At 37.5% G+C, this 70,605-nt stretch overlaps 9 protein-coding genes and 1 pseudogene across 13 annotated transcripts; 4 read left to right on the top strand and 6 right to left on the bottom strand.

The window, feature by feature from the left end:
- Positions 1-7,174: 7,174 nt before the first annotated feature.
- On the bottom strand, positions 7,175-16,036 carry LOC103325421 (uncharacterized). Its single transcript, XM_008227577.3, is given in 16 exon segments — positions 7,175-7,799; positions 7,912-8,193; positions 8,632-9,102; positions 9,187-9,468; positions 10,015-10,482; positions 10,567-10,848; positions 11,076-11,525; positions 11,670-11,927; positions 12,133-12,413; positions 12,415-12,577; positions 13,202-13,510; positions 13,653-13,764; positions 14,028-14,308; positions 14,699-14,893; positions 15,175-15,601; positions 15,806-16,036. Coding segments are annotated over 16 exon segments (4,719 nt in total). The 5' UTR covers positions 15,838-16,036; the 3' UTR covers positions 7,175-7,373.
- A 1,055-nt stretch (positions 16,037-17,091) lies between these two features.
- LOC103325420 (uncharacterized) lies at positions 17,092-24,892 on the bottom strand. Its single transcript, XM_008227575.2, has 16 exons — positions 24,770-24,892; positions 24,358-24,473; positions 23,537-23,954; positions 23,196-23,390; positions 22,635-22,915; positions 22,351-22,462; positions 21,878-22,156; positions 21,041-21,490; positions 20,631-20,888; positions 20,108-20,545; positions 19,696-19,977; positions 19,145-19,570; positions 18,704-18,973; positions 18,110-18,577; positions 17,709-17,981; positions 17,092-17,583 (listed from the first exon to the last, which is right to left on the bottom strand). Exons 2-16 carry the CDS (start codon positions 24,387-24,389, stop codon positions 17,173-17,175), a joined length of 4,593 nt encoding a protein of 1,530 aa, XP_008225797.2. The 5' UTR covers positions 24,390-24,473; positions 24,770-24,892; the 3' UTR covers positions 17,092-17,172.
- Positions 24,893-30,735: 5,843 nt separating this feature from the next.
- Positions 30,736-35,290, bottom strand: LOC103325460 (putative disease resistance protein At1g59780). Its single transcript, XM_008227626.3, has 2 exons — positions 31,769-35,290; positions 30,736-30,980 (listed from the first exon to the last, which is right to left on the bottom strand). The coding sequence occupies exon 1, from the start codon at positions 35,288-35,290 to the stop codon at positions 31,790-31,792; it is 3,501 nt and encodes a 1,166-aa protein (XP_008225848.2). The 3' UTR covers positions 30,736-30,980; positions 31,769-31,789.
- A 1,321-nt stretch (positions 35,291-36,611) lies between these two features.
- On the bottom strand, positions 36,612-38,696 carry LOC103325459 (uncharacterized). The gene is given in 2 exon segments (XM_008227625.2): positions 36,612-37,012; positions 37,014-38,696. Coding segments are annotated over 2 exon segments (2,061 nt in total). The 5' UTR covers positions 38,682-38,696; the 3' UTR covers positions 36,612-36,619.
- A 1,007-nt stretch (positions 38,697-39,703) lies between these two features.
- LOC103325419 (multiple C2 domain and transmembrane region protein 5-like) lies at positions 39,704-43,654 on the top strand (annotated as a pseudogene). The gene is made up of 2 exons (XR_016125179.1): positions 39,704-39,840; positions 40,453-43,654. The product of XR_016125179.1 is annotated as a multiple C2 domain and transmembrane region protein 5-like (transcript).
- Positions 43,655-44,056: 402 nt separating this feature from the next.
- LOC103325418 (uncharacterized) lies at positions 44,057-50,661 on the bottom strand. The gene is given in 17 exon segments (XM_008227573.2): positions 44,057-44,372; positions 45,151-45,256; positions 45,588-45,679; positions 45,829-45,937; positions 46,365-46,454; positions 46,526-46,596; positions 46,863-46,929; positions 47,021-47,197; positions 47,199-47,286; positions 47,645-47,772; positions 47,860-47,919; positions 48,587-48,643; positions 49,463-49,507; positions 49,934-50,015; positions 50,113-50,153; positions 50,240-50,284; positions 50,391-50,661. Coding segments are annotated over 17 exon segments (1,527 nt in total). The 5' UTR covers positions 50,535-50,661; the 3' UTR covers positions 44,057-44,247.
- Positions 50,662-52,392: 1,731 nt separating this feature from the next.
- On the top strand, positions 52,393-58,742 carry LOC103325417 (disease resistance protein At4g27190-like). Its single transcript, XM_008227572.2, has 7 exons — positions 52,393-52,462; positions 52,599-52,657; positions 53,619-53,712; positions 54,908-57,836; positions 57,966-58,018; positions 58,117-58,287; positions 58,437-58,742. Exons 3-6 carry the CDS (start codon positions 53,703-53,705, stop codon positions 58,239-58,241), a joined length of 3,117 nt encoding a protein of 1,038 aa, XP_008225794.2. The 5' UTR covers positions 52,393-52,462; positions 52,599-52,657; positions 53,619-53,702; the 3' UTR covers positions 58,242-58,287; positions 58,437-58,742.
- A 450-nt stretch (positions 58,743-59,192) lies between these two features.
- Positions 59,193-63,227, top strand: LOC103325416 (protein OSB4, chloroplastic-like). 4 transcript variants are annotated; one of them, XM_016793121.2, is made up of 9 exons: positions 59,193-59,551; positions 59,641-59,779; positions 60,232-60,328; positions 61,589-61,686; positions 61,816-61,954; positions 62,089-62,192; positions 62,271-62,418; positions 62,576-62,640; positions 62,739-63,227. In XM_016793121.2, exons 1-9 carry the CDS (start codon positions 59,208-59,210, stop codon positions 62,880-62,882), a joined length of 1,278 nt encoding a protein of 425 aa, XP_016648607.2. In that variant the 5' UTR covers positions 59,193-59,207; the 3' UTR covers positions 62,883-63,227. The 4 variants fall into 4 exon arrangements, with proteins under 4 accessions (XP_016648607.2, XP_088905108.1, XP_088905107.1 ...); XM_089048982.1 differs by having other exon boundaries at positions 61,586-61,686; XM_089048981.1 differs by having other exon boundaries at positions 61,583-61,686.
- Positions 63,228-64,824: 1,597 nt separating this feature from the next.
- Positions 64,825-68,182, top strand: LOC103325415 (vesicle-associated membrane protein 721-like). The gene is made up of 5 exons (XM_008227570.2): positions 64,825-65,303; positions 65,982-66,123; positions 66,213-66,333; positions 67,418-67,480; positions 67,806-68,182. The coding sequence occupies exons 1-5, from the start codon at positions 65,114-65,116 to the stop codon at positions 67,953-67,955; spliced, it is 666 nt and encodes a 221-aa protein (XP_008225792.1). The 5' UTR covers positions 64,825-65,113; the 3' UTR covers positions 67,956-68,182.
- Positions 68,183-68,553: 371 nt separating this feature from the next.
- LOC103325414 (uncharacterized) lies at positions 68,554-69,643 on the bottom strand. Its single transcript, XM_008227569.3, has one exon. The coding sequence runs from the start codon at positions 69,489-69,491 to the stop codon at positions 68,610-68,612; it is 882 nt and encodes a 293-aa protein (XP_008225791.2). The 5' UTR covers positions 69,492-69,643; the 3' UTR covers positions 68,554-68,609.
- Between the last annotated feature and the right edge of the window lie 962 nt (positions 69,644-70,605).

The following is a 70,605-nucleotide window of genomic DNA, read 5'->3' as shown; positions in this document are numbered from 1 at the left end:
GAGTCTTCCGAGATAGTTTTACCTTCCCATGAGGATTAAAATGACCATAGTGACAGGTGTTGATCATTAGTTGAGTTACATTGATTATGTAGGATTTAGGATATTAATTTATTGTTTTAAACTAGGGAGATTATGTGATATGATTGCTAGATCCCACTTGGCATAGGATTTTCTAGCGTGTGAACAGACCCCATATGTGGAGTTGGATTTTCCGGCATATGGGGAGATTATATGATTGTTATGTCACACGTGGCGTAGGATTTTTCGACGTGTTGACAGACCTCATACGCGGCATTGGATTTTCCGACGTATGGGAAGATTATATGATGTGATTGCTAGGTCCCACGTGGCGTAGGATTTTCCGGCGTGTGGACATACCCCATACATGGAGTTGGATTTTCCAGCATATGGGGAGATTATATGATTGTTAGGTCACACGTGGCATAGGATTTTCCGGCATATTAACAGACCCCATACCTGACGTTGGATTTTTTGGCGTATGGGGAGATTATGTGATATGATTGCTAGGTCCCACGTGGCGTAGGATTTTTCGGCTTGTGGACATACCTCATACGTGGAGTTGGATTTTTCGGCATATGGGGAGATTATGTGATTACAGGCATATGTGGAAAAGGATGGTATTTGGTAGGATGTGATTCAAGGGAAAAAGGAAATGAATAATTCTATAATGTATTAATTTGTATAGCTATCAGTGATTACATGTTATTAGAATTGGGATGTTTATGGGAAGAACTACGTGTGGCTTGATTCCTTCTTAAGGGTACGTAGGCTGCTTAGGGTAATGCCTCGGCGCAGCCATGAACTAAATGTTATTTATGTTGTTCTATTGAGATTGGTTCTGACCTTGTCGTTAGTCCTGAAATTCGGGTGAAAACGAGATGTGGTCGTGTTAAGAGGTTAAAACCTTGTATGTTGGATATTTGGGAAGTTAGATGATGAAAACTGCATCTGATATTAATAATTATGTTTGAGCTTATTATTTGCATTGGTTAAGTACTATTTTTGACTTAAGAGTTTTATTGGTAGTTTGTTCAGATTATTTGAAGGCCGGAGGCCCATCATGTGAATTGCATGAAATTATCTTGTGCATGCTGTCGGTTGGTGATATTAAATGTGTTTTATGCAGGTTGAAATTTTTGGGAAATGTTCAATTTACAGGGGAGACTTTGCCGAATTTTCGGTAGAAAGTCTCGTCCCCTTATTCCTTTTTGGGAAAATAGAATATAGTTTTAGAAGTGGGCCTAATATCGGGGCGATGTCGGGAATTCAACAGGATTCGTCTCGATTTCGAGGAATTCGGGGCAGGTCCTGTCAATTGGTATTAGAACCACTTTGCCGTGTGGTGCGAGTATGCCGACGAGGACGTCGAGCCCCTAAGAGGGTGGATTGTAACATCTCACATCGACCAACGGAGAGGGTGTGATGTGCTTATATGTACATGCCCGCCTCCATCTAGCACGAGACCTTTTGGAAGCTCACTGGCTTCGAAGTCATGGGAACTCCAAAGTTAAGCGAGTTTGGGCTAGAGCAATCTCGGAATGGGTGACCTATTGAGAAGTTGCTCATGAGTTCCCAAAAACAAAACCTTGAGGGCAGAGAAAGAGGTCCAAAACGGACAATATTGTGCTACGGCGAAGCCAATCCCGGAATGTGACAATAGCTCAAAATAAATCTAATTATTATCTAGCTACACTTATGGTCATCTGAAAGTGCAGAGACTCTTTGGGTTTTCTATATAGTTTTCACCTATGTCTTTTGAGAGTTTTTCACTTCTTCTTTGTGAGAGCTTTCCACCTCTCATTTGTGAAAGTTTTGTTTGTATTGTTATGGCTTTTTAGTTTTTTTTCAAACTTGATCTCTTTCTTGTTGTTCTGAGTTTGCACTGTTAGTTGGGATGTCAACGCTAGAGTTTCTTCAATCCTCTGTGATTGTTACTGGAGGAGCCCTAGATTTTCTTAATTTTGATGTTAGATTGCTCCGTTATTGTAGGACCTTTTATGTCTAGTTTGTATTGTCCATTTGTGGCTAGTGACTTTTTTAACTGAATTATGAATGCACTCCCATAATTGCTCAACCAAAACAAAAAGACAAAAAAAGGCCAAAAGGCATATACATATACTAACCTCACGAATTTAGCCACATCTGCGATAGCATTCTTAATATACCAAATGATAGTCCTGAAATATAAACAACTGTAGGTGAGTTTGTCCTTTGACTTCTTGTATTTACTGGCTTAAATATAGGCATAAATTAGTAAAGTTTTCACATGTAAGCTCTTAAATTGGCCCAAAATATTAAAAAAATTCTATAATACCAAAATCTTTGGGAAAAATCAATTTGGCTTTTTAAATGGACTACTTGTTTTGCATAGCCTGTTTGGGGTTATAAGTGATTATTTTGAAATTTTTGAAAGCCCAACTTGTTTGGTAAAAGATAATAAAATCACTTATTTTGAATAATTGCTGTGAGAGAAAGCAATTAGGGAAAGCATGTGATGAGCTGCTTTCATTTTTTGATTATTCAGGAATTAGTTTTGAAAAGGCGCTGGGTTAAATGAAACCTTCAAAATTTTCAAAAATAAACCCCTTTTTTTTTTTTTACCAACCGCGCTTCTAACAAAAAGTTTACAAAATGCCAAATTGCTTTCTTTCACAACTGATTTCTCTCGTAGCAAATCTGACAGTGATTATTTTTACAGCATAGCAACGCCAAACTGGCCCTAAATATACCATACAACCCATGAAAATTCTGAAATTAAAACAATACTCTCATGAACGTTCTTTTTTCTGAAAATCATAATACAAGGAAAATAATGGTATTTCACACATCATTCAAATTTAAAAAAATTATTACAGCTTACCCTTATTTGATTTTTTTTCTTCAATTTATAGGTTTTAGGATTTATATATAAATTCAATATAAGAAATGAGTTTTATTAAAAATTTCTTTAAATTAATTAACATATATAGGAAAACAATAATGAATAATGAGAACCAATAAACCTAAATCATAAAAAAAAAGACCAACAAGGTAAGTACTAGCTCAAAATAAATCTAACTAGTATCTAGCTACACTGGATGGTCATCTGAAAGCCCCAAAAAAGTACGTATATACATATACTAACCTCACGATATCTACCACAAATACAAGAGTCCTGAAATATAAACACTTGTAGCTTAGTCAAAACTCTTTTCAAATTTTGGTTTTACTGTCAAAATTTGAAAATTAAAGAGGAAAACTTGACCGGGCTTGTCCTGTTCGGCAGATTTCCCACACAGTAAAACCAATCCAGTGTTTAGTAAAGACCAATAACGAAAACAAACCCACATACACTAGCCTAAAAGTATAACTTGGTCATGAATGGAGGAATTCGTACATATACCTTGGTCATCTTGAGAGTTTTATTAAAATGACTGGAGAACACATCTGGTTGTAAGCTTAAAATACTACTTTTAATTACGTAATGCAAAAATTTTGATTCTTATTACTCATAAACTAAACAAGAAATGGGAAAAGAAAAATGGTATTTCGTTGTTTTCATTTTCAAGAATTTTCTACCACTAGAATAAAAGTTTGATATATTTATTCAAAAATTCATTTTAGCATGACATATTATTAAAAAAAAACTCATATATGGCATATTTGAAATAGTCCTTTTGTCACTCCACACTCACTCAGTAATAGTTGATTTACTTGGTGCAATTTGTCTTTTATGATATGAAATTTAGGATTTGGATTTGTTCTTTTCTTCATTATATGGCAGCCTTGGCCGCATGAGATGGGTGTCTCAATGTTTTTTCTTTTTTCTTTTTCCTACAATAGTTTTGGGGTAGTGGTTGGGGTGGGGTTTAACATAGAAGAGGAAGACGAGGGAGAAATACTTAGTTTTTTTTAATCATTTTAATTAATTAATTGTTTTTTAATTATGGAAAAAGGTCGTGGCATTACCCTTTTCTTATTTAATTCTTTTAAAAGGCGATAAGAAAGCTGTAAAAAAAATTGTATTAATTGAAAGAAACATGGTAGCCAATTAAGGGAAAAAAATTATATTTAATAAGGGTAAATTTGGAAAACAAAATCTACGCATTCATGATATTATTTTTGAAATGAAGGCAAAGTATTTATTGATTTAGAAGAGTATAACAAGTACAAAAACCGGGCGCTGTCTTCAAGGATTAGGTGAGTGTCTCTACTCCAATAGGTTCAAACGTCGGGCTAACAAAGTAGCCGTACCCGATCGACCGCAAGCGGAAGCAAGAGCCTTACCTCAGATAGAGTGCCCAACCCCCCCCGGGGTCTCTAAACGCATTCATGATATTATTTTAAGTGTAAAGAATGTGATACATGTCATGTGAAAAAAGGAGAAAGTTGCTCACATTTCCCTCGTAAATAAACTATAATATATATATATATATGCATTAGAAAAACAAATGACGACTTACCTGGAACTTGAAGGGATGGTTACATCTCCCTCTTCCAGGGATGGCTCCATGGAAACAGAGGATGTGTGTGAATCGAAGAAGACCCAACCAAAAAAATCTGGAGAGAAAAACTGATTTCTATTTGTCTGTATACGCACTGAATGAAGGCACAATTGCCTTTTAAACAGGACAATAACAAAACTTGATGAGCTGGACCGTTGACTCTAGTCAACTAATACTTGTCTACAGAGAACAGGTCGGTGATGCTATATTATCATGGATGTGGGGTTTGGGTGGATTAGCTGTAAAGTTTAGTTTGAGCTGTTAAAGATAAAAAGTAAATGAAGCAACTATTGTAATTGAGCTCTTAATTCCTTTTGGATATTGTAAGCAAGGTGTTAAATTTCGATAACTTCTGAAATATCGGTGAAGATTGAATAAAAATTATGAAAATTATTATACAAATATGTAAATTTTTAACGAAACTTTGAGACATGCTTATTTAACCAGATTCAACAAAATAAATTGATAAAACTTAATGAGATGGTGGACTTACATGATTGAGATTACATATCATTTTTGCACTGATAAACTGTGTTACTTACAAAATATGCTCACTAATTCATAAGATTTGATTGTATACACACCAATTTCATTTAAGTTTAGTTTTTTTTTTAAGGAATGAACAACCTTTGTAAGAGATGCTGAATGACAAGCGATAATCTAAATTACATAGAGGAGGATGATTTCTCACACACACTACTAATTTGCCATGAGATGTACAAGTAGTTAATTAAAAAACAATAGAAAAGTTATTTATACATAAATAAAAAGACCAGATTACTGTGGCTGATAATATTTGAAGGTGCCGTTCATTTAAGTTTAGTTTTTTTTCCTTTTTTTTAATGAATTAACAATCTTTGTAGGAGACGCTAAACTACAAATGATAATCTAAACTACAAAGAAGAGGGAGATTTCTCACACACACTACTAATTTTCCATGGGATGTACAAATAGTAAATTCAGAAACAATAGAAAAGTTATTTATACATAAGTAAAAAGACCAGATTACTGTGGCTGATAATATTTGAGGGTATAAGCATGTCATTTGGCATCTAGACCAAATCAGTCCTAAAAACAAAAACTTGTCATTTGGCTTTGGGTTTCATGTTCTGGAGCCTCCTCTCATATCATATGTACGAAAAGTTATTGTAATATACCCCGAAAATTGAATAAACAATTCCCCAAACCAGAAGAAAAGAACAAACGTACTTTTGTTTCGGAAAAGAAAAAGAAGAAAAGAAAAAGAAGGAAAGATGATGTTACACGAATAAAGCTTGAGCCTTGAGGTTGCAAGAGACTAGCATATCATATACTTTAGACTAATCACTGTGAACTTTGGGGAAACATGTTACACGAAACTAGCATATCATATACTCTTGTGATGAGAGATAGAATACAGGGGTAGGAAACATGTTACACGAAAGTAGCATATCATAGACATATTCGTGGCTTCTCAATCATTCCACTTCTGGCGTAACGTAAATATATGTAGATATTAGCTAGGCAGCTTGACCTGAAACAAATACAATAATTAAACAACTAAAGATTTATACAAACTCAAACTAGTGAGTTTGAGAGAAAATGGGGAGATAAATAATCAACTGGAGGGCAGCTAGCACCAAGAAAATAGTGTCCAAAAAAAAAATTGTACTTTGATAATGTCTAGCAAATGAGTGAACTAACAATCTATTTGTTTGACAGGAATGTTAAAAGGGGAATAGGAATTGTATTCCTTTTTATTTTGGAATGGAATGATCTTTTACTTTCGATCTTATTTTATCTTTGGAATACTTAGGAAACCGAAAAAGGAAATAGTTTATATTTCCATTATTTTATCCTTTACTTGTTCTCAGAGAAAGTTATAAATTTTAAAAGAAAGAAGAGGTTTTATGGAACAAATATCCCCATCCTATAACCACAAGGTGTTGTGCAATTGGAAAATTGCCTCCTCCAGCTGGCGGACTACCTGGTGCCTCAATGACAGGGGTTCGAATCCAATTAGAAACACTTTGTGGCCAGAGACAAGCCAAACCCCAAAGCGAGGATTAATCCCAAACTTCGGATTGGGGACACCTCATCGTATTTACCAACAACAACAACAACAACAAAACAAAAAAAATCCCCATATCCTATTCTTGATGATCCCTCAATAATGAAAGGTAATCCTTATAACTGCAATACACGACAATTGGAATGTAAAAGAAGAAAGGATCTATTGACACTACAATACACAATAATTTAAATATCTTTCTCGTTAAGGCCCCATTTGGTTCATATAATGAATTTGAGGGGAAATTATTTCCCATGTTATTTCCCAAGGGATGAGAAATGGAAGATTCATTTCCCACGTTTGGTAATGCTGGGAAAGTAACAAAGAGATATCATTTTATTTCCTTTTACATGTTTGTTCAGAGAAGGAATGGAAAACAAAGTTTGTATAAATTTCCAATTCTACCCATATCAAAAAGCACAATAAGTGCTTGCTTCAAAAGCTTTTGGTTATTCGGGTAAGCTATTGACAATGCCGAGGGCAAATACGAATACGGCTTCCATACCTATTTTTAAGTCACCGCAACACATAAACCCACCTTCTATACCTAGGTATACAAATAACCCAGGCTCCACCACCATATGGACAATAATCTACAAGAAGAAGCAAGAAGAAAACGAGAAAAAGAAAGGATATAAAAAATAAAATAAAAAAGCAGAGGAGAAAAAGAAGAAGAAAAAAACATCGTTTTGACCCTCATAAATAACAATGACAATGAAAAAAGGAAAAAAAAAACAAAAAAAATCCTCTTGAGCCTCATTTGTAGTTTTCTTCTTCAACCTGGTTCAGTATCTCATCAGCCTTGTCATGGAAACGCGTCAACCTCCTCCAACTGCAGAATAGTTGAAATTTGAAATCCACTTAGAACTGTATTCAGAGACCAGACTTCTCAACTTATCGGCTTTGAGGACGAAGGCTTCTACTTTTGTTTGACATTTGACTTCTCCGGTTGAGAGAGGAGCAGGACCTGAAAACAAGATGTTGGGTGATGCCCAACTCAGAAGTTCTTCTCCGCAAAAATCACCTTTGTTAAGATATTTGGTGATCACCCCAGAATCCGTTGTTCCAGTATTGCCTTGGTCAAGATATTTGGTGCATATAATTGTGCCTTCTATAATGATGAGCATTAAATCAAGTGACTCTCCTGCTTGAACAACATTGCTATTCTCGAAATAGATCATTGGCTCAAGCTTGTAGCAAATATTTGAAAACATATCTTCAGGCATACTTTGAAGCATGGGTACCTATAAATTGCTTACATTAATTCGCTAATATAACAAGATTCATATATAATATATGCTCAGAGGCCTTCTTATATAGTAAATCTAAGATTTATAAAAAGGTTGAGGAACATACTTTCTTTAGCATACTAATGCAGAGATGTTTCGTCAAAGAACTTGCGATACCGAAGGGTAAGTGACTATAGAGATACTCCACATCCACTACAGCATCAAGGTTTTCTTGGATTACGTTATTTAATTTAAGGTGCATCATGATTTTTGTCTTCAAATCCTCGTGGACACCATTTCTTGACACCCACTCAAGTATATCTTTCTCCTTGATCATGATATTCACTGTCTGCCTTAACCCCTCATCCTCAATCTCTTCCAATTTTGTAGTTCCCAATTTCTTGTATGTCTATTTCAGAAAAAAGAAGAAGAAGAAGAAGAAAGAAGAAGAAGAAGAAGAAGAAAGCTCACTTTGTCAAATCAAAGGATTCCCCCTCATATAACTTTACGTGTGTCTAATCCAAATTTAATATGTAGTTGAAGATGCAGTGAGTAGAGAACACAGTAAACATAAATGATCACCAAAATGAAGATAATATAAATGCGTCGTAATAGGAAACCTAATGGTCTTGACGCCCATTATGTTTTTTGGCAAATTTTGAAAATTGAAATGTAATCTATGATACCGAATAATTATTGATAATGATATTTCTCTCTAGTTTATTGGAAGATGTCCTAAGCTCGGTTCCCTCTCCCCAAAAGAAAACAAATATATTTTACTCCAACATAATTAATCGGGAAAAAAATATTCTTGAGACTCAATTATAACTTTTGTCCTATTATATACCTCGTTAAGTATTTGATCAATCTTGTCCGGCTGAAGTGCCGACTCCTCCAACTGTTCTGAATTGTCACAACTATTGTTGAAATTGAAAATCCACTTAGAGCTGTGTTCGGAGACTAGACTTCTCAACTTATCGACTTTTAGAACGAAGGCTTCTACTTCTGTTTGACATTTGACATCTCGGGTTGAGATTGGAGCAGCACCTGAAAACAAGATGTTGGGTGACGCCCAACTGAGAAGTTCTTCTCCACAAAAATCACCTTTCTTAAGGTACTTGGTGACAACAGAGGAATCCGTTGTTCCAGTATTGCTAGTCACATCGGTAAATATAATTATGCCTTCAGTAATGATGAGCATCAAATCAAGTTGTTCTCCTGCCTGAACAATGTTGCTACTCTCGGTGTAGATCACTGGCTCTAGTTTGTAGCAAATATTTGAGAACATATCTTCAGGCATATTTTCAAGCATGGGTACCTATAAATTGGTCAATAAGAAGATTCATGACATACGTATGCTCATGCCTTATTATGTAGTAAAAAAGGAGGTTGAGGAACATACATTCTTCAGCATACTAATGCAGAGATGTTTCGTCAAAGAAATTGCAATACCAAAGGGTAGGTGACTATGGAGATACTCCACATCCACTTTAGCATCAAGGTTTTCTTGGATTACGTTATTTAATTTAAGGTGCGTCATAATTTTTGACTTCAAATCCTCGTCGAGGACATTTCTTGACACCCACGCAAGTATATCTTTCTCCTTGATCATGATCTTCACCTTCTGCTTTAACTCCTCATCCTCAATCTCCTCCAATTCTGTAGTTCCGAACTTCATATATGTCTATAGCAGAAAGAAGAAAACACCCAGTTCATCAAATCCTACAAGTTTCACCATCATAATATTTTATATATATATATTATATATATATTGGACAGAACCATCATAATATTATAGTTTGTAGGCAAGTGTGTCTAATATTAATATGTAGTTCAGAATAAATACTTTTTAAGGGAAAAATAAGAGTAAATACTTAAATTAATTTAAAGATGTGATTCTCATTCAGTAATATGTCAAGATCCATACGGTGTCTCATCACGCCTATCAGATAAGACTCCATTCAAGTGATAAACAGTGAGAAGCCATACGGTGTCTCATCATTCAAGTTTCACCATCACTGTTTAGCATAATAAAAAAATCTGTTGACGATATATGCAAAATATATCATCATAAAAATGAAATCGATAATGCATGATAACGGGAGGATAATGGTCTTAACCCTCGTTCATATTTTGGCCAAATGTTGATGATGAAAATATATTCAGGAAAAATATTAGAGCAGTAAAAATGTACCCGGACAATAATTCAAAATTTAAGCCCTATATATACCTCATTAAGTATTTGATCCATCTTGTCGCGGCGACGTGCCAACTCCTCTATCTGCTCTGAATTATTACCGTTGTTGAAATTGGAAATCCACTCAGAGCTGTATTCAGAGACTAGACTTCTCAACTTATCGGCTTTGAGAATGAAGGCTTCGACTTTTGATTGACATTTGACATCTCGGGTGGAGATAGGAGCAGGACTTGAAAATAAGATGCTGGGTGATGCCCAAGCGAGAAGTTCTTCTCCACAAAAATCACCTCTGTTAAGGTATTTGGTGATCACCGCGGAATCTGTTGTTTCGGTATTGCTAGTCATGTCGGTGCATATAATTGTGCCTCCTATGATGATGAGCATCAAATCAAGTGATTCTCCAGCTTGAACAATGTTGCTATTCTCGGTATAGATCACTGGTTCCAGCTTGTAGCAAATATTTGAGAACATATCTTCATGCATACTTTGAAGCATGGCCACCTGTAAATTGCTTGCATTAATTCGCCAATATAACAAGATTCATATATAATACATTAAGATTTATAAATAGGTTGAGGAACATACTTGCTTCAGGGTACTAATGCAGAGATGCTTCGTTAAAGAAATTGAGAGATCGAAGGGCAGGTGAGTATTCAGATACCCCAAATCGACATCGGCGTCCGTGTTTTGTTCCGCTATGTTTTTAAGGTTTATGTGCCTCATGATTTTTGTCTTTAAATCCTCGTGGGTGCCATTTCTTGACAGCCACTCAAGTATATCTTTCTCCTTCATCATTATCTTCATCTTCTGCCTCGAACCCTCATCCTCAATCTCCTCCAATCTTGTACCTCCCAACTGCAAATATGTCTATTTCACAAAAGAAGAAGAGACTCAGTTCAGCAAATCCTATAAGGTATGACAATGATAATGATATTATAGTTTGTCAGTAGGCTACAATAAGTCTAGCTAGTTGAACATGTAGTATATACACAGAACAAGTAAAGATAAGTATAATGTAATTATGAAACAACATATGAAAATGAAAACATTAGTCCATGGCAAAGGGAAAAGATACTTTATAAGAAATGTTGAACCTCGTTTTGTATCTGCAGATAAGTCTGGTCGCTGGGAAGTGCCAGCTGAGAATTGGTACTAGTGTAGTAATTCTTCCAAAGCATTCCAAGTTCCGAAACTGCAATCTTTAACTGCACAGCATTGATAACAAAGGCTTCCACTTTTGTTTGACACTTGACATCTTGGGCCGAGATAGGAAGTGTCGAAAGGCTACTGCTCGGTGATACCCAACTTAGAAGTTCTTCTCCATAAAGGCCGTCTTTCTCAAGACATGAGAGCTCGGTGACCATTGTGGAACCCGCTGTTGCGGTGTTGGCTGTCCATGTAATAATGCCATCGATAATGAAGAGCATCAAATTAAGCGGTTTTCCTGCTCTGGTAATGTAGCTATTCTCAGCGTAGATAACTGGCTTGAGATATTTGCAGATAGATTTCAACGTGGAGTCTAGCTTGTTTTGAAGCATGGGTACCTATATATATAAAAATATATACTGGTTACATTATAATTTTTCAAAAAGTAAAACAAGAAGATCCATTATATATAGTAGATAGGTTCAATGAAAATTTTCTTATAGCGCTTCCATTTGTTTTGAAGTAGTCGTTTAGGAACTTACTTTCTTCAGCGCATTAACGCCGACATGGTCTTTTATTGCTCTCTTGATCATACCCTTGGGAAGAACAGAGAATAGGAAATTCACATCCACACCAGCACCTATGTTTTCCTTCACCACTTTACTTGTTTCTATCTTCTCCATGATTTCTGTCTGGAGATCGTCAGGGAGACCATTTCTCAACACCCACTCACGTATGTCTTTCATGATCTTAATCTTCTGTACAGATTTTAATTCCTCTTCCCACAACTGTATATATGTCTACACAAAAGACAAAGAAGAAGCTGATCAGTTTACATTTAGTACAGTTAAGTTTGAAATCCTGGGTCCGTCCCTGCATACAAAGTTCATTTATAATTTCTGCTGATGAGATATGAAAATATTAAAAATCCATGATTACTCGGATGTTAATCCTCTTGGGGCTCTTTTATAGATTTGAGTACTTAAAACCTTGTTTGCTACGTACCTGATGAGTCTTGTCGATGGGACGTGCCAGCTCCTCAAATTCCTGAGACTCAATGTCACAATTGTATAAAGTCCAGTTCCACAGATGTCTGCATCCTGAAACCACACTTCTCAAGTCCTTGGCCATGAGAGCAAAGGCTTCCACTTTTGTTTCACATTTGACATTTAGAGTTGAGTTTGGAGTTGGAAGATTAGCAAAAGAGATGCTCGGTGACACCCAACTTAGAATTTCTTCTCCGAAAATATCATCCTTCTTAAGTCTCTTGATGACAGTTTTCGGATCCTCATAGGTCAGCCATAGTGCCTTCTGTGTCTGTGATGAAGAGCATCAAATCGATTGCTTTTCCCCTTCGTAAAACGTAGCTATTGATAGGGTAGATGATTGGCTTAAGATGGTCGCAAATCATTTCCAACACTTTCTTATCCATATGATGAAGCCTTTGTACCTACATTAATTAGTGTACTTAAATATTATTAATTGACCAGCAAGACCTCAAGATTCAGTATTTATACTAGCTAGCTGGGCTTATTGACATTTCACTCACCATCTTCAGAGTAAATATTTGGACCATGACCGCATAAGCCGAGTTTGGTGGATCAAACTAGACTAGACTATTTCACTTAACTGAACAAGTGTTCTGACCGTTGTTTAGTATATATGTTGACTTATTAAACTGAACAAATAACATATGTCTTACAAGTCTCATCTAGACTAGAGGGGTGGAACTCATAAGAATTGACTTAGACTTAACTCCAATCTAGTTGAAGCCAAGCCACCATACTAGACTGCACCTCTCTAATTTTTAAAGATTAACTTGAAATAAGGTTAAAAATTCAGGAGTGTTATCTGTAGCTTATTGATCTCATTTTTATTACTCTACTAGCCACTAGAGAAAAATGTAATTAGAGAGAGGTTTTTTTTTTTTTTTGGGGGGGGCAAGGTAGGAAGGAGAAGGGGAAAAACTCGTACACGCGGATGTCACTGAGCACTTGAGAGCACACAAAGGTCTGGACCAATCCAACTAACACCCTATTAATAAAGAAGAGAGGTTGAGAGTTAAGAAACCTACTTTATTGAGCGCGTTCATGCCCACGTGCTGCTTTATAGACTTTTGGATATTCTCGGGAAGAACAGACAATAGAAACTCCGCATCCACCTCAGCAGTCATGTTTTCTTCCACTGCCTTGTTCTTTTTCTGGTACAGTTTTTCCACTACCTTATTTTGTTTTATGAAGTCCATGATTTCTGTCTTCAAATCCGGAGGGAGACCATTATTTGACACCCAGTCAACTATACCTTTCTCCTTCATCTTAATCTTCTGTGTTAACTTGTCATCCTTATTCTTTTCCGCTTTTGCGGCTGCGATCTGCATGTATATCTGTTTCCCAAACGAAGAAGAAGAAAAGCTGAGCATCAAAGCAATAAGCATCAAAGAGTCATGGTTAATTAGCTATTAAAATTATGTCCCTTTAGAAGTTCAAAAATTTTACACATATCATGAGAAGATACTCATGACCAACCTGCATAATGCCAATGAGATATAAAAAGAGCAGCAATCCAACGACGGAAATAAGAATTGCAAAGCAATTTTCCCACACGTAGCTACTTGTTTCCAGATTCGTGCCAAAGTTACTGCAAAAATTGATCAAGCAGTATTACATTTAATACTGAGATATAAGTTGATCATATTTTATAAATTATATATCTGACATTATAATTATCTGATAATCATATATTGACATATTTCAAGATTCGTGCCAAAATTAATCTCAATTTTAACATGTTAATGACAAATATATAACTAAAACTTATAACAAAGAAGAGAACTTGTGGATTATCAACACGTCAACACATTTTTATGAATATAAGGCCTCAACGTATCTACATGCACAAACCTTAAATTTCGGATTCCCCACCAGAAAGAGAAAAAGAATTTTCTTGAAAAATTTACTTGTCCTGTATTACCAGATTGAAGGGCATCAAGAAATATTCCAAAGTCAAATAGGGAAGGATTTGATGGACTTATAGGGCATAATTCATTTAGGAATGTTATATTTGTTGAAGTATTATCCTTGCAGGATAAAGTAGCTATGCATCCTTCTGTATTGCTACAAGCTTGGTGCCAACATGATGTCTCTCGTTGAATAGAGAAAAAGTACCAAAAAGCTCCAAGTACCTAAAATACCATTAAATTAATCAATAATTCGAGAAAAATCTATATTGATAACAAAAGTACCTCCTGATCAAAACGAAAATATAAGGCTTCAAAAGAATTTACAATTTTATTTTTAGCATCCAATTGAGCAAGTGAGTTATAAAAAGGGGCATTATTTTGTTAGATTGATGAAATCAGGAGTCACATTGTTGAGTGCACTAAAGAACTTTAAGGGTGCACTTATCAGGTTGTCACAGGTTCAATCACAAGCTTCCACATGGCACATTGTAGTGAATGGCCTATGTGAGTGTGACAAGTGTCATGTCCTCACAATCAAATTTAAGCAATATTATATGAAAAAGGAAATATGATGGAAGAAATAATATTTATGACAAAGGAGATGGAACTTACATAACTTGCGAGGATGTAGAGAAAAAATTTGAATGCACCTTTGACCAATCTTGCTCTCAGTTGAAGTCTCTTAAAAGATTGGTGGAGTCGGTAAACGTTTGGCACATATTGGAAGAGGAGAAAGACGCTCAAAATCTCTCTCCTCAGAAAATATCCAGTGTCTTTCGTTCGGAAAAAGACAACTACTATTGCCAACTGAACCAATTACGTACAATATGAGTTAGAACCAACAAATGAATTTTCATTTGCAATAAATTTTCAGAAAGAAAAAAAAAGAAAAAAAAAAGGTCATCAAATAATGTGCATTATATTATTTAATTAAATAAACATTAAATCCTAGAATGATATGAAAACTAACAATTATTTTCAATTAAACATATATTTAAGAGAATCCACCTTGTCAAAAAATAAAAAGCTTAAAATCTCAATTATACCCTTTAGCATTGAAAGGAAAACAAAATGCTTCTTACTCATACCTGTGGGATGGGAAGAACAGCAAGAAAGTCAACTATGATTGTTAACAACGACCCTCTTGTCCAACCCGATGATCTTTGTCCTTCTGGTGCCTCATCAGATACCACAATTAATTCACTATGATTTCGAATTTGCTGTATAATATGCGTTATGAAAATGATGTCCAAAAGTGACCGTAGAACGAGAACCACAATCCTCAACCCTTTGTCCACTCCAAGGCAGTTGTTGTTCTCATCGGTGACCGGAATATAAAGGAACAGAGGATCCACCAAGACTGCGACCACACATAAAATTACAAATATCTCATGCCGCCATATAAGGGCGCGCAGGGTTTGGTCGAGAATTCGCTTCGCTACTGTTCTTGGCCCTTTTCTTGGACGTCGACGCTGCCCCTCAACATCGTCGTGTAAATCGTCACTAGGGGTGTTCCTGAAATGTAAAGTTATCGTGAGCTTATATCGGAAAATGACCGACTTTTTCATTTACGCAAAACAATTTCACATGTTTTATGGTTTAAAATGTGAACAGAATGAATCATATATGTTATAATTTGTGTGTTCACTGTGATTCACAAGCATCACAAACGCATCAAAAAATAGCTAAAACGTAAGTGATACAAACAAAGAAACAAACCTGAGGGGAAGTCTTTCCTCTGTGTCAGCCATGTATGTACTTATCTGCAGAGAGAGATAAGTACATTTACTTTAGCGAAAGCTTTTGAACATTGTAGCACCTACCAGCACGCTGTATATGCAACATGCCAAGGGCCGTGAACGGAGGGAAGAATAGTGATTCAGATTTATATACATTTATTGTTCATCACTAAACAAAGACGACTTGGATCGATGGGGGTATAGCTTCGCTAGTAATAATTGTCGTTGACGAAGATGCCATCCATCCACAAGTTTTTTCCTAGATTTTATATAGCCACCTTCTTTGTGTTGTTGCGATCTTCCAGCTCGGCGTTCACACTTATCCATCGAGTCCAACCAACATTAATTTTTTGCTAGTTGCTAATTGACTATACTTAAGCCAAAACGTGGTTAATCAGCAATTGAATATATTAAATTTTTGCTAGTTGCTAATTGACTATACTAGTCTTTTTTTTTGTCAAATCTGAACTTTATTATTCTATCTAAATACACATCACGTTACCCACCCATTATTGAGTTAATTACACACGGTTAGGCGGGTAGGTGTGTTATATATCGTATGTTGCTAATTGACCATAATTAAGCCCAAAGGAGGTTAATCTTTTGCTTGTTAGTATCTTCTTGTACACTTGTAGCTCTGGGGTCACCTTTTTTATTCTTTGAAAAGGATTCTTTTTTTCTTTTCTTTTTTTCATTTTTTTTGGCCTGTGAAGATATTTAATTATATACCTATCTTAACACTAGTGGCACAGATAAATCTTACACGATTTAATTTTTATAAACAAACCAAAACAGAAACCCAAAAAATAATAGATGGCCCTATGTAATTTAATTTTTATTACTAAAATTACTTTGATGTCCTATTTGAGTGTTTTGGGTTTTTATTTATTTATGAAGTTTTGGGGTTGGACTTGTTTTAAGAAATCGATAGCAGTTTTGTAATTTATCTGAAGTTCGAAAGCCTCTTTTTTATGTTGTAAATGGGCTTTGGGTATGTTTCTAAAATTCATTTCGTGTAGAGTTTTTTTAATAATTTGGGCCTCTATATTGGGTATAATAGTGAATCTCCCTATTTTCTTCAACCTTGTAGCATGATGGCGGTGAAAAAATGATTGAATATTTTAACAATTATTTTATTATTCTACATTCTCTTAACCTTCTTTGCTTGGTAGGATTCGTTGGAGTTAAACAAAATAATGAAGTAAAAACAAAAAAAAGTTAAGCTTCATAAACAATTAATTCATGATAATGGGAAGAAAAAAAAAATTCCTCATAAGCGTCTCATTTCTTATTAATTTTCTTATTCAACTGTATTTCCAAATCTCATCAGTCTTGTCCTGCAAGAGTTCACGACTTAGAATTATTGAAATGTGAAATCCAGTCTGAGGTGTATTGGGAGACGAAACTTCTCAACTTATCGACCGTGAGAGCGAAGCCTTCTACTTTTGTTTCACATTTGACGTCATGGGTTGAGATAGGAGCATGACCAGAAAATAATGTATTGGGCGATGCCCAATTCAGAAGTTCTTCTCCGCAAAAATCACCTTTCTCAAGATACTTGGTGATCATCGGTGAACCCGTTGTTCCGTTGTCAGAATTCATGTCCGGGGGCAGAATTTTGCCTTCTACAATGATGAGCATCAAATCAAGTTTTTCTCCTGCTCGAACAATGTAGCTGTCCTCTGTGTAGGTCACTGGCTTCAAGTCGTAGCAAATATTACTGAACACATCTTCAGGCATTTTTTCAAGCATGGGTACCTACATAAGAAGAAGATTCACAATATGTGCCATCTAGGTGTGAGAGGGTATGAGGAAATGTCCTATGTCGGAAAACTTTTTCCTAGTATAAAATCAAGATTTATGGAGAGAGTTCAGGAACATACTTTCTTTAGCGTACTAATGCAGAGATGCCTCTTTATAGAAATTGCTGTACCGAAGGGTAGATTATTAGAGATATACTCCACATCCACCGCAGCATCATTGTTTTGATCCAGAATTTTATTTAATTTTAGGTGCATCATGACTTTGGTCTTCAAATCCTCATCAAGGGGGCAATTTCTTGACAGCCACTCTTGTACATGTTTCTCCTTAATCACCGTCTTCATCTTCTTTTTTAATTCCTCATCCTCAATGTCGTCCACTTTTGTAGCTCCCAACTACATGCATATACATATGTTTGCTAGAAAGTTCATCAAATCCTTCAAGGTATGGCACTCATAACACAAAGTATTCGAAGAAAATTAGTTGAAAAACAAAAATGGGGGTTAGTAATTTGGACTCAAACCTCGTTCAGTATCTTATCGATGTTGTCGGGGCGAAATGCCAGCTCCCCCAACTGCTGTAAATTGTTACAATTGTTGAAATTTGAAATCCACTCTGAGGGGTATTGGGAGATGAAACTTCTCAACTTATCCGCCGTGAGAGCAAAGCCTTCTACTTTTGTTTCACACCTAACATCATGGGTTGAGACAGGAGCATCACCAGAAAATAATATATTGGGTGATGCCCAACTCAGGAGGTCTTCTCCGCAGAAATCACCTTTCTCAAGATAATTGGTGATCATCGATGAGCCCGTTGTACCAGTATCCAAAGTCATGTCGGTCTGCAGAATTTTGCCTTCTACAATGATGAGCATTAAATCAAGTTGTTCTCCTGCTCGAACAATGTAGCTATCCTCTGTGTAGGTCACTGGCTTCAATTCGTAGCAAATATTTGCGAACACATTTTCAGGCATTTTTTCAAGCATGGGTACCTATAGATTGCATAAATTATAATTAATTGATCAATATAAGAAGAAGATTTATAATATATATTCCATCAAAGTACTTTGCCTTCTGTCCTAGTAAATTTAGATTTGTAGGGAGGTATAGGAACATACTTTCTTTAGCGTACTAATGCAGAGATGCCTCTTTATAGAAATTGCCACACCGAACGGTAGGTTATTAGTGAGATACTCCACATCCACATTAGTATCAATGTTTTGTTCCACCAGGTTATTTAGTTTTATGTGCATTATGATTTTTGTTTTCAAATCCTCCTCGAGACCATTTCTTGACACCCACTCACGTATTTCTTTCTCCTTGATCATTATCTTTATCTTCTGTCTCAACTCCTCATCCTCAATCTCCTCCAATTTTGTAGTTCCCAACTGCATATGTTTGTTTCACAGAAGAAGAAGAAACTTAGGTCATCAAACCCTTAATTCAATGTTTTATCATCATCAGAAACATATATGACATAAACATGTTGACCGGTGATAATTAAAGATTAAAAAATTCTAATACTTAAAAAATTATTATTGTGAGTAATAATGTTTTACCTGAACCTCATTCAGTATCTTATCAATGGTGTCTGTCTGCTCCTCCAACTGATGTGAATTGCTATAATTGTTGAAATTTGAAATCCACTCTGAGCTGTATTGCGAAACGAAACTTCTCAACTTATCGGCTGTGAGAGCAAAGCCTTCTACTTTTGTTTGACATTTGACATCATGGATTGACATAGGAGCACGACCAGAAAATAAGATGTTGGGTGATGCCCAACTCAGAAGTTCTTCTCCACAAAAATGTCCTTTCTCAAGATACTTCGTGCCGGCGCATATAACTGTGCCTTCTGTAATTATGAGCATCAAATCAAGTCGCTCTCCTGCTCGAACAATGTAGCTATCCTGGGTGTAGGTCACTGGCTTGACTTCGTAGCAAATATTTTTAAACACGTCTTCAGGCATTTTTTCAAGCATGGGTACCTACATATTGCATACATTAATTGGTCCCTAAGAAGAAGATTTATGATATGCACTGAAATGCTTCTTATTACTTGCCTTTTCTTTTCTAGTAAAATTAAGATTTATAGAGAGGTTGAGGAACGTACTTTCTTTAGCGTACTAATGCAGAGTTGCCTCTTTATAGAAATTGCGATACCAAAGGGTATATTATTAGAGAGATACTCCACATTCACATCCGCATTAATGTTTTCATCCACAATTTTATTCAACTTCATGTGCATTATGATTTTTGTCTTCAAATCGTCATCGAGATCATTTCTTGACAGCCATTCAAGTATATCTCTCTCCTTGATCATTATCTTCATTTTCTGTCTTAAGTCCTCATCCTCAACCTTGTCCAATTTTGTTGGTTTCAACTGCCTATATGTCTGTTTAACAGAAGGAGAAGAGGCTGATCATCAGTTCATTAGATCCTACATGGTATGAGTATCGTACATAATTAGTGCATGAAAATTTAAGAATAAATGGTCTTAGCCTCATTTATGGCTTTCGTATCACCTCGTTTAGTATCTGCAAATAGGTCTTCTCCTGAGGAGGTGCAATGTAGTAATTAGTCCACCGCTCTCGTAGTTCGGAGACCATACTTTGCATTTTCTCTGCCTTGAGAGCAAGAGCTTCTACTTTTGTCTGACAACAGACATCTTGGGTCGAGATTGGAAGGTCAGAAAGACGGCTGCCGGGTGATGCCCAGCTCAGAAGTTCTTCTCCGTAAAGATCACCTTTCACAAGACATAACTGGTTGATCATATAGGAACCCGCTGTTACAGCCTCGTTAGCCGTATTGGGCCATATAATTACTCCTTCTATAATGAAAAGCATGGAGTTAAGGGGTTTTCGTGCTCGAATAAGGTAATCGTTCTTGCTGTAGATCACTGGCTCCAGATATTTGCAGATGACTTTCAACGAGGATTCAGGCATATTTTTAAGCATGGGTACCTACATATATATTCTTTCATTAATTGATCAATAAGAACAAGATTCAATGCATATACTAGCAGCTATGTTCATAGTAAGAACTTACTTTCTTAAGTGCACCCATGCCAACGTAGACCTTTATCGCTTCTTTTACGTCATGGGGAAGAATAGAGAATACAAAGTCCACATCCACATCAACATCTATGTTTTTCTTCACCGCGTTAATTTCTGTTATGTTTTCCATTATTTTTTTCTTGATGTTCTCGGGGAGACCATTTCTTGACACCCACTCAAGTATGTCGTTGTCTTTCAAGACCTTCAACTTCTGTAGTCTTAAACTCTCCTCCCATAACTGCATATACGTCTATTCAAAAAAGAAGAAGCTTAGTTTATCATGGTATGGCCACACATACAGTATTGAAATCCCAAACTCGAGATATACATAAGCATTTTTTTTCAGCGTTAATTAAGTTAAGAATAATTCAGTAATATATCAAGATATATATAATGTTCTACCTGTTCAGTCTTGTCATGGGGACTTCTTGCCAACTCCAACTCCTCCAATTGTGGATAATTAATGTCACAATTGTATAAAATCCTATTCCAGGTACGTCTGTATTTCAAGACTATTGATCTCAACGCCTCGGCCTTGAGAGCAAAAGCTTCTACTTTTGTTTGGCACCTGACATTTTGTGTTGAGCTTGGAACTTTAAGGTCAAAAGAGTTTGCCGGTGATGCCCAATACAGAAGTTCTTTTCCAAAATAGTCCCCTTCCCCAGGAGTGCTCTCAGTGGGTTCTGAGGCATTTTCTTGAATCGATATGGTGCCTTCTATGATGAAGAGCATGAAATCAATTGCCTTTCCCCTTCGAAAAACGTTGATATTATCAGGGTATAAGATCTGTGGTTTCAGATGGTCGCAGATCGTTTTCAACACTTCTACTCTCATATTTTGAAGCACTGGTACCTATACATATTTATGTGTAACTTACACATTAATCGATTAAAAAGGACAAGATTTATTTTGTTACTAATAAGGTTCATTGAAAATTTTCTAATGGCTACACTGTAGAGAGTTTCCCACATTCTAGCTAATATATGGTACACGTCTATCAGTGTGGCAGGCCCAATAGTCTCACATGCTCCTACGTTACCCAATAAAAATTATCCACATATGAAGTGCAAAATATGTCAAACGTGAGGGAAGCATAACTAAGAGCTTAAAAGGTATTCATCCATTACCAATGGGTTTAAGATTGGATGTTCGTAGTCTAATACACTAGCACATATATGCATATATATATATAATATATATATATAACTTTCAGGCAGAGATTGAAGGTTAAAAACATACTTTGTTTAGCACATTCATGCCCACATGGTGCTTTATAGAACTTTCAGTGGTCCGTGGAAGATCAATGGAGAATAGATACTTCACATCCACCTCGGCATCAATGTTTTTCTCCACCACGTTATTTTCTTTAATGATATCCATGATTTCTTTCTTCAAATCCTGAGGGAGACCATGTTTTAACATCCAGTCATCTATACTATCCTCTTTCACCTTAATTCTCTTTCTTAAGTCGTCCTCGTTTTGCTCCTCCGCTTTTGCGGCTGCCCACTGCATATATGTCTGTTTCACAAAATAAGAAGAAAATGAAAGTGTTGATGATCATGTTCATCAAGTCGTATATGAGCATCAATATATCATAGTTTGTACGTGTGTCCAATATATGAACCTTGATCCAACAACGTTGGGTCCATCTGAAGATATCATTTCTTTTATGGAATATGACTACATCAATAGATTATTAATTCATCACCAACCTGCAAGTTTCCTATGAGATATAAAAAGAGTAGCAAGCCAATAACAGCAATAAGAATTGCAAAGCAGTTTTCCCACACGTAGCTACTCGTTTCGAGACTCGTCCCAAAATTACTGCAAAATTAATGTTACATGAGAGACAAGATAATGGCATATATAATCTATTTATATATGAACCTTGTTTTTATTCTAGAAAGAAAAACCTAGGTCCTGTGCATCATAGATAACTGAATAGCTAATGAGACAAAAAAAACTTCGTGATTGAATTATATTCATTTATACGAACCTTAGATTTCTGATTCCCCACCAGAAAGAATAAAAGAATTTTCTTGGAAAATTTACTGGTCCTGTGTTACCAGACTGAAGGGCATCAAGGTACATTCCAAAATCAAATAGCGAAGGATCTGCTGGATTTATAGGGCAAAATTCATTTATGAATGTGATATTTCTTGAAGTACTATCATTGCAATATCGAGAAGCTATGCAGTCTTCCGTATTTCTACATGCTTGGTGCCAACATGTTGTCTCTCGCTGAATAGAAAAAAAGTACCAAAAAGCTCCAAGTACCTAAAATATACTAACAAATTATTAATAATTGGAACAACGTTCGATGGAGATATAAAAATAAATAAAAAACAAATTGAGTAACTCCACTAAACCAAAACAAAAAAAAAAAAAAAATGGTAATGTGTGAGTTATGAATCCAACAAGTTTAAAATAACGGAGGTCTTCATGCAGTTATTGTAAGAATGAATCATTTGGTTAGTCAATCAACAATTCAGGCAGCATTATGATAATAAAGGGAATATAAAAAAGAAGTACTAACAGAAATGGAGATGAAACTTACATGACTCGCGAGGATGTATAGAAAAAAATTGAATGCACCTTTAATCCGTCTTTCCTTCTTTTGAAGTTTCTCACTGGATATGTGAAGTCGGTAAACATTTGGCACATATTGAAAGAGTAGAAAGGCGTTCAAAATGTTTATTTTTTGTAAATACCCAGAGCCCCTGGTTCTGAAAAACACAACAACTATTGCCAACTGGACAAATGACAATAGGTTAGATTCAACACAAGTTTGCAATAATACTAAAGATGCTAAAGCTTTTCCAAAACTTTTGTCACCAAATAATGTCCAAGGCTAAAAAATTTACTATATATATATATATACTCTTTTTACTCAAATACCTGTGGGATGGGAAGAATTGCGAGCAAGTCAATTATGAGAGGGACACATAACAAGGGCCTCCATTTCCATCCCAATGACTCCCTTCCTTCGGCTGGTTCCTCAGAGTCCTCAAGCTTGGTTCGAATTTGATGTACAATACGCACAACGAAAATGATATCCGTAAGTGAGCGTAAAACAAGAGCTGCATTCCTCAGCTTTTTGTCCATTCCAAGGCACTTGTTTTCTTCATTGATGATTGGAATATAAAGGAAGAGAGGATCCAAGGAGACCGCGACCACACATGAAATTACGAATATATTGTTCCACAGCTGAAGGGTGCGCCCCTTTGGGGCAAGAATTCCATTAACTGCTGCTGTGGACCATTTTGTTGGACGGCCTTGCCTCTCGATATCGTCAAAATCATAACTTGGTTTGTCCCTGAGAGACAGAAAGAAAGAAACACTGGAGCTAAGCTACTTATGAATTACTTTCCATCACCACATCCTAATTCCTAAGTATGTATTTGAATATTTTACAATCGGATTACTAAAGGCATCCAATTTGTTCCCTAAAACTTTCAAACTACATACGCAGATGAGTTTGTGCGCGTGGCTGGAACCAAAATATCCCTTGAACAATTTTCAAGAGGGCAAAAAGGAAGAAGAACGCAAATGGTATTTTTATCATGTAATTAACTATACATAACACCCAAATATTGGTACGGTGCTAACTCTATCAAAATTATCATGTAACTAACTATACATAACACCGTCAACGTAGATATCTCTGGCTAAAAAATCATTAAAAAAATATATATAAATGGTACAGAGATGAGATTAACCTTAGGGGAACGCTTTCCTCTAAGTCAGACATATATATTATATGAGGATGCCACCGCGAAAACTATAAATAGATCCAACGAATTCCTTCAATCCAATACCAAAGTCTTCGTTGGTCCTGAAAAGATGAAACATTTCAGAATATTAAAATTTTACTTCAGCAACCCTAAATCTTGAACTCTAATTCCGGAAAAGTTTCTTCCACTGAAACAATAGACGATGTCATGATCAAAATTATATACATTGAAAGAAGAAAACAAAACATAAAAATAAGATAAAAGAAAAGTATGAAGGACAAAAGTTTCGGTCATGGATTTTAGTAATGTACAGATTATATAAGTTGAATGCATCTAGAGAGAGAGAGAGAGAGAGAGAGAGAGAGATTAGGAAAGCTTAAACTTAGATAGAACTTACCACAAAGCTATACGAAGGGAAGACAAGCAGAATCTAACAAGAGTTCCGCAGCAACTCCACTTGAAAAATCAAAGCTGCAGAAATAGGAAATCAGTTTTATAGACATTATGATCTGCAACTTGCAAGCAGTAGCTAGCTTGTTTATGAGCTTTACAATCAATTGGAATTAAAGAAAGACGACTTGCAATAATGATTATACATTTACTAGTATTTGTTATTGACGCTTAATTTTGTCGGGATCGTTGACAAAAACCTTGGCCTCCCTTTTCCAGCCCAAAAACGCAGAATATATAATTAGTTAAGCATTTTCTCATCTCTTTGCAACTACTATATCTTCTTGTGCTGTGTTACATTCCAGCTCGGCATTCACACTTATCCATGGAATCGAACAAAAATTAAATACTAAAATAATTGATATTAGGCATAACTCTTTGGTCTCTCATTGAATAGAAAGAAAGTATCAAATAGCTATCTGAAAAGGAAAATAGATGATTTAAACATATAAGATATTTATTCAAAAACTCATTTTAGCATGACGTATTATACAAAAACTCATATAGAGCTTATTTAGAGAGAAAAACACAAAATTAGTCATGACAGACCACTTGAATTTCCCGGAACCCGAGAGAGACCCGGCATCACCCCACGCCGTGTTCACTCCTTAAATCTATGTCCTCGCTACAGAGAGGATTAAGGGCACGAGACTTCAAATTTCGCAAAGTCTCCCCTGTAAATTGAACATTTCCCCAAAATTTCCACCTGCATAAAACACATTTTATAACCCAACCAGCACCACGCACAATATAATCTCATGCAATTACATAAATGGCATCCGGCCTTCAAATGATTCTAGCAGAACTGCCCATAATGTTTTTAAAATAACTTAATGCATTAAACATGCATATAACAAATTCAAAATCTATTCATGCCCACCTTCACTCACTCAGTTCCCAAGACAAGCCTCAATTCAACTAAGTTTCAGGGCCAACAACGAAGTCCGAACCAATCTCAATAAGACCACCTAAGTGGGGTCTAATCTGTGGCTGCACCTAGTAACTTCAGGCTGCCTACGTACCCTACTAAGGGATCAAGCCACACGTAGCTCTTTCGTATCTATTCTGGCTCCTAATATCAACTAAACCATTACCGCCATACAATTACATACATTCTAGGATTTACCCATCATAACACACCAAACACAATCACATAGCTCCCCTCATACGCACTCATATCTCCCCTCATACACTCGTGGGAACCACACACGCCGGCTAATCCAAAGACGCGCGTCGACCTCAACAGGGCTGCTACATTCTCACCAGTCATATCTCACACTTGGGCTGGCTACATTCTCACCACCGCACTTGGGCTTTAAGGGCCTCAACATAATCACAATATGGGGTACGTGGGGTAGTGCGTATAGCACTGTAAACTAACATTGGATCCTTTTATTTACTTTTTATACAACCACACAATTAAATATATAATTTCTAAATTCTAATCCTATATTAACCTCAATCAATAAAGCATTCCATAAACTCCCCTATTTAAATTCACCAATTTATATCCTAAACCCACAATATCCATTTAACTCAACAACGCTCAAGACCTATCACTAAGGTCATTATAACCCTCCTGTGATGGTAGAACTACAACGAAAGTCTAGAGGTCAACCCGAGGTCAAACTACCCAAACTTGGTCAAACAAGCCCGCGGGCCCACAACCTTAAAATTCCGATCTGACAGTTCCTATAGGTTCTACAAGGTTTAGGGCACACGTCCTGCAAGTTTGGTCCAGATCGGACGGTTGGATCGCACGATCGGACGGTTACTAAACCTTACCCCTAGGGTTGGTATTTTCGGAGTATCCGACTCCGTTTTACGATCCGTCGAATCTTATACGATCCTGGTAATACCTAGATTAACATATTATAGCTTCAGGACCATCCAACGGTCCAAACCTAGCGCACCCGGAAAATACGTGATATGCGATATCCGTTCGGGACTCTAACGGTACCCAAAATGAAATCCGAGCACACCTATGCGCTCGTGACATCGAGAGGATCACAGTGGGACAAAAATACCCCTCAACTACGGTGCCCACGCGCCACCACACGCGTAGGTATCCAAAGCGATTCTCATCGCAGGAAAACTTCCAAATCAAGAGCCAAGACTCTTATCCTAGGTAATACACCTAATTTGGAGCCACTTTTGTTCTTGGGCATACCCCAAAAACTGACCGAAGTGGCGAAATCTCCCCTCGAAATTCGACCGAAACTCAATTCGTAAATCGAGCTACCTACACTCAAAATTGATGCAATCCTACCCAATCATCAGCTAGATCATGAAAAATAGGTAGAAATCCATACCTCAATCACCAGAAACGGTGGTCGGAGGAGGGAGATCGAGCCGCGGTTTCGAGCAAAACCGCCAAAACCTGCATTTTCCGGCGAGAGCGGCCGATGTCGGGAAGGGCCAGTCTTGACGGCGGGTCGAGCCGGTCCTTTTCGCACCGGTCCCATCCGCTGCCATGGACGGTGGCGGAGTTTCAAGAGAGAGAGGGAGGAGCTGCCGTCGGGAGAGAGAGCGTGGGAGAGAGAGAGAGAGAGAGAGAGAGACGGGGGCGTCTTTTAACCAAAACCTATTTCAAAATATTTATGATTTTGCCACTGGTGATGTTTTGCCCAGTAACTTCTTCGCTCCGATTCAAGCTCACTACGTGTCTACGAACTCATCTCGCCGTGCTCTACGCAACGGTGCAACCGAATTTCCAAATTCCTTCCGGATAAGAAAATGACTAAAATACCCCTATCCCACGGGTAAATTCTTAATTTCACTCAAATTAATTAAAATATGGGATAAATTTGGAGTCGGGGTGTTACACGTGCAACCTCAACACTGGGCCTGGCTACATTCTCACCAGCCCGCACACAATCATATCTCCCTCATACGCCGGACGCACCCGCCACGTATGGGGTCCGCTCAACACGCCTAATCCAAAGACGCGTGCGACCTCAACACTAGGCTCGGCTACATTCTCACCAGCCCGCACACAATCATATCTCCTCATACGCCGAGACGCACCCGCCACGTATGGGATCCGCAACACGCGGCTAATCCAAAGACGCGTGCGACCTCAACATCGGGCATGGCTACATTCTCATCACCGCACACAATCATATCTCCTCATACGTCGAGAAGCACCCGCCATGTATGGGGTCCGCTAACATACCGGCTGATCCAAAGACGCGTGCGACCTCAACACGGGCTCGCTATATTCTCACCAGCCCGCACGGGTTTAAAGGCCTCAACATAATCACAATATGGAGGGGTACGTGGGGTAGTGCGTATAGCACTGTAAACTAACATTCTATACTCTTTAATACCTTCGTATACATACATAATTACATTCATCACATATAATCCTTTATTTCGTAAATCTCAACCCTGGTATGGCATTTGATAATTCCGCAATTTAAATCATATAATAATATCCTAAATTTGCATATAAACTATTTAACTCAACAACGCTCAAGACCTTTCACTAAGGTCATTCTAACCCTCCTAGGATGGTAGAACTACAATGTAAGTCTCGCGGTCAACCCAGGGTCAAACTACCCAAACTTGGTCAAACAGGCCCGCGGGGCCCACGACCTCCAAATTATGATCTGAAAGTTCCTATTGGTTCTACAAGATCTAGGACACACGTCCTGCAAGTTTGGTCCAGATCGTACGGTCGGATCGCTCACGATCACACGATCGACGGTCACTAAAACCCTAATCCTAGGGTTGGCATTTCCGGAGTATCCGGGACTCCATTTTACGATCCGTCAAATCTTACGCGATCCTGGTAATACCTAGATCAACATATTATAACTTCAGGATCATCCAACGGTCCAAACCTAGCGAACCCGGAAAATACGCGATATGCGATATCCGTTCGGGACTCTAACGGTACCCAAAATGAGATCCGAGCACACCTACGCGCTCGTGACATCGAGAGGATCACAGTGGGACAAAATTCCTCTCGCGCCGCCACACGCGCCGCAGCGTGTGGGTGTCCAAAGCGATATCGCATCGCCGGAAAACTTCCAAATCGAGAGCCAAGACTCCTACCCTAGGTAATACACCTAATTTGGAGTCACTTTTGTTCTTGGGCATACCCCAAAAATTGACCGGAAGTGGCCGGAATCTCCTCGAAATTCGGCGAAACCCAATTTGTAAATCGAGTTGCCTACGCTACAAATTGATCAATTCCTACCCAACAGACAGCTAGAGCTCGGAAAATAGATGAGAAAGCACACATTGATCGCAAGATTTGGTGGCGGAATCCGGAACTAACTCCGAAAAATCTGGGTAAAACCGCCGTTTTTATGCAATTTCGCGATATTTCTGCCGACGTCGGAGAATGGGTGGGGTAGGACGCGAGTCGGCCGGTCATTTTGGGACCGGTCCCACCCAGTGGTGGCGGATGAATGAACGGCCGGCCAAAACGCGGGCAGCCACCGTGGCTGTCGCGAAAACCAGAGGAGAGAGGGAGAGACGCGCGGGAGAAGGAGAGAGAGAGGGAAGGGCATTTCTGACCTTTTATCAAAAAAAATCTCATTTCAAAATATTTACGATTATGCCACTGAGCTTCATTTGATCGTATCTCTCTCGTTACAACTCCGATTCGAGCCCACTATGTGTCTACGGACTCATCTCACCGTGCTCTACGCAACGATACAGCTGGAATTCCCAAATTCCTTCTTGATTATAAATAACCAAATTACCCCTATCCCAAGGGTAAATTCATAATTTCACTTAAATAAATTAAAATAGGCAATAAATTTGGAGTCGGGGTGTTACAAGTCACTTGTCATTTTTTAATTACTTCTTAATGTGTTAAATTAGTGTTATAAATAATTTATATCGAAACTGAAATGTTGTTTTGTAATAGTTTTGTGAGGAGGAGATGTTAACAATAAACGTTCAAATTAAATTAAAACAAATAGAATTTTTTACCAAAAAAATCAAAATAGAATATCTTGTGGCAACGTAGATAGATAAGTAATCATGTGTATGTAAAAGTGATCAATGGATTGAAGATTTTCATCTAATGACTTAGATCATGGTAAATTTCTTTTATATATGGTTAGAGAGCCAGAATAATAGATGTCACAAAGCACTTACGAGGTTCTAATAGGGTTATTGTGCAAGTAATCAGTCAATAGTGTTGTACCCAAAATGTCTCTGGGGCCCACTTACAAGAGCCCAAGTTAGATATAGGTCCAGTTCGCTTGAGGAAGTGACTAATTTTTTCACATATTATGAATTAAATTAATTTTTTCACATATTATGAATTAAATTAATTTTTTCATTTTTATCTAAAAATTTGTGAAAAACAAATTAAAAAGACTTTGTAAAAAAAATAATAAAATGATAAAAAAAAAAGGCCCGGCCAAAGCCATGGCCTTTGAAACCTCGGCTCGGCCTGAAGGAAAGAAAAAAATAAAAGATATCAGGCTTGGCAAAAATTTTGGCCCGGGAATGACAAACCCTATCCAAGAGGACCATCCTTGAGGAAGGGTGGGCCAAAAGGGTTTGAGCATTGTCTTCTAACCCAAAGAAAGAAAAAAGGACCCACTAGTGTAGTGGTGTAGAGCAATTGCTCCCTCAGGCAAGTCCTATATTCGAATCTTAGATCCACGTAGTGTGTGTATTATTATCGTCCCTCTCAATAAGAAAGGTCCTAAAAAATAAAAATAAAAAAAGGGAAATTGAAAATGTTGGTTTAAACCTCAAAACTTTGGAAATATTGGTATCCAAATTTGATCACTACATTCTAGATATCAAACTGCAAAAGTCGCAGGCTCCATGGCAACTATTAATGAACCACCAACATTGGACTAATGTCAGTGCACATTTCGAATGTGAAGCAAAATATATTAACAGCAAATGCTGCTAATTGTTGTGCTATGGGAAATTAACTTCATAAATAATAATAATAAATTGCCAAATCAGTTGATAGATGCTTACATATAATAATAATAAATTGCAAATTCAGATATGTAGCAGGTGCATACTTCCATAGGTCGATCAATTTTATTCAAAAACTAAGTTTATATAATAGTCATAAACTAAGAACTACTCAAGAAAATATATCAGCACTTAAGATAAGAAGTTCCATGCCAACAAAATACACCAGCATCTCAGGCCGTTGCGGCATTCCAAATCTGCCACAAAACAAAAAGAATAATAGTCTGTGAGGAGTGTAAATGTAACTTCCTCTTCATGCTGTACAAAAATGAAGACAAACTGGAAAATTATCTACTGTGTAAATGAAAACCATTGGAAAAGGAGTTCAATGTACAAACTGCTGAGCAATTCTATTACAGCAGCATGTAATATGAATGCTTAAAGTTTACTATGTAGCAGCAATAGTCTGAACCACATCTATATGAACCTAAAATTCTGGAAAGCTTTTTCTTTTTTGAAAAATGAGAGCCTTAAACTCTGTAACTAGGCTGACTTGTACTTCGACCCAAAAAAAGGCTAACTTGTTGTATACAGGATCACTGAGTAAACAGTTCGCATATATATATATATATATATATATATATTTCCACATAAGTTTGCATCCTTTAAATCCAACAGCTCACAGAACATAGCTTTCTAATTCCATGCATCCATAATATATATGTATATGTTATAGGAGTGACGACAACAATAACAATAATGATAGCAACTGCTTATTGAAACAATACAACAGAAGTATTACCAGCCAGCAACACTTAAAAGAATAACTACAGTAATAAATACTTGCAGCTTCATGGTATTTGACCAAAAAAAAAATAGCACATGGTAAGCTCGCCACAGATAAATTACACACACTTATCTGTGATGATCAAGGTTATCCATGAGTTCTCTCTGGGTTCCTCCAATCACTCGTTCAGTACACAAATATCTGTTCAAGGACTGTTTCCATCTGAAAATAAAAGGTGAAAATAAAAACAAGACATACCATGCGTAGATGAGTGGAAGCCTATGATTTCCTCACCATGGGGTGCCAGTTAACTGCAGTGATTGCTGGGGAATGCTTAAGGTCATCCCAAAGTTGAGCCTTGGTTTGCGCAATGGTTGCTGTAAATCCTTCTGGCATATTAGTTAACTTCAATTCGATCAGAGACTTTAGGTGCCTCAACCCACTCGGGACCTTCAGATTTGTGCAGGATCTTATCTCAAGCTCTCTGAGACTTTGCATTGCCTTTTCCTCCACATGCCAAACTTCAAGTTTTTCTAGATTCCACAACTTCAACACTACTAGTCGTGGAAAGCCTCCCGCAGAGCAAAGCATCTTGTTACCTGTGTAAGAGTTGGAGTAAAAACAGAGTAACTTAAGGTTAGAGAGTTTCTCTAACTCGGGCATTGGATCATCTGGAAGAAGAGAGGCTGACAAAGTAAGATCAGTGAGGTTTTTGGGGAACTCAGCTACAATGGGAGGAGCTAGCTTTCCAATAAGATTTAGGCTGGACAGATGGATGAGACCAGACAAAGGCATGAAAATTATATAACTGGATTCATCCGTTTCACCAACTGATCTAACTCTCAAAGACTTGAGGCGCTTCAGCTTTCCAATCCATTCGGCTATTAGTTCTTGCTTTATTTTGCCTAACTGGAATGCCAGACCCAATTTTCTGAGGTTGATCAACTTGTCCAACCCATCTTTCAAAGGACTGTCTTTATCAACAAAAACACCCCATAATGTCTGGAGATTCTTCAGGGAATTGCCACCTTGTTGATACACAAATTTACTTCTGCAACTCTGGTTCAAGTATAGGTGTCGAAGTTTCTGTAGTTTCCATATTGAACTAGGGAGAGCGCGGACATTTGTATGCTTCACATCTAAGGTTTGGAGCTTTAGCAAATCGCCAATGAATGTTGGGATTGATTGAAGGTAAGTCCACCTCAAGCCTAGATACTTCAGGTTGCTTAGTTTCCCAATCGCCTTGGGGAATTCAGGTCTGAATACACGTTCAAGATCAAGAACCTGAAGTGGTCGGAAGCAACCATCTGCAATTACTTTATGAAGAAAGTTACCTATTTCTTCGCCAGGTTTATTTCCTTCTCGAGTATCAAAGGAGAGAATAGAAAGAAGAGGGCTTGCAACTTTTGATAAGCTCTCGCCAACAGTAATTGGAAGATCATTTCTTTTAAAACGAAGAGCAACTCTATGATTTGAACTTGTAGCCTCCAAGCTGCGGACAGGTAGAGAATAGGGTAATCTACACGTCTTGACTTCCCCATTAAGCTTTCGTTCAACAATTTGAATCATGCCCAAACCAATCAACTCCGATAGATACTTTTCTGCAACATCTTCAGAAGTTATAGTGTTATTACCATGCACTCGTACCAAACCTTCTGCCAGCCACAAAGCAATTAGTCTCCTTGCGGGAATTTCAAAGTCCAACGGGAAGAGCTTTAAGTAAGAAAGGCACTTAGACAGATGTTCAGGAAGCAAGTGTTTTATGGAATCTATGGTGTATGTTTGTAACGATGGTGGATCATTCTCTATGATGTCTTCAAGCATCTCTTCTAACTCCTCTACAGCAGTCACATCTTCCCCAGACATTAGATATCCAACACGTAAGATGGCTAGTGGAAAACCCCCACATTTACCTAAAATTTCTTTTGCTAGCATTTCCTCTTTTGGAGAAAAGTGCACCATCTGGGTAAACAATTTCCAGCTCTCTTCTTTGGTTCGCAGTCGAAGTTGGTGAGGAGTATTGTTAAACTTTTTAGCCAAATCACTATGTCGTGTAGTGAATAGAATTCTGCTTCCGCTTGATGTTACTGGAATGAATCCTGCTCTAAGAGTATTCAACTCATCTACTGTGGAGATGTTGTCTAGGACTAAAAGGTACCGCTCCTCATCTACAAGATCATGTACCTCTTGGACCCAAGGCACATTGGACTTCCAGGGTAGAGAAATCCATACACGGCGAGTAAAGTGGCGCGAAACAGCTCCATGATCAAAAATTTTATTTGCTAATGTTGTCTTACCTATGCCCTCAATGCCCAAAATGGGAATAACAGAGTGTTGTTCAGTGTTGGTTGTCAGTTGTGCCACCAATGCTTGGATGTTTTCCTCCAAACCGACCACTGAGCTTGACTCTTCCCTCAATTCAATGCTGTATGCTTTTACGCTTCTCACAACAAGACTGATAGTATGCTGGATTCTGTCAATTTCACGGCAAAGCTTTATCCCAGATCTTGTTTTAAATAGATGGTTTGATCTCCTTATAACACATGAGTCGTCTATGAAGGCTTGCACACATTTATCAGCACTTTGAACAATAATCCTCATTTGCTTCAGCCAAGCCACTCTGGAGTTAAATCGGCTTCCAACCATTCCTGCATCGTCTACAAGTTTATACATGCCTTTCAGCTGATTGCATAGCGAGGTGACTTCATAAAATACTTCACCCAATGCATCTGACTTGTGATTGAGGTAGCTGTACATCCTGTCGACTAAAGATGTAATAATCTTGTCATCACTGGTATTGTGATGTGGGGATTGATAGACAAACTTCGACGAATCTCTTCTTATAAATTCGAAGCCATATCTTTCCTTCCTCTTTAAAAGTTCTGCAAATCCAGTGCCAATGCACCTCAAGTCCCCCTCGAGCTTTCTTCTTGCCTTCCAAGTACTGATTCGGTTTGCAGGCCTCTGTGAGAAGTTGCTGATGGCAAGATCTGCTTCTTTAATAACCTCTTCCACTTCCTTCACCCATGCCCCTTCGATTTCACTTTCGAAAGGAAGTCCTTCTATTTCTTTCAGAAAGGGATGCAGAAGTAGCAATTGCAGTTTTATTGAGTCTATTTGCTCTCCAATACTCTTACGCAGTAATGCTGTGTGTTGGGTGAGGCGGTTTATTGTGTTAACAATAGAGGAAGTCAAAGCAGCTACAGAGGCAATTCGTCCTTTGAAATCCACCCGTTGTTCTTGATCGTGCTCATAAATCGGTCTTTCCAGCAGGCTTCTAATAATAGACCTTGATCTCTCCAGCGATTCACATATGTTAATCCCATGTACCTTCTTCATCGAAATGGTTTCATTTATGTCATCCTTCACGCGCTTAGTTTCAATGAACAGCCCTTCTATATCCATGAAATTCTTTGTAGTCATTGCAACAAAAGATATCATGTGGGAGTCTCTTCTCTGCTTCTCAAAAGTTTTGAATAGGTCTTTTGCTTTTCGAACCACTGATATGGTTTTGGTCAACCATGCTACCTCAGACTGATCCAATCCTTTTATAGGTACTTCAACAGAGTAAATCCTGGGATCCAAGATTTGTTGTTGTATTTTACCTATATGATCCCTTAAATGCATAACTTTTGCTGCATCCTCTGCAATAGCATCCAGGAGCCTCGATTCTCTTCGAATCCACTTGATGTCTTCCTCTAAGAACATAAACGGCACATGCTTGATGTAGAAGTAGAGTAGCAAAGGGGTCAGAGAGACGAAGAAGAGCACTTGATACATTGATATATGATTTACATAACGGCAAAGAAGGAACACAACAAATATGACAAAAAACCGAGCATTTTTCAGAATGGAATCAATGAATGCAGAGGACTTGGTTACGCTCTCCTTCTTGTATGCCAAACTAGCCATAGACAAAATAATAGCAATATATCGATCATTATCAGAAGCTGGAGCTTCAGTGGGTCTGAGTTGGGCAACAGCTGCTTCTGCATGGTTTCTCTCCATGATCACTTCCCTGCCTGCTTTTCTTAGCAGTTTCAATTAAAGAAAACAAATTGCCCAATTTGCAGTGGGTTCAATTCAAACTTCGTAGAAGTTGGAAAAGTGGTGTTCATGGGTTCAACCATATTTTGGACTGAAGTGGCGTGGAGCTTTAAAATGAAGTTCAGGGAAATTATATTTGAAAAGCATCCGAAACTTTCATAGTGTGAAATGTAATTAACTAAAAACTAAAGTCATTGAAGAATAATTTATTACAGAAATCATTTTATAATGTAGTAATCTGGAAGCTGTTGCAAACACCTTCGGCAGTATGCATGTGCTTTGCATTGTAAAGTGTAAACATTGTTTTCTCGTAAAAATTTGCAAACTCGATTTGACCAGTTGGTCAAGTAACGCTAATGATGGGTTAGAATTGGCTTATTTGTGGACGATTGTCTGGCTGGAACTTGCCGAGAAACGACGTTTTGATTTTATATTTGGTAAATTGGACTGTAAACAATATGCCTGACTTCAGACCATTATCCTTTGTTCATCTTTTCTTTACAAGAATCTTATACCAGAAATGAAGTAGAGCAGGTAAGTTATTCCGAAGAATGTGAATGTGAAGGTTAAGATCAGAACACTTTACCCATCTTTATATGCTTATCAAAAGAAAAGAAAAAGAATGAACAAGGTCTCATGTCGTATGTTTGTGTCAATCTAAATTCACATGAGCATTGATGGTTTTTGTTTATGGTTAATACATCCATGATATGATTGAGATTACAAGGCTAAAGTTCAAATGTACCTGTAAAAACGAATTTGCCGTGACGAACAAAACAAGAATACCAAAAATTTCACGAATTACATATAAACACGTATTTTTATATCACCAAAAATTTCAGTGTCTCCGATACCAAATCAGACCAAAGTGGGTCAAATTAAAGTTAGTGACCAACTGAACTTACTACAAGTGAAATGTGTCTAACAATGAGTTGAGGCAAACACCAGAGGAGCCACACTAAGTTATTAATTGTTCTTCTCAAAACAAGAAAAGAAACTAAAGGAATTAAACACATAATTTCAAAAATTCGGTGTGAATTGTCTCCTATCCGCCTTTGTTTTTTACTCCACAATTAGTTTTGCCCTTGCATGGCCCTCTGAAATTTGGAACTGTTCAGTTAAACCCAGATGTGCCATAAGAAGCCAGACATGGGTGAGCAGCTCTCCTCCTCGCCTGAGCTGCTGGGCATGACCACTCCATCGACACTGATTGGCAGCGTAAGAGAGCATTTCCACCCACACATGACTTACAAACTTCCACTTTCTCTCATTACTCCATCCTCTATCTGATTCCAGGGACTGCAAAGCTTTAGCAAGCCTGCATGCATCAAATAGAACTGACTTGCTTCTATCTCCTTTCACTTTAGATGGAAGGATGTCTGTGCACACGTCCAGTAGCTTTGTGCATGCTTTCCTTTCACCCGATTTCATTATTTTCTTTTCCTTGAAAAATTCTTTCAGCCTCGGCACATGTGTCTCTAAACCTTATCTGTCCAATCCCATTTGGTAGCATGAAGGGGCACATGACTAAAAGATACATCATGTAGTTCGATAACAGCTTACTGTCTTCACAGTTTTCACTAGGAACCAAGTTTGAGTTTCGATTCACATCAGAATAATAACATAGATCTGTTGCAATATGCCAGAGAAGGATGCTTTGATCAAACTCAACCTCATTGATGGTCCAGCCAAGTTCCTTTAGACAATGTGCTTTTTGAAGCACCTGGTCACCCCTTCGAGCACATAATTGTTTTCTTTTGCTAGCCTCAACATTGGAACCAATCCTTGATTTCTCTTGGAGCTGCTCAAATATCAACTCCTTCAACTCAGTGGGGATATCCGCCAACTCTTTGTATCGATACTTCTCTAACAACTGATAAATGAATAAGAACTTCTGGACAGAAATGCATTTCGTTGGCTTAGCCTTAAGACAAAATGTGATGAGGTTGTATTGTCCCAAGGTATTAGACCACCTCTTGTTATAACCCAAAGGGACTGACGAAACGGCACTGCGCAAGAGAACCAAGAGACGTGCCACCATATTTTTGTGCTTATTCAGCCACAGCCTTGTCCTGTCTGAGGAAAGCAGCAATGCTACAGCATAAGATTCTAGGACGATTGCTCCTATCAACAATATATATGTGATAATTACATCTACTCCACTGTAAGCTTGCTTCTTTGAGAACAGGAAGGCTATGAATACAGAAAGTGTTATAGAAACAGTAACACCACGGAGAATGCAACCCAGACCAGAAGAAACCAGAACTGACTTAGTATAAAAGGCATCATACATGAATCCTAGCTCAAACTCAATAACTTCGAAAGCTTGATCGGAGTTTGTATTTTCTAAGAAGGAGTGGCTGAGTACTATATCATGGAAGCTGAGGATGAGATCAGCACAAAGCAGTTTGAATGTTTCAAAGAAGTCGTAGGCTTTGTCTAACATTGCCACATTTTGGGTACCGTCATCAACTGCATCAACTAGTGAGTTATCCCTTCCTAGTTCAACTGAGTTAACCCTGAAGCCCTGGGCTCTCTTTGAACAATATTCTTCCATGTATCTAGCATAATTGGGACCTGGGTCAGGATCATGAAGCATAGAATCTCTAAAATGCTCACTGCTTGCCGATCTTAGAACCCAAGTCCTCTCCCCAAACTTAATCATCCCAACTATGAACATTGGTATTGCCAAAAAATTTAACTCTTTACTGGACCATGCTCTGAAAGAGACATATAAAGCTACAACCACCTGGACAAATAGCCCAAGCAAGTGCCTAAGCCACAACTCATTGTCTTCTAAAGAGTAAGCAGTGATAGTATCTGGGCCACCAAGATGTAAGAGAAGAAAGGGTGCCCAAAATGCGGTTATTACAACTTTCGGGTTTACGGAATCACCTTGAGATTCTTCTTGGTTGCTGGAGAGTATGCCAAGTGCTACTGTTGCAACTGAGTCAGCTGACAGGTAAGAGAGCCACAGAAGAATTCTGAGTTTGTTACTGGTTGAATGTTTTCTCCAGTTGCCAATCAGGATGAGGATAATTTGCAAGGCAAGACTGGCTAGAACCATACCCCGAAGCTCCCACTCGTTCCAAAGTTTTCTCAAACTTTCAGGGATAAGTTGCATTGTCTTCCGCTGGTTTGTGAAGATCAAACTGCTAACAACTGGAAAAGCAAGTTTTTATTTTTATTTTCTTTTCAAAACATCAGAACGTATCAAACAAAGCATTAATTTTAAGTTTGTAAACTCAATGTAGGACATTTAACTCTTCTTCAAGCGTCAAAATGAAGTGACTAACAAAAAGGAGGAGCAAAAGAATTAGCACTTGTTACCTGTGATTAACATGATTCCTCTCTTTTTAAGGAATTGAAACGCAGCAGAAAAGCAGCAAAACTTGCGGTTTCTGCTTGTTTAGTTTTCAGGCCGTATATGGTGGTTCCAGAGAGAGTAAGGTCTCTAACATCTTACACTTGAAAGTTAAGACTGGCAAATTTTCTATCTTGCACTTGTTTAAGTGAACCATCCAATACTAAGCAATGACTTGGCATCAACAAGAATCAATCTCTTCCTGGGATTCTCTTCTGTCAATCAAGACCATATTTCAAGTTTACACAATAAACATACAATTCAAAATCACATCTCATTGACCAAGAAAACGCCAAAAAAGAAAAACACCATTCGACAATGTCCTAGGTTAGAGAGTTCCTCTTTTTTCCCTACAATAATTACAGTTTACACATCCAAGACAGAAACAAAATTGGGCAGTGTCTTGTTAAAGACAAAAACCCACTTGTAGTTGGATGGCACTTATTGAAATCAAGCCAGATTACTACATATGACTTGACTTATAGTTGGGAACTTAGGAATCTTGGACAAATAACATAAACAAACTATTCAATACTAAAATATGGACTTGGCATGAAAATTTATCAAGGAAACGACTCCAAATTCAATAAAATGTCAGAGTTCACGCATGTAAGACTAGATCAAACCTTTATTTTAATAATATTTTAATGTTCACCAGTTGCAACAATCAAGTTTCTAATTAAAAATTCATGTCTCTCTAATTAAGCATTTTCAATGGCAATTTGTGTGATATTCTATCTTCTGCTCCTCTCTCATCTGCCTGTCTATTTTGAATTTGCTTCGTCAACATTTCATGAACTATACTCATGTCCTTTCACTGAAGTCTGTGGAATAATGGCCTTGCAATGGCAATTTATATTTGTAGGACAATCTGTGAGGACCAGACAAGGTGATGCTGCTGCATGCCCAGCCTGAAGAGGTATGTTTGTAGAAGTAAGCAGGAGCTTGATTTTTATGGACTGTTTCTTTTTTTTCTAAGAAGAGTTTTTCTTTTATTGACTCACACTTGAACATTATTAAGCAATTGAAATCTTATTTTCCAATACAAAAAACAAAAAACAAAGAAAACCAATTGAAATCTATGTATCAGTTTATCCGGATATGTATATATACATACATATATATATCCAAAATCCTGCATATGCCCGCTTATATATTGTGACTGATTTGCACTATTTTTTGTTTTAACCATTTCAAGTACTTCACCATTTTGTGGTCATTGTTGCCTTCGTTCCCTTGTTGCAGTTTTTTTTGTCATCAGGTGAACAATTTTATCTGGTGCGTTCATATTATGGCAATGACTTATGAATTCATTTTATTTTAAGGTTCTTTTTATTTTTCAATTAAAGAGTAACTCCTTAGTTTGCTTGATTTTTTGAACATTTTAATGTTCTGCATTGATTCTGCAAATTTTCGCCTAATTAATTCATCAGTCTCCTCTGTTTCATGTCAGTTCTTGCAATTACACACACATATATATATATATACATATCTGTATCTCAGTTAATATAATAATTCTCTTTTTTTGCAGGTTAGGTGGCTGTAGTTATTTTCCATTTCTTCAGTGCGCAGACACATATGTTACTGTGATGATGAGCAACCCCCATAAACTAGGGGTAGTTGTGGTTGGTGCCCACAATCTTTATCCTGAAGATGATGAAGGTTCATGCAGTGCCTTTGTGGAGCTTAGCTTTGATGGTCTGAGGCTACGCACCACTGTTAAAGAAAAGGACCTAAATCCAGTTTGGAATGAAAGCTTCTACTTCAACATTTCTGAATCGTCCCATCTCGACAAACTTCGACTGGATGCCTATGTCTACCACAGTGTCAAGCCTACCTACTTCAAGACCAAGTCGTTTCTTGGGAAGATTAGAATCCCTGGGGATTCACTTTCCACATATTCTGATGATGTTGCCACAGACTTCCTTCTGGAAAAGCGTGGCATCTTCTCACATGTGAGAGGAGAGCTCACCCTCAAGGTTTATGTTACTGGTCCTGAACCATCAAACATGTCCTCATCCACCCCAATTGCTGCTGCTGTTGCACCCCTCCCAAGTAGGGATCCAGGCCTAGCTCAAGAACAGTTGATGACTCAGGGAATTTCAAATCCTGCTACACGAAATGCGGAGGAAGCTGATACAAGGCACACCTCTCATCGTCTTCCTAATCCAAGTCATCATGAGGACCAACCACGACAACGTCCAGCTGCCCCGCCATTTTCAATCAAGGATGATACCTGTGGCTTTGCACTTAAGGAGACAAGCCCCAACCTTGGAGGTGGACAGGTTGTCGCTGGCCGTTTTATTAACGGACCCAAGACTGCAAGCGCCTATGATCTAGTTGAACGGATGGATATTCTTTATGTAAAGGTCGTTAATGCTCGTGATCTTCCTTCAAGGGGTGTAACAGGCAGTCTTAATCCATTCGTTGAGGTAAAAGCCGGAAACTATCAAGGGACTACAAAGCACTTTGAAAAGCAGAAAAATCCAGTATGGAACCAGGTTTTTGCCTTTTCAAAGGAGAGGATGCAAATGCGTGAATTGGAAGTTTTGATAAAGCACAAGGATCCGAGCCAAGATGATGACATTGTGGGGTACGTAACTTTTCCCCTCCATGAGGTTCCAACAATAGTCCCACCTGAAAGTCCTCTGGAGCCAAAATGGTACCCGCTTGAGGGGCAGGGATTGAGAAGGATCAAAGGTGAGGTTATGCTCGCAGTCTGGTATGGTACCCAAGCAGACACTGCTTTTTCCGAGGCATGGCATTCTGATGCAGTTCCCTTGAATAGCTCACAGTCACAGATTGACTCCACAGTAATACGCTCAAAGATCTATCAGGCACCAAGGTTGTGGTACGTGCGAGTTAATATAATCGAAGCACAAGACCTGCTTGTAAGGGAGGATGACAATTTGCCAAATGCATTTGTCAAGTTACAGATGGGGAACCAGGTTTTAAGAACAAAACCAGTTCAGGATCAGAACCTAAACCCCATTTGGAATGAAGAATTTTTATTTGTCACTACTGATGACCCCTTTCCATATTTGTTCCTCTCAGTTGAGGATCGTGTGGGTTTTAATGACACCCTTATTGGGAGGGCCTTGATAAAGCTGCATGATGTACAAATGCGTGTCGATGACCGCAGCATTCCTAGCAGGTGGTTTAATCTGGAAAAGTCGTCGGTTACTAATCATCCTGATGATGCCAACCTATGAGGTTCTTCAAGAGTCCAACTCCACAGATGACACATTCTCAAGCCGCGTCCATCTCCGGATTTGTATAGAAGGAGGATACCATGTATTCGATGAGTCAGCTTATTACAGTAGTGATTTCCGCCCCACAGCGGAGCAGCTCAGGAGGCCGCCCATTGGGGTTTTAGAGCTCGGAATTCTGGGTGCTGTGGGGATTCAGCCGATTAAAGCACGTGATGATAGGGGCACAGCAGATACATACTGTGTAGCAAAGTACGGTGATAAATGGGTCCGGACAAGAACCATTATTGACAACTTGTCACCAAAATACAATGAACAGTACAACTGGGAGGTTTTTGATCCTGCTACAGTCCTCACCGTAGGGTTATTTGACAATAGCTTGTTGTTCAGCACGGTTCAAGGTGGTTCTACCAGACACCAGTGGATTGGGAGGGTTCGAATTCGCATCTCGACACTAGAAGTAGGCCGGATATACACACACTCATATCCACTGGTGGCTCTGCACCCATCAGGTGTTAAGAAGAGGGGGGAGTTGCATTTGGCAATTCGGTTTTTGTGTCCCTCTCTTCTAAACAGGCTTTACATATACTCACAACCACTTCTGCCAAAGATGCACTATGTAAGCCCTATCAGTGTTATTGAGCTTGACAGCTTACATTATCAAGCTGTCAACCTAGTTGCTTTATGGCTAGCTCGAGATGAGCTCCCGCTCAGGAAGGAAGTGGTGGAATACATGTGTGATGTCGACTCACATCTTTTTAGCATCCGACGGAGCAAAGCAAATTTCTTCAGGGTTATGTCGACTTTATCAGGATTGGTTGCTCTATTCAAATGGTTTAGTGAAATTTGCATGTGGAAGAATCCTATAATGACGGTGCTTGTCCATGTTCTCTTCTTCATGCTTGTTCGGTTCCCGCAACTAATTTTCCCCACATTTTTTATTTACTTGTTTCTGACTGGGTTATGGAACTTCCGTTTCCGGCCTCTTTATCCTCCCCACATAAGCACAGGCTTGTCATACGCTGAGTTAGTGCACCCCGACGAGCTAGATGAGGAATTTGACACGTTTCCGACCAGTCGGTCTTCGGACATTGTGAGAATGAGATATGATCGCTTGAGGAGTATTGCTGGTAGAATTCAGACTGTAGCTGGTGATGTTGCTGTCTATGGGGAGCGAATTCAGGCACTATTAAGCTGGCGAGATTCGCTAGCTACGGCCCTGTTTGTAACATTCTGCTTTGTAGCTGCCTTAGTTTTCTATTTCACGCCAATCCACGTGGTGGCAGCATTGGCATGGCTGGTTATAATGATGCCTCCAAGGTTTCGCCGCAGCTGGCCTTCAGGACCAATCAACTTCTTCCGCAGGCTGCCTGCTAAGGCTGATATTTTGTTATAATTAGATTACTAATGTTTGTAGCTCTAAGTGCTGAACCATGAATTTAGTTGAGCTTTTCGTATGTCTGCTTTTGGTTGATGAAGCTATATTTGGAAGGTCACGAATCAAAGCCCTTTTTTTTTCTGTTTCGTACTCGTTAATTGGTTAGATTTCAGGTTTTACTTTTAGAGTTTTGAGCTATCTTCATACCACTCTATACCCTAGATATGAAACCTTAAGACTGATTGGAGGACGATAATCTATCTAATTCTTGTTTCGTCTCTCTCCTATTCATGACTTCTCCCATTTCAAATGAATAAATATATCATAAATCCACAAAATAGTTTAGTTTCAACTATACTAGTATTAAGTTTCTATAAGCTATCTTATCCCAGTATGCACCTGTTGATCATCTCCAAATAATCTAAATAAGAAATCCACCTAAAATCTATTTGGACGTATTTGTAGCAAGCACTACCCAAAATAGCAAGTGCTTCAAGCTTCTATTTGGATGAGCAAACCCCATAAGTAGGTCGTGAAGACACCCTCAGTTCTTAGAAAGCGGCATACCATAAATAAAAAATATAGTCAAATGGTGCAAGTGTAACACAGTATCCACCAACCAGCACGAGCTCAAATGGTAATTAAACTGCTCTAACAATTTGACGTTTTACACAAGCTCAAGTTAGTGCATGGCATTCCTTTCCCTTAGAGAAAATGGGGAAGGCAAAAGGTACTAAATTTACACCTCTGACTTCTCTCCTGTAGTCGCATCCTTAGAGTCATAAGCAGCATCGGCGGAAGAGGTATCAATGTCATTCAGACCCAATTCCTCATTTTGCTCCCATGACCTCTCATATTCCTCAACTGGAGGCAGCCAGCACAAGAAACTTGTTAGCAAAATTTAAACAAACAAAAGCAAAAGTAACATATGTACTAAACTAATCCAAGCTCCTAGATTCTAAACCCTTCATCCTCCTATTTATGCTCCCTCAAATAAAGGGGTTTGAGCAAACCAATTCTCAACGTCACACAAGTACCAGACCGAGATATATGACTTGAAAAGTCAGTCATTATTTCAATGTTCTTCCAACAGCTTCTTAGGCTGCTTTTATATTTTAAATTAAAATATAGAACAATAAACCTCTGTAAAGTCCAAGAAAATTTTTTTTTTCCTCCCATTAAGCAGCCCTTTAAATTTCTGATCCATCCAATTTTATCATTACTGCTTGAAAAAGATAATCAATTTAATTGGGGGCCATGGGAGCTAAAACTACTTGAATGCATATTTGGTTGTGTTCCTGAGGCACCTCACAACCTGAGATGCATACGGCAACACAGGAGTGATACAGTTATTATACGAAAGTATTTCCTTTGCAGGATATTTAGACAATGTTGAAAAACAACTCAATTACAAAAAAGCAGTTTGATGTTGCAGAATCTAGATGAACAACCAAAAACCCGATCCAGACAAAGACTGGAAAAAAGAAAAGATCTACTAGTAATAGCCTCATTTCCATCTCATTTAATGGTCAAAATCTACTAATTTTAACCGTGAGATACATTTTCTCTGAGAGCACAAAATGGAGGAAAAAATTATTCTATTTTGAAAGTAGACTGTCAAGATGGAAAGGAAGAGGCTTACACATCAACTGATGGTCATCTTTGATATCGTCAGTTCCCGGTGCAACAAAAGAATTAGCCAATGCATCATCAAGAATTAAATTCCAAGGCTCTTCTAAACACAAAAGCTGCACCAAAGGGAGAGGTCAAGGAACAAACTAGTACTGACCAGAAAAATAACAACCAATATCTTTCTATGCATTATCATTGTTTGTGACAAAATATGTCACAAGAACCTTTTAAATCCCGAGTAACAAACATCAGAACTTACAATATACCTGTGGTTGACATGCTTATATAGGAATTTCTGTCCATCTTTTTTTTTTATAATTATTTTTTGAAATAACTTTCTTGCACCACCTATGTTCCATTGATTCATGAAAAGATTACTACAGAAATTAAAAACTCAGCCTACATATTCCTTTTCTATATGTGTTCTGCTGACAGGACATCTAGTACCTTCTTTAGGCTTGCTTGAAAGTTGAGCCACTTGCTTCTCTTATGCTCATCAAGACTATCGCCAAAACTAAATCCATGTACCCTCTCAAGGCCTGCAGGACAAATCATAAAGGCACTAATCAGGTACGCAGGTACCGCAAAATACAAGTCAACGTCAAATTCCACTTTTTAAGATACTCACAGGGGAATTAAAAGAATCATATAAAAGAAATCTCTGCCACAGACAGAAATCAATACTTACTTTCACTGATTTTCATGATCAAGCCTTCAACAGTTGTAACAATCCCTCCCAGGGTGCCACTGGTCAGCTCCAACTCAATTTCTGGAATTTTCACGCTTGCAGTATCTGACTGAGCCAACATGATATAGTTTGTCAGACAATGCTTTGCATATTTATACCAAAAACAAAGGTATTAAACATCTCTAAGTGGAAGATAATCAACCCAATCTATCCCATGTCTAAGTGGAAAAACACTCTTAGTCACATTCTTATAGTATTTATCAGTAGATCACTTAGCACTACCAGCAATTGCGAAACAAAACCTTTATTTTACACCATTGATACTCTCCATCTTTTTCACACATTTCTGTCTACTAGAAATCTAAAGTTCCATACTCTTGTGCAGAAATTGCAGTAAAAAATATAAATGGTAGCCATTAGAACAAGTCAACTTAAAAATAAATAAATAAAGCAATGTCAAGCACGGCTTACTGATATAAGTAAAATGAACAGATCATAAGATGATGACGAGATACAATAAGAACAAGGTGATAGACCTTTATTACATCACGGCTAAGATCCTTAACATTCTTCACACAGAGAATAATTTTCTTCCCTTTCTCAGGAACTCGTCCACCAGGCTTCAACTGCACAAGAGAGCACAATTACCACCAAAGCATGGAAGAGAGAAAAAGAAAATAAGCAGATCAGTACAGACCTCAGAATTGCGATAACCGCAAGCGTCACATGTGGATGCCATGACAATTACTTCTTGGAAGTATGGAATGTCTGTAATTGTTAAGAAAAAATCTTGCAAAGAAAAAAGTCCTAGAGATATTTACATTCTTGAAAAAAAAAAAGGAATGCATTTAAGTTACAGTAACAGTGAACTAAATCATTTTTATCTTTGCTTTGGATGTGTTCTTATTGGATTACATTTAAATCAGAAAATCAGTTTTCACAAAGCTAACAACAATTACATCAAAACCACTATATAAGAGAACCAACTTATTGATTCATATATCTCAAGGGTGGAAAAAGGACACCAAGGATACTGGTGACAAACATTCGAGTCTCACACCTTGCAGTACAAACTCCACATGTTGATGGGAAAGTCATCACCTGTCAAACAAACAATACACCAAATATTTCAAAATCTACAAATGCTGATAATGCAGAATTCTAGTGCATAGAATGGTTAATAGTTGTGTACCTCCTCTGGAGCCGTGTATCGAAACAAAGATTCAGCAATTTCTGCACTATTACTCTGAGCAATGGCCCGATGACCTGCTGCTGCTCCAATTGATCCATGTGGGGCTCTTTGTACATGGTCAGAAGTACCAACTGCTTCTGTTGATGCTGCATCACGAACACTTCCCGTTTGTGATGATTCCACTAACATACCCTAATGTTGATTGTTGCTCTGACGTTCGCTCATAAAACTTGATACTCAAAGATGGATCAGGGGATGGAGCAAACCTGGACACATGATATTTTACATCTTCAGTCAGCGAGAGGTCCAAATAAAAAGCAACAGAAGTTTCAAAATATATTAACAAGAATCCCGAGTCCACCCCAAATGCAAAGCAATTGACATATTACCTCCAAGAGGAATTATAGGAATGGTTAAATTTCTTTTCTACTACTTTGAAAAATGTAAGAGAGAAAGGGAACGGAAAGTGGGCCTATGGAGGTAAAAGTCCTTTATACGACATTAACTGCATTCCTTTTACAGTAAAAAAATCCAACCTAAACCATATACTGACAGAATGAAAAGTCCCCTGAGGACCAAAAAAAATAACAAAAAGGTGCTCTTTTCAAATTAAAAATCTCTTACAGGTTCTCAACAAAGCTGTTTCCAGCTGGATCATCAAGGATGAAGGTGAAGGATGAATCTGCTGTAGCACAGGCTCTCAGCTTCAACAAAAACTGGTCAATAGCTTCAGCTGTCTGAGGGTCCACTTTCTGGAAAGCCCAGAAGATAACACGTAAATATCAAAAGAAAAACTATGTTATATTAGAAAACAACAAATGAAAGACTTGTGCATGAACCTTGCGTTCTTCTTGGAGTGCCTGCAATTCATCCGCTGCTCGTAACAATATACCTTCCACCTAAATTATCAGACAAACATAAGATATTTGAAAAGAGAGAGGATGGAGGTGGAAGGTAGGTAGGTAATTCTGGAAGATACATAAAGGGAAAAAAAAAATGATATTATACACCAAAGAACAAGCTACATATTTAAAAAGGTGATGCAGGGTCCAACCTGAAGTTGCATTCATAATACATGCCTACCCATCCTCTCTGAGAATCAACCACCCAAGCCTACCCATCCCCAAAGATAATTAAAAAGATAAAAATAAAGTTTGCCTAGATAGCACCCTCGTGCCTATGCCTAAAGTACATACTAAAACTAGAGCCAATGACATGTAAAAATAGTTTTACTTCCAGTCAGCACCCTTTACATATAAACAGATTTAAACCAAGCCTTTATCCTTTCACCTATTACGGAAACAATTTTCCTGCTCCAAAAGGGATAAAAGAAAAGGATTAACTTGACTGGAGGGGAAACACAAAAGTTAATTAAATCTGTTACTCCCAAAACACTACAAAATACAATATGCACTGACAGGGATTATAAAATTTCAAAAATAAGACATCATTACCGACCACAAAATTTACCATAAAATAAAAATGAATCCAGGTGAATGGAGTTTATCCACTGAGCAGCAAGTTATTACAACTCTACTACAAAAGAGGGGGAAGTAAAAAAAATACCGTTGAGAGAGATCCACGCTGAGACTCTGGAGGGATCTCAAAATCTAATTCAGGAATCTGCATAAGCAAGAAAGATGAAAGAGAGTGCAGAACTCAATACCTTTACGTTATCTTGTTGAAATAGACAAACCCACAAGGAATAAAAACAACAACAACAACAAATCTATTTTAACGTGACTAAATCTAGCATTTTGGATGATAGTTGTTAGTATTATGATTAGCAATTTTTTATTGCTATTCTTGATCATCTTGCAAGGGGCATTATAACACATACAAGAAAACAGAATCTTTTTTATGAGTATCAATTAAAAAACTCTAGATCAACGCTCAGTTTTTTTTTTTAATCCATGGCTCCTTTTACAAACCATAAACAAAGCCTACCATATTAATATTTTTCATCACTTGATAACCTAATTACCTAAGATCTGGAAGTACTTGTGTACAGGATAAACTCAACTCAGCGGGCTACCTATATCTACACAAAGAAAAAGTTGATGGGCCACTACAGGGATCAGCCCAGTCTCCACAGCCATAATGTGGAACCCTTACAACTAAAGTAACTAACTAAACTACAACCAGACCCTTTATGCATGGATGTACCAGCATAAGATAAATGTTTAAACTACAACTGTATCTCAGCATTCATCCAACTAAAGATTCAGAATTTTGAAAAAATAATAAACATTAATTATGGTACTCTGAACTACCAAATCTAATAAGCTCTCCAGCCACACTCGGATAACATGAAGATTTAAATAAATAAAAACTTATAAACAACCTAATAGAAACAGGCTTAAAAAAACCTGTAAGTTAATGAAATGCAAGATGGAAAAAAAATCTGCATTGAGCATTGCAATCAGAATCTATTTCAGGTACCTTAATAGTAGCAAACTCAGATTTCACCACTTGTCGATTAAGCATCTGCATAGAAAAGAGGTCATCAATTCTGCAATCCTGAAGGAGGGGACTGTTCAATACACTTAAGAAAAATATAGAGCATTGTGTTGTGTCATAGAAATTCAGTCTGCATTCCCTTCAATCAAACAAGCCTTTTGGAATAGAAATTATTAGTTGAGACATAAGATTATCACAGCACTTCTTCTTTTCAAATCTCTAAGAATCAGTTCCAACAACCACTATTATCAAACTCAAACCCAAAACAAAGAAAAAAGAAAAGAAATTTGAAATAATGAAGAAAAAGAAAACATATAGGTAAGTGCTTTGTGATTATTAATTATTAGTGTCTTCAACATGATCAATTTTAGTTAAAGACCACAGATTTTGGACATACATGAGAGATAAAATGACCCATATAATGTCAAGTTATAAAATTTTGAGTACTCTAACCTTGGGGTCCCCGGAAGGCACTTTCAACTGGTAGCAACAACCCTTAGGTTGGAGCTCACCAGCAAACTGAACTTCGTTATTCCTGCGGCAGCACAACAGAATTGTTTTTTTTTAAGCAAAAAAACAAAACTTCACTAAACCAATGAAAAATTGAACAAATTATCATCATAGAGCTTTACCTCTCATTGCAATGCGGACACTCAAACGCAGACAACAAAATCTGCATACCAACAACACTTTCATGTATACATAAACAAGATAAGAAGAAGAAGTTGACAATCAATTATAAACAAATTAGAGGCTTACCTTTCTGAAGTGAGGAATTAGAGTCAGCAGAAAACTGGTAGTGCCCTGAAAATAAAAATAAAATTAGCAAATTTAATCACAATGCAAATCCAAATAGAGTAGACCTAAGCAGAAATGAAGATACATAGAGACAGAGAGAGAATGAGAGTACGTTTTCGCCGCAACGCATGCAGAGGCTTTCGACTTGGTAGAGAGGGGCGTCGGAGTCTTCGGCGGAGACGGATTCGACCACCGACCTCACATCCACGATTTGATTTTGGTCTTTGCTTTGGCTACCACCAATACCTCCTTCCATTTTATCTTCAGTTGCTTTCTTTATCTGTGATTTGTATGCGAGTCTGTGATTTTGTTGGCGGCAGAATGACAGGGCTTTGGTTGAAGAAAGAAGAACTAACTCTGCACTCTATTATTTGAAGTCTGACCTACGCGTTGCATACAAATTACAATACAACCGTTGAGAAAGTACCAGAAGTTTCACAAGCATTCTAAAACAGGGTTTACATGGACCGGCCTAGTGGACCAAAGCCGGCTTGAACCGCCACCTAGTTTTTCTATTTTTACTTATTTTCGTTTCAATTTATTTGTCAACAAAACAAAAAAATAAGTATATCAAATATAACATAATTTATGAAAATCGTCATCCAACACAGGAGAAGAAGGCCATGTGTGACTAATGAACTGTATTTTTGATGATCTCATTGTAACCGATACTTCCGGTTAATAAAATTTACTTATTTTTTATAATAAAAAAATCATAAAATATCATAAAATACTCAATGCATATGAAAAATGAAGTTTTCAGGTCAAGTCTCACAAAGGGTTTATATGAGAACCCCTTCATTAGGGATCAGTATTCATTCGCAAAACATGATTAAACATGTTATCCTTGTGCAAAATGCTTTTATTTATTTATTCTTCTTAAAAAGCCAACTAGCCTATATAATTTATTTATTTTCCATGTATGTTTTTAATAAAATGGATGGATTAATGTAATGTGTTTGGCATCATCTTTTTTATTTTATTTTTTTATTTTTTATTTTTAATATAAGCAATAGTCTAACTAAACTATAGTTCATAGGAGATGGGGATTTCTCACATACGCACACAATTAGATGTCGACGGGATTGAACCTAAGACATTTGGTCTACAAGTTAAGCCCCTATTTAATTGGGTTATACCCCGTTGGCATTTGGCAACATCTTTTGTGATGGCATGAAGTGTCTTTTTATATAATATATCTTGGTGTTTAATTGACAAAAAGAGTATTGAAAACGGATAAAATGGTGAGACACGGCAATTCTTTCTTAAAATTGTCAGATTTGTGGTTGGGAATGACTAAAAATTCAACTTTGGGGAGATATTATTCACTTTCAAATCTTTTTCATCAATTATGTTGCTCATATCTTTGTTTTGTCAATCATATGGGTAAAAGCATGTAGCAGCGTTGATGTCGAAGCCAAATTGGAAGTCCACAAGTTCATGGAGCATTGCTTTTAAAAAATTCAAATAAAATAATATTTGCTAACATTAATTGAGCAAAAAAAATGATAGATTCACAAATTGGAAGTACAAGATTTGCTTTAAAAAAAATTCAAATAAAATAATATTTTCTAACATTAATTGACACTTAATTTTGTTAATATTAACGAAGCAGAATGCTAATATTAAGAGTATCTTCAATAGACTCTTCGACAACTTCTAAATGCTAATATATCTAGTTGAGAGTCTTAGATATCATCTAAATTTTGTTCGTTTCATGATAATGAGTAACATTAATTAATAATAACAAGTTGACATAACTTAATTGAACGTGTTCAATATCAGAATACAATAATAATAATTATAACGTTGGTTGCGACTTGCATGATGAAGTTTCCCTTAGAAAAAGCCTATACGACCTTTGTTTTTCTCTTTTTTTTCTATTCCAAGTTGTATACAAGCGGACAACTCACAAAACAAAATGTTCAAGAGGAGAGACCCAGGAGGTCGCTTTAGATTACAATATTTATTTGGTGAACAGAACAAGTAAGAATTAAAAAAGTATTATTATTATTGTTAAAAATGACCCGAAAATTAATTAATCTTATTTAACGACTCAGGAAGTCCACAAGCATTCTGTCAATTCCAGTGGCTATAAAGCCTTGAAATATCTGAAAATCTCTCTTAGATATCACTCTCTTCTGCTCCAGAACAAAGAAAAGCTTTCATATACACAGCCTACAGGTTGTTTCGTCGTCTCATATACATCTTCTGTTCATGTTATTAGCTTTTACTATGTATAAGAATGTTGGAGATGACTTGGTTGGTTGGTCTGTTCGTTTTACAGAACTTTTCTTTACGTTATTCACTTTTGTTGCAGATGACTTGGTTGTTGAAATGCCATAAAAAGCGTTCTATACCAGTTCTTTGAAAGACAAGGTTAATCATCTTTCTCCCCCCTAACCTACCTTACCATACCAAACTTTATGTTTATATTGGATTTGATTTCAAGATGAAATACCATGACCCTGTTTATTTATTAGGTTCTCATTTAAGGATTATCTCGATTTTTCCTTTTTCAATATCATTTGTATTATCGTCGGTATTTTACGTTGTGAAAATAAAAGATATTGTGGTTATTTATTTATTCAATCATAACTAGATGACCAACGGTTTTGTGATTTAATGAATTTGTGTCCTCATGGTCCCTGAGGACCTACAAATGAATAGCTTAGATCATATGATATTAACTTATTAATTAGTTAACTCGAATTGGAATTAATTAGTTAACTCGAATTGGAATCAGGGGATTCCATTTCATTCCAAAAAAAAATTCGGAATGAAAATTCTTTTCCAATGATGTTCCAAAAAATTTCGGAATTTCAACATCCATTCCAATTTGGAAAACTCGTCATTTTTGGTTTTTTTGTGTGGAAATTTTCTGAAAATGATTGAAAATTTAAACATGTCTAACAATTTGAAAAGTTAAAATTGGCTCAAAATTGAAAAATCATATGGAAAAACTATTATATGTTATTATCCCTTATGAAATAAATGTCTATGTCTATTTAGTCATTAAGTCAAATCAAATTCAACATGAAACTAGTCATTATTATGTGTAGTCTAAACTTAAACCCTCAGTATATTTTGGAATTCGGAATTTTTGAATCTTGAAATACTCTAGTTCCAATCCAATTTTTTCCGAACTTTTGGATGTTGGAATTAATTTGGACTCTCTAAAATCGAAAATTTTCTGGTTGGAATCCAAATTTTCAATCCAACTTGCACCCTATATTTTAGATGTTGGTTTAGAGAGGCGAGGAGCTTCATCAATGAAGTGAAGTTTATTATTTGTTTTTGTTATAATTTTTTAACTATTATTCTTTGTTTTTCTTTGTAGGGTTCGCATTGTCCTCTAATCTACAAGAGATACTAAACCATAAATCTGTGATTCGACATGGAAGAGTGACTAAAACGGGCTATAATGACAGCTGGTATGCTACTCTTAGCGAATTATTTAAATTTTTTTTTTAATAGCGTGATTATATTATTGTTAATGCCTAAATTTGGAACAATAGTAAAGTAAATGAGAAATTATACAATAGTACAGTAGTGCCATCTAACAATTGACACATGGTACTATGTTCAACTCAGCTTGCAACATGTGGATGTAATAAATTTCTTTCAAATTTCAGTCGGCAATTTACCCATGAACACATCGCATTTGCAGATCAAGTTTAGGACACCCATTACCTGTCAAAGATTATGAGAGAGAATAACAAAATTTCCAAGAGGCCCATTTATTAGAGATCTATGAAGAACTTTGCCCGACAAATCCATTACCCAGAATCTTTGTTGGTCTATCACACCATCATTTCAAGCAAATTCATTATTCAACAAAGACCCTTCAAAGATCATGGGTTGATCATGGTTGATTTCTAAAATAAAATAAAAATTATGGGTTGAAAAACACCTTCGCTTGGAGAAAGGATATATAAAAAAAATCCATACATTTTGGCAAATTTCAGTGAGAGTTTGCTTCCAATAAATCAACCGTGAAAAGAAATAATCTTGGCTTCTTGCATCACGTAACTCCATTGTTTTGCATCGGAGCTTTACACATATTTTTAATTTGCATTTTCTTCTTCTTCTTATTATTTTTTTTTCTAGTAGTCACCTTCAAACTTGACAGTCTCTAGGAAGAATAACAAAGAAACGGAGGTTTGGAGAAGGCAAACATCGTCACAGAGAAATTTATTACCATCCACATGTTGCAAGTTCAGTGGAACGTAATACCACATGTCAATTGCCACGTGATATTACTGTACCATTGTATAATTTCTCAAAGGGCACAAAGTCACACAACTAAGAACACACAATGTCAAGTGGTTTACCCAAGTCAGGTGTTTTCGGGTTTCACTAAATAATGAGCGTTACATTTACACCGAAGCATGACAGAATAATATATATTTTCACTATCTTTATCAGCACTATATTTCATGCTTGCATTTGCATGAAAAAGTTCAGCCTTTTTGTTTTAAGATATACTTTCCTTCCATGGTAGATGTGCTACATAAATATGGTTACTGTTTATATATTGTAATGTGTAAGTATTCTATTAGGCTTGTATTTGTCCCATAGTTGTTGCAACTTAATTATGTAATCTTGGTCCTTGCTTGAATATTGCAGGAACCGTTGCAATTATTGCCAGCGTCAGTGGCTGTGTAACCGTAGTTATAAATCTGATAACTGCACCCTGTATCCGTGAAACCGTGACGAAGCGCTACCATTTTTTCAAGAAACGCAGAGAAAGACTAGAGGTTTTGGAGAGTAAATGGAATGATCTAGGACGACGATTGTATGAAGTAAAACGAGAGTCCAAGGGCAAGGTGGTGCTCAAGTCATTCAAAAACTCCGAGTGGCTGGAAACGGCAGAGAAGCTGATGAAGGATGCTGATCCGTTGCATTTTCGAGAGCAAATAAGTGACATTAATCATTTCTACGAAGCACCAAAGTGTTTTTCACAGTACAATGCTGGGAAAGAAATTGAAGATTTCATTGGACAGTTGGATGCAGTGCATAATGAGGGCAAAGATTTCCTCCTTGTGGATCAATCGGTTGTGGTGGGACGGCTTAGAGGCAGCAGCAGAACAAGGCTTTTGGGAGAGGCAGAAAATAAGATCAAAGAGATTAAGGGGTATGTAACAGGGAATGATTTTCAGACGATACGTGTTCATGGAATGCCTGGTTCGGGGAAGACAGAAATTGTATCTGCAGTCAACGACAGCATACTGAAGGACTACCGAGCTTGCAGTATGGCCTCATCATCACCGTCCACGTTACCAATTCCCGGTAACAGCCCGAAGGATCACTTTGACAAAGTCATTTGGGTGACTGTAGAGCACGAAGGAACTGAATCATCCATTGATAACTTGCAAAACAAAATTGCAGAGCAACTAAAAATCGACTTGAATACTGCTGGCGAGAGTAGGGCAGACACACTGGCAAATGAGCTGAATGAGTTAACGTTTCTGATCATTTTAGATAATATGCAGAATGATTTCCCTCTCAAGTTAATCGGGATTCCAGTGCCAACCAAGGAAAATGGCTGCAAGATCATAATCGTGTCGAGATCACTTCCCGTGTGTCCCGACATCAGAATTGGTACATATGTTAAGATCCAGCCTCTGCCGAGTGGAGAGGCGCAAACGTTGTTTGAGATCGAAGCTGCCATTGAATTGTCAAAATTAAGGGAAGATACTCGAGCTAATGCAAAGAAAATGATAGATGAATGGGAATGTTTGCCCTTTACCATCATCTGGCTGGCACAAACCTTGAAAGAATTGAAGAACAATGGTGGTTCTCATGTCGACCACGTTCTTGCATGGAATGCAACATTTGACATGTTAAAAGAGTCTCCAGATATCTTGGATGGCATGAATGAAAAAGCATTTAACATTTTGAAAGACAACTACGATGCCTTGAAGGAAGAAACGAAGAAATGTTTCCTCTACTGTGCATTATACCCAAGTGGTCATCTGATCGAGAAAAAGGAATTAGTCGAGTATTGGTTTTGGGAGGGTTTGATCAACGGCAATGAGAGAAGCGGACACATAGAAGATATGGGACAAGCAAAAAAGATATTCTATGAACTCGTAAGAGCACACCTTGTAGAAGAAGTAGACAGTCCTCAAGATCAACAAGGCCTTCCTGCTGTTAAAGGCAAACACCGCATGATCAAGATGCGCAACTTAGCTAGGAAAATGGCAGTCCATCTTACCAACCCTGGTCAGTTTCTCATCAAAGCTGGCGAGAAGCTTCCCCACGCACAGTTGCACTTGCAACAGGAAAAGTACTTGTCTGGAGTAGAGAGAGCCTCATTGATGACAAATAAGATTCGAGCGATTATGGAACAGCCCAATTTTTCCAATCTGTCCACATTACTTCTGCAGAACAACCCCATCATTCATTTGCACGAAAATTTCTTTTGTAATATGCCTAACCTCATAGTTCTTGACCTTTCTCAGACCAACATCTCTACCCTTCCACAGTCAGCCTCTTACTTGAAAAAACTAACGGCACTTCTTCTGCGCAATTGTCCCAACTTGAAAGCCCTGCCCTCTTTGGAAAACTCTGAGGAACTTCTTCTTCTTGACCTTTCTGATACTCCTATAACAAAATTGCCTGATGGAATGGAGAAACTAACCAAGCTTATTCGCCTAAACCTGTCTCGTACCTGTGTGGGAGAATTTCGAGCAGAAGTTGTGCATGCATTAGTCAGTCTAGAAGAAGTGTTGATGATAACTAATGATGACTCTGTCGCAGGTTCTTTGTTGAAAGGAGCAAGTAGTATTGAGAAGCTGGGATTTCTTAGCCGCTTAGCTATTCTTCAGGCCAAGTTCCCAGGTGCAGAAGCCTTTAACAGCTATGTCGTTTCCAAGACTCATCATCTATACAAATTGAAAGTCTATTTAGGTGATGTTTCTTGTACTCATGAAACAAAGATTCACAAAAACAGCATACTTTTCATCAAAAGCGACTCCCATGTGAAAGGACAACCAGTCACTCTCCCAGGAGAGACCTATGAGCTGCATGTAATGAGAAATTTGGATCTACATTGGCTGCCAAGTTATAGTCTAGATAGCCTGAAGGTCATCAATATCTCTGGTTGTGAAAGTTTGGTTTATTTATTCAAGAGAGACACATTGTACAACCTTCCAAACATCGAAAAAATCTCAGTTGAAAAGTGTCCGAAGATGAAGGCTTTGATAGAGTCCAAAGGAGACAGTGGCGACCTACTTCCATTTCAGCTTCAACCTCATCTTGATCACCTAAAAGTCATCCATATCTCAGACTGTGAAAATTTGGTCTACTTATTCAGGATTGAGATGTTGCAATCCTTGCCTAAACTCAAAAAGATCTCCATCAGGCGACGTCAAGTGAACAATCACAATAAGGCAAATGAGCCCAAAGAGTTGGTGTTGGTTGATCCACTTGAACTCAACAAGACCGAATATGAGGGAAAAATGAAGGGTAATAATCCTGACCAGGAGCAAACCATTTGGAGCTTTCCTGAACTGAAGATGGAGATCATAACTGCTCACCAACCCAATCCAAGGTTAGTCTTTCATTTGCACATCAAAGTTAAGTTCGTTAGACAACTTGTTGCTTTCACAATTCCCCTTTACATTAATTGAAAACTGCTAACTCACTCTGGTTTTCTACTCATTTTTCATGAAAACATCAGCTTCAGTACGTCCTCTGTCTCCAAACGGATGATGAACAGGAATAGCAGCTTCGGTACGTCCTTTGTCCCACAAACAAATTTATGTTTCATACGATAACTGTTGATTTGGTAATTCACCTTTCCTTTCAATTTTTTTTATTTAAAAATTCAGATCATAAGGGGGTTTTCCTGCAATCGACTACTCAGCTTACTCCTCATCACATTAGCAATCTGCAGACAGCTATGAGTTCCCCGCAGTCTAAGCTAGATAAGGACATTAGGGCTGCAGCGCTGTAGAAAGTTGCTGCATCCATCATGTCCACACCTCAAAATTATGCAGAAGGTAATATGTTAGACAGACCAAACAATTAATTCTCTTTGTTTGTTTGTTTGTGTGTGTGTGTGTGTGTGTGTGTGTTCTAGAGACAATCTGTTCTTTATATATACATACACATGTTTTGTTTCTGATGATGCAGTTCATTATATCTGTAGGATCATGAGGAAGGACTGAACCTATTTTTCTCCTACGTACCTTCTTTTGAGTTCCATAACAAAGTACTTTTTATCTACCCTTTTTCAACTGTAATAATTCGGGACGCAACCCGACTCAGGTTAATAAGATCTGGTTGATGCACAGACAGACAGACCTTCCTTGCTCGACCAATTGATCCATATGTTGTAATGTACAATCGTTTCATTAATTCCTCTGTGACATGAATGAGAATAACGTGGAACTCTCAGAAGGAAGACATATATGATATGTTTGTTGTATGAATAATATGTACTTGTTTAGTACTACATGATGGATTCTTTTGCAATCATATGCCCCGAAAATTTCAATTATTTCCTTGGATTGTTTCAAAAACCATACTCTGCTTCGATTCTTTTGCTTTGAATTTTAAGTTGTAACACATTAGTGGATTAAACTAGCTGGCCACGACAGTTAGCCCACCTCATTGTACTCAAGTTTGAATCTCTAATCATAAATTTTGATATACAGAAGGGAGGTCTAGTTTTAATATAATAGGCGGACACAATTTCTTGTCTAACTGGACCCGTATGTACCAAGTTGTGATACTTTGGCAATAGGCTTAGGTATATCGGTGCTATTTACGGATGTTCCCCTAAACTATGCTGTGTTTGCTAAAAAAGCGTATCGCACGGTAGCAATCACAAAAGCATACGGCTACCTTGGTCCTCTCCAGTCTCAGATCCTAAAACCCCAGAAGCACAGGACCAAAAACCCGAAGGGTGGTTTTGGCCATGAATTCAATATGCAGAGCAATAACCACAAAAAAACGCCTTCTTCTCTTGCGTCCCCTACAGCTTCTGCAATCTCACTACGCCACCACCACTGGAAAAACTAAACCCAAAACCCAAAACACTAAAACCATCACAAAACCTTCTCCTTCCAAACCACCACAACCACCACCGCCAAAGGTCGATTGGCCGAGGCCGGTCGAAGTCCCGTTCCAGCCGAAGGTTGCCAATTCAGTGCGCCTCATTGGTCACGTGCATACCCCTCTTCAATCCCAAGCTACCCCTGATGGGAACGTTTGGGCTGCCACCATTCTCTCCTCTTCTTCATCTTCGTCTCATTCTCTAAAGTATTGTTGATTTTAACTACTTGGGTTTGTTTCTTTTGTTGTTATTTTGTAGGAGTTCTTGATTTTGTGTTGGGTTTTGTAATTTCCAGGATGCCCATAATATTTGAGGGTGACTTGGCTCATATTGCCAGTTTGCATTTGAAAGAGAATGACTTTGTGTTTATAGCTGGAAGTTTGAGATCGGATTTGCATCATCTAAATGCTAGTAAGGGCCAGACCCTTCTCCAGGTAACATCTAGTGGACCCTTTAAGCTGAATTTCCAGTTTCTGTGGTTGCTAGAAATGTGGGTACACGTAATTTCACTTAGATTATGTAAGTGTTGAGTTTGGATTGACATCTGTGCTATCACTTTGTTTCCTGATGTAATTAACTGGATGTCTTTTATAATGGTGACTCTGTGTGCATCTCTGTATCGAAAGAAGCCAATGCTGCCTTATTTCAAACTTGCATTGAGCAATTTATTAGTATGGTTGAGTTAATTTTAATTATGCAGTTTTCGTAGTTTCAGTCTTGCTGCTTGTAATTCTGAGGCTTATGTCACATGGTTAGAAGCCAATATTACTGTGATTTCATACTTTGTTTTAGCAAATGTGGCAGGTGGAAAAATTTTGCTCAGTATTTTCTCTCTTTCCCAGTCGTTTCTTTTTATTGGTTTGTACTTACATGTATCTAACATTAGGTTATGGTGCATACTCTTTACTTTGTCGAAGAATCTTCTCAAATGAATAAAAGCTCTAAAGATGACAGACAAGAAGAAAAGACCATTGATCACACAGGTAAATTCTTTTTAAGTGATTCTCAGCCTGTTTTGTCACCTTATAGTACTTGGATGGTCATCATGCATTCGAGGATCAAGTGCTACCTGTTCTACATGATATTGGAACCTGGGGGATTTGACATGCTGAAAACGTTGCCACTAGAGTGCATGAATTTGATTTCATTAGTCCATACTTCTGTTGGCTTTCTATATTTATATTTCAGATGTAGCATGCATTAGTGATTTACGACATTCAATCAGTGATTACTTTGATTTGAAATGTATGGTTTATATCTGTTGAAAGAGTTTATACCTGTTCCTTTTATGCTGGCCTGTTTGCAACTTTGTATGTTGTTTGTGGATGTGGTCGTATGCATTTTTCTTATGCCTTCCTCATTTTACTCTTTCTACTTCCAATTTAGAACCTTTTTTTTCTTGTCTCCGTTAAAAAGTCTAATGTTCACACCTAAATCCCTCCTCACCATTGGAGGTGCTATCTACTTCATTAGAAGATGCTATCAAGAATGCTCAATTATAAGAGTGATGGAGAAATACCATTGTGCCACAAGGTTTGGTGGTAATTAGGAGTTAGTATGGAGTGCTGTGTAGTTTGTGTAGTTTTTATGTTTTACCATAGTAAACTGTTGTTCTAGATTTTCATAAACTGTTTACATTAGACATTCAGCTTCGCTTGGATCGGTAGGTACTAAAATACAGAAACTGAAATCCAACCAGCGTATTTGGTTGTGTAATTTTCAATCTGACCCTAACTGAACTTCCTCAAAAACTTGGTTTAGCTCATTTTCACATGGTATCACAATAGTAAGTTTGAGAATAGCTTTCAATATAGTGAAACATTCTAGGTTGGTGCGAAATTGGATGTCCACCGAATTCTTGTGAACACAGAAAGCAATAGCACCACCAAATGTGTTATTGATAAATTTCTGAGGTTGAGTTTATTAAGTTTTTAAGGTTATCGTCACCTTTTTGAGTCTCTTGACTGTCACAAGCTTGGTTCCTTTGTTTCCTATTTAAGATTTCTTCAACATGCTAATCAATTGCACATTTTGAATTCCTACAAGAATATCTCTCTTCTAATTATTTTGAATTTATAATTGAAGATGCTATGACTTCTTTACTATGTGGAAAAGTATGTTTTTTGTTCAGCGTCAGTAATACAGTGGACTTAACAGTCATTGAAGTCCAACTAAAAATGATACCCTAGTCACCATTTAACAACCTCTAACAATTTTCCTACATACTTTTATACTAGTAGCAGGTGTAAAGGAGGACATGGAGAAATCATGGAAAAATCTCCTCACATGGAAAGATCTCCTTGCCAATCCTCATGAGTGGTGGGACATCAGGTTGAAAGAGGTAGCATTTTTATATGGGTTATTTCATTTGATTTTTTTCTTTAGTACCATTTGTCTTTTATATAAATGGGGATGTGGATCCTTTGATATGTTAAACAATTAAGTATAACTCATTATAATTTGTGCGCAGGATAATCCGAAGGCTGCAGCATTTGAACGGAAGAATAATGGTGAAGTACTTCGGATTGATGACTCAACTCCTGAATGGATCCGAAATAAGTTAGATTCCACGACATTTGATCAGAAACCTATATCAGATAGTTGTGAAAGTAATTGCTTGACACTAAAATTCCACATGTCATTTTATAATGCTTGGTTTACTTGATTAATTATATGTTTAGAGTGTTTTTATTAATTTTAATCTTGTTACTGATGAGAAAGAAGGGAATGACTTGTTTTTCAGCCAGCTTGAAGAAAGATGGGGATTCTACGTTAGGTCTTTGGAGAGACCTTCTTGATAATCCAAAACAGTGGCGGGATTACCGCAACCCCAAGCTCAATGGATTGGTGATGATTCATTAAAATGCATTTGTTATCAGGCTGATTTTGCTGGTAAAAGGTTTGGCATAATTGTTTCCTTTACAGGTAAACCAAAACTACCCTGATTTCAAGAGCAAGGATGGTGGTCATGCACTCTGGCTTAACAAGGCACCACAGCCGGTTTTGTCAGAACTTGAAGGCATGAAGTTTGATGTTCAAATTCAGAATTCAAAACAAGCAAAGGAGAGTAAAGGTGAGCCTGCACAAGTTTGTCATAAACTATGCTGCACTATCCTGTCCAACTTGTACACTGCTATCATTTTATGCCACTGTGTAAGGCAGTGAAGGGTTGTGGATTTTTCATAACCTATTCAATCTGATATCTGCTATATTAATCCCCCTCAATTCAGGTGATGAGTCCTGGAAGGACTTGGTGGAAAACCCGAATAAATGGTGGGATAATAGATTGGACAAGGTAATCTGTTGAATTTGATTTGTCTTTTATGCTACCTTCCTTTCCCCCTCCCCTTCTGTAATTAATTTGTTGCCTTGCTACTCTTTTAATTCTCACAGCGGAACAAAAAAGCGCCAGATTTTAAACACAAAGAAACTGGTGAAGGACTATGGCTTGGCAGTTCACCGGCATGGGCGCTACCTAAACTGCCACCTTTAAAAACTAAGCAAGCTGTGACGATTGGCAATACGCCTCCCGCATGAAACACGCAAGCATCTTCTTCTTTTTTTGGGTCAACAAACACGCAAGCATCTGTTAGTTGTGTTTGAGCAAATTTTGGAAAATGGATTTTGGCTGTCCTGATATTCCAATTATTCTGATGTTTTGCAGCTTATTGCACCTGTTTATAATAGTGTCGGGGACCACATGGATGATTTATTTAATTCTTCCATCTTGCCCTGCACTGCACATGCTTAATATGTTTCTGAAATGTACCATACTATATAGAAAATACGTCGTCAGGGAATGTCTAATTTAGTGCATGTTGGCTGGGTTTGTACTAACTTTAAATCTTGTCAGCCAAGCCTCTACACTATTGAAGTTATGGTATTTTCAAGCATAGCAGTAAGGTTTTTGTTTTTTCCCTAGCTGCTTGGAGCAAGGTTCTTATATGAAATATTATATCAGCGCCCAGTACAAAAGCAAGGGATGAAATCTGTCCTTTTTTTTTTTTTTCTTTTTTTTCTTTTTGGGTAAGTACCATAAGGTGTTTGGGTCAGCTTGCGCACACCTCGACTAATCCCCACTTGCAGGAACTGAGTCTGACGCTAGCCACCATGTGTTGCAATTGCTGGGACTCGAACTGATGAGCAAACCTAACGGAGTTTGGGACTACCCCCTGCTGCTGTGAGAAAATCAATGTTTAATGACTTATGTCGGGTGTCTACCCCCAGATTTGTTGCTGATTAGTTTTGTGCTGGGCTTTAGCCATCCTCTTTACCCAAAAAAAGAAAGATAAAGGATGCAATGACCCAAAAAAAATTATAAAATTTGGCTAGTTTTTTGCTTAAGTAACTTATTTGCGGCGAATGACTTATTAGTGTAGTGGTTTAGAGAAATGCTCCTCCAAAAAGATTTTTGGTTTGAGTCCTATCATTCGTGTAGTATGTGAGTTCAATATGTTATCACCTCTTTTAATACGAAAGATCCTCAATAAAAAAAAATATATCACCCGAATAATCCTTTTTTATTTATTTCAGTTTCGAGAAAATGATAGAAGAAAATGGAACTCTTCATTCTATTTATATTTTCTTCTTTTCTTTCTTGTGTGGGTATGAGACTGTGAGTGGTTGGTGACGTTGCGGGTATGGCAAGTTGATGCTTTATCTCTCTTTATTATTTATTTTTACGTTTTTTTTTATATTAAAAAAAAGTAAAATATTGTTATTCCATACAACGCAGGTAGGAAGGCAGTTTTTACAAGAGCGCCTAAACTATGCCACGCGTTGGAAACATATGACTTTATCCTTAAAATTTTGCTATTTTCTGATTTATCTATTTTTTCTGTTCCATGAGATTTGGGTATCATCTCATATGTTGCTTCTCTAATTGGTGGCTGATTACATGCAAAATCTGAACCCAAAGTTATAATAATTGAAAAATCAAACTCTTCAATCAAATATTATATTCTAAGATACATGATCCATTGCGGTTTGTCAAATATTTACACATTACGTTACTATATTGAAAATTGAAACTGCATATTCAAATACGAGTTTACTTATGTATCTATGTTCATGAAGGAAGAAATTAATGTTGCAAAATTAATCTAATTCAAGGAGGAAAATTTGAACTTAAATACAAGAGTCGGCCTTGGTCAAACTCACATCTGCAAAAATAGATTATTGTGTTATTGAACATGCGATATGTTCACAATGTCATGTTGTGAATTACAATTGCACTTTCTTATAGAACTTTACCTAATCAACAACTATGCATTCATGATAAAAACAAAGTGATGGATGGTAGAAATTTACTCATATGATGGAATTTAATTTTTCATATGATAATTAGCATATTTAAGAAAGAAAAACAAATAAAGTAGAGCTTATGAATCACAGATGAGTCCGACCTCACAAAAATCTTTCCCCAAAATCCCTCTCTCTCTAGTTTAAAATCCTTAATTAGATTCAAACCTCACATTTCTCCTTCCATACTTCTCTTTCTACTTTTTAAACCTCATTAAACCCCCTAACTTTCCCTTTTCTCTTTGTCTCTCTCTCTCTCTCTCTCAAAAAGAGCCAAAACAAAACCAGTGTGGGAGAAGGCGCTTGACAGATCAGAGAGAGAAAGAAAGAGCGCTTCACACAAACAAAACCCAAAAATCCAAAACAAAATCAAAAGGAGAAAAAAAGGGAAAATACAAAACCTCTGTTCCTCTCTCTGAAACCAAAGCTAAGCAAAGCAGAAGGTCTCAGAGGAAGGCTCAAATCAAATGGGGCAGAAGGCGCTGATCTACGCGTTCGTAGCACGAGGCACTGTGATTCTGGCAGAGTACACGGAATTCAGCGGCAATTTCAACTCCATAGCGTTTCAGTGCCTCCAGAAGCTTCCCGCTACCAACAACAAGTTCACTTACAACTGCGATGGCCACACCTTCAATTACCTCGTCGACAATGGCTACAGTAATGCCCTTTTTTCTTTATTTTTGCCTCCCGAGAAAATTCTCTCGCAGGAAAATGACGGAGAAACTACTTTATGTTGTGTTGATTATTTGCTTTGTTCATTTTACTTTGTTGTGCTCGCAAACCGAAGTGAAGTTGAGGGTTCGTTTGATGTACTTAATTGTTCGTAGATCTGTTCTTGATGCTGATGTTTGGGCTCATTTTATGAATTTTGAGTTATGGCGCTGGTTTTCGATTTCTGTGCTTTAGAGGTTTTAGATCTTGGATCTTATTCTTACATTAGAAGATATCTTTTTGTTGCTTTGCAACTATGCATGAGTGAATGCTGTTTCCGTGTGATTGGTTTTCAATTATATTCAAATATCAAGTGTCATTCTAGAGTAGGTATTAGTAGATTGCATCTCATTTCTTTTTGAATGTTGAACTGAGCATATTTCCAATGCCTTGATTTCCTGGTTTTTCACATATCTAATCATTTTGGATGTTGAATTTGCTAGGAAATGTGACACTCTTAAAACATTCGAACTACTGCTGTGTTGCATAGGCTTCCTTTCATTTCTTTGAGCTATCTTCATAAATTCTTAGAACCGAGTATTTTTAAATTCTTGTTAGCGTCAGTTCATAATTTACTATTATCTTATTCAATCGGTTACTGACCGATGTTTCTTCTTGTCGCAGCGTATTGTGTGGTTGCAGATGAATCATCTGGAAGACAAGTACCTATCGCTTTTCTGGAGCGTATCAAAGATGATTTTGTTTCAAAATATGGTGGTGGAAAGGCTGCTACAGCCCCTGCCAACAGCCTTAACAAGGAATTTGGGTATCATACCTAATTCGGTTCATGTGAAAGACATCCTAATTCAATTTTGTCTGGTTAAAATAGCTGATTTGGTTTTCCATTACTTGCAGGTCAAAATTGAAGGAACATATGCAGTACTGTGTTGATCATCCTGAAGAAATAAGCAAGCTTGCAAAGGTGAAGGCCCAGGTTTCAGAAGTTAAAGGTGTTATGATGGAGAATATTGAAAAGGTACACTGCATGGGTTTATTGGTATTGAGTACTTGTTTTTTATTAGATTGTTTTCCATGGATGGGATACAACATTATTGAATCCAACTGACTTACCTTAATTCACCTATTTATTTCTTTATATTTTCTCTTTTTTGGCCAGCTATTTCTCAGTTTTGGGAATCTATAGATGGAATAAGGGTTTTTCACTCCAACTTGATCAAATTGTTGAACATTTAGGTGCACGCACATGTGCTCACACAAGCATGTCGATAAATGTGCATGTGCACGCTTTTGTCTGTTAGACCCTAAGTTACCTACATTATTGGGCACTATGGCACAAGTAATGGTAGTTGGGACTCAGGAAACTGGATCTGGAATGAGTCTTAAGGATAGAGGTGCATCTTGTTTCCAATGTTCAGGTGAAGGAAAAGTATCCTAACCTTGAAAAATGTTATGATTAACTGTGGAAGATAAATTTAAAAAAAAGACTCCATGAAGAAAAATAACTTGACCAGTTTTTTCTCACTTGTAGACCAGACCTGACCAGGAGAATATTTTGCTAGTCTTTATGATCAATCTTGTTCTTTATGCAGATTGTTTCAATCTTGTGAAAATAGACTCATTCTTAAAAACAGCAAGGACTAAAATACTCAAATCACAAAAACCATATTCTAATAACCACCATGACCTTGTTTACTGTTTCTGGAGAAGAAACAGAATTCAAAAGTAATTCCAGCAAATTGACTGTGAAGGGTAGATTTGCTGAGACTTCTGTTTTTTGGATAGTTGCGATATATTTTCAAAATTGAAGTCCACTATTCTTAGAACCTGTTTTATATGAGTTTTCTTGGGCTTTTGATGTGGAAGAATATATTCATCAGTACAATGTTTGAGATATATGATTAAAGCAATGTGTGCCTTGATGTGTTATATTTTACGTGGATGAAGTTCAATGACTATTTTCGTTGGGTGTAAACATCCATTCTTATATAGACATAGAACAGAGGTCATTAGATGGACTCCTTGTTTCCTCGAGATGCCTTTTTCATACCTTTTTTCTTCTTCTGAATACTCATATGTCCTCATCTTGCATTTTGATGCAGGTTTTAGATAGAGGGGAAAAGATAGAGCTTCTGGTTGACAAGACTGAGAACCTTCATCAACAGGTCACCTCTCTCTCTCTCTCTCTCTCTCTCTCTCTCTCTCTCTCTCTCTCTCTCTCTCTCTCTCGTAAGCACGTGTTACTAATACTGTGAATTTAAAATTTTGAAATTATCTATTTTCCCCTGTATTATGCATGGCCTCAAGTATGTAATGATTCATAAAAGGGATTTGTAGAGTTTATGATTGCTTTCCACAGTTCATGAAGTCTAATTCTGATTCTGGCTTCCACAGTTCGAAATTGATTCATCTTTTCAAGATTTTATTTCCTTTGAAAGAATTGTTATTCTACGTAACCTACTTATGGGGGAAAACTTGATCTGCATACAGGCACAGGACTTCAGAAATGTTGGGACGAAAATGCGGAGGAAGATGTGGCTGCAGAACATGAAGGTGAAGCTGATTGTTTTGGGAATCCTGATCGCACTAATCCTTGTCATAATCCTATCCGTTTGCCATGGTTTCAACTGTGGAAAATGAGCTTCAAGAAAAGCTTTTGGTCTTGCCAGTCCAAACTTTTGCAATTATATGTAGTATTATTATAAGAGAAAGATCAAGTGTCTGTTGCAAGTCTGGTTACAAGTATGTGTCAAAAGGCGAAGACGTATTTTTTGTGTGAATGAATGGAACTCCCTATATGATGTTACTACCTGGTCATTAGAATGCTTTGCTAAGAAAAAGAAATTCAAATTGCTTATTGCTTTAAAGCTTATTGTCTCGCATCTTGAAGTGCGTTGCTCAAGAATTACGTGCTTTTTTGCGAAGTTCCTGTGGCATATAGTAATGTGTTTCTGAATTATATTGCAAAGCTGAATTCCATTCGACGTCCATACTTGTTGAAACATTATTGATAATATACAACATTCGCAATGGACGCTAGACATTTACACCATGCAAAACGTTTAAATCAGTAAAATCTGAGTTCATGGAAGAAGCAAAAACACTAGCTCCGATGGTTAACAGTGCATTTGTGATCTCATAAAGGTCAGAAGTTCGAATCCTGGGATGCCCTTCAAAAAGAACCCAAATCTGGTTATTAAATACATGCAAAAAAAAGTAAACACAACAACTCTGAAAATTTTCCAAAACAATTCAATAATTTTGTATCAATTACAAAGTATATCAAAATTGAAACTATCTTTTATCATCATCATCATCAAAATTGTAACCAATTTTACTGTTATTATTCCAACACACTCTTTTCCCTCCTCTACAAACCCCACTTCTCAAATTCAAACCCAAACCCGCCACCCCTTTCTCCTCCTCCTCAACCCCCAATCCAATCCTAAACCTCACTCTCCCCATCTTCTTCTCCTCCCCCAATTCCAAGCAAAACCCTTTCTCATTCCCACCATTCCCATTCCAATTCCCACTCTCACTTACTCTTTCACTTTCACTTTCATTCATAACACCACCACCACCATTCCCAGCCACCATATTCTCCCACAACTCCTCACCATTCCTCCTCTTCGCGACCGTTTTCTTTACATCCGGGAATGCTGGAAGCCATCTCGGCACGTGCAAATCCCTCCCGGAATCCGTTTCCACCGGATACGGAATCCGTTTCTCTGTATCCAATTTCTCGGCCCCCGGAATCGGCCTGGCGAATGGGGTTTCCTCGTTCCAGCTGACGAATTTGGCGAGATCGGTCAAAACGCTCGAACCCAAAACGCAGAAGCCGTTTTTGTGGAGAAAGGAGGCGCCTTTGAAGCCTTGCACCGACTGCAAGTCATGGAGGGCGCTGGTGAAGTCGAAAACGTTCGTGTTGGTGCGATTGGCCATGGCGGCGTAGGAGGCTGAAGCGGAAGCTATGGCCTCGATGTACTTGATGGCGATGTGGGCTAGGGTTTCGACAGCGGAAGGCTTCGTGGCTTTGAAGCCGACTGATTGACTGATTTGAGACGCTGCGATTCTGGCTATGGCGAATGAGAACTCCGATGGGGTTGGGTTTGGGCTTGTCGTCGGGGGTCCTTGTTGCCTTGGTGTCTTTCGTTTTGATTTTGATTTTTGGGACATGATGGTGACTGACTGGTGGTAGTGGCGATGGTGGATTGGAGAAGAGAGGGTTTTCTGCTTGCAGACGGTTTAGGGTTCGAAACTCTAACTGTGCGACAACTTTGGCCCTTTTATTATTGGCTACTCTTAGATATTTTGAATTAATTATGAGAAAATGGATTTTTTCAACCTCCTATCCAATGGCATCGGAAAAGATGGAAAAATTATAATGTAGTACTAAAATACGGTCACAAGAACATTATTGTATTAATAATTAACATGAGTAGTGTGCAGTATCAGAAAATACGGAGAAATTATCATGTGATACTAAAATATGGTCACATGAACATTAATATATTTATGATTAGCATGAGTAGTTTGCGCAAGACATATGTAAAATTTATTTAGTGCAATCTTGTCCTAATTAATTTTCTTCTATCGAATTTAAAAATTAAAAATTAAAAATTAAAAAACAAAAAAAAAACAAGAAACATGGAATGTTGTCCAATAATGAACCATGCCAAAACCATATGAGAGTAGTACAAAGAGAAACTGTCCAATTTATTATTAGATTCTAGGAGTTTTCACAATTTCAATGCCTCTTCTTCCCCAAGAGATTGAATTACAAGTTAGATGGACAAGCAGGTTTATTTGATGTGATAATAGCCAATGGAGACAAGATTTCTGGCAAAAGAGATTGTTCCCAATGGAGTTTAAAGATTCATAACAACAAAGTATATAACTATACATTCATGGAACATGCACTTTCACAAGGAGCGTAATAATGCAAAATTCTGAACCAGTCACAAGGATACTATTTCTGGCCCAAGCAAAGGGAATTACAATTAGAAGATGAGGTTGCTGGGTTGGACTTGGGCTAGACTTGAAGTTGAAGTTGAAGTTGCTTTAGGGTAGCTAAAATTGGATCTACAACTTGATCAAAAGAGTGGATTGGGCTCTGGGCTAACTAAAGTACAATGAAAAATTAATTTGGGACCATATGCTTTGGGCTAGCTTTGTTGCCAACCCAACCAAACTACAACTTTATATCCGTTCACACCAATTTCATATTTCTTCTCTCATTTTATTTAGGATATTGCTTGTCTTCTTCCCCAAAGAGATATTCCTCGTTCTT

This window comes from Prunus mume, linkage group LG3 (assembly GCF_029339155.1).
Source record: "Prunus mume cultivar Tortuosa linkage group LG3, ASM2933915v1, whole genome shotgun sequence".
In the NCBI taxonomy this organism is placed as follows: Eukaryota; Viridiplantae; Streptophyta; class Magnoliopsida; order Rosales; family Rosaceae; genus Prunus; species Prunus mume.
This window is presented reverse-complemented; position numbering and strand designations above follow the sequence as displayed.

Coding starts and splice junctions, on each gene's coding strand:
- LOC103325420 (XM_008227575.2), bottom strand. CDS start 24,389: ATGTCTGACTTAGAGGAAAGCGTTCCCCTAAG. Junction 23,955..24,357: donor GAGGAAAGCGTTCCCCTAAG/GTTAATCTCATC, acceptor TCTGTCTCTCAG/GGACAAACCAAGTTATGATT. Junction 18,578..18,703: donor GCATTAGTACGCTAAAGAAA/GTATGTTCCTAT, acceptor TGCAATCTATAG/GTACCCATGCTTGAAAAAAT.
- LOC103325415 (XM_008227570.2), top strand. CDS start 65,114: ATGGGGCAGAAGGCGCTGATCTACGCGTTCGTAGCACGAGGCACTGTG. Junction 66,124..66,212: donor AGCCTTAACAAGGAATTTGG/GTATCATACCTA, acceptor CATTACTTGCAG/GTCAAAATTGAAGGAACATA. Junction 66,334..67,417: donor TGATGGAGAATATTGAAAAG/GTACACTGCATG, acceptor ATTTTGATGCAG/GTTTTAGATAGAGGGGAAAA.
- LOC103325417 (XM_008227572.2), top strand. Junction 57,837..57,965: donor GCTCACCAACCCAATCCAAG/GTTAGTCTTTCA, acceptor TGAAAACATCAG/CTTCAGTACGTCCTCTGTCT. Junction 58,019..58,116: donor GAACAGGAATAGCAGCTTCG/GTACGTCCTTTG, acceptor TTAAAAATTCAG/ATCATAAGGGGGTTTTCCTG.
- LOC103325416 (XM_008227571.2), top strand. CDS start 59,208: ATGAATTCAATATGCAGAGCAATAACCACAAAAAAACGCCTTCTTCTC. Junction 61,955..62,088: donor TATATCAGATAGTTGTGAAA/GTAATTGCTTGA, acceptor CTTGTTTTTCAG/CCAGCTTGAAGAAAGATGGG. Junction 62,641..62,738: donor GGGATAATAGATTGGACAAG/GTAATCTGTTGA, acceptor TAATTCTCACAG/CGGAACAAAAAAGCGCCAGA.
- LOC103325414 (XM_008227569.3), bottom strand. CDS start 69,491: ATGTCCCAAAAATCAAAATCAAAACGAAAGACACCAAGGCAACAAGGA.
- LOC103325460 (XM_008227626.3), bottom strand. CDS start 35,290: ATGTATCAAGTGCTCTTCTTCGTCTCTCTGACCCCTTTGCTACTCTAC.